The 55,323-nt window shown below is 48.6% G+C and overlaps 1 long non-coding RNA gene across 1 annotated transcript; it reads right to left on the bottom strand.

Moving 5' to 3' along the window:
- Positions 1–15,065: 15,065 nt before the first annotated feature.
- Positions 15,066–38,271, bottom strand: LOC122555538. Its single transcript, XR_006313289.1, has 3 exons — positions 38,119–38,271; positions 30,036–30,193; positions 15,066–15,213 (listed from the first exon to the last, which is right to left on the bottom strand). It is a non-coding gene; the product is annotated as an uncharacterized LOC122555538 (long non-coding RNA).
- Positions 38,272–55,323: the final 17,052 nt, after the last annotated feature.

The raw sequence follows: 55,323 nt of genomic DNA, 5'->3' as shown, positions 1-55,323 counted from the left end.
CTCTGCTGCCTGTCCCAAAGTCCACCTTGGAGGATGGTCACCTGAAGGTCCGAGGCTGAATGTCCTGGACCACTGAAGTGTTCCCCGACTGGGAGGGAACCCTCCTGTCTGTTGATTGTTGTGCGGTGCCCATTCATCCGTTTTCGTAGCCTTTGCTTGGTTTCCACAATGTACCATGCCTCCAGGAAATGGGAAGCCATGATGTGGGGGTGCTGGTGTTAGACTGGGGTGGACAAAGTCAGAAATCACATGAGACCAGGTTTATTTGGAAGTACAAGCTTTCGGAGCATAGTCCCTTTGTCAGGTGTAGATATGGGAAGGTATGCACCTGAAGAAGGAGCACTGCTCCAAAAGCTTGTGCTATCAAATAAACCTGTTGGGCTATCACCTGGTGTCATGTGATTTCTGACTTTGGGAAAAGGAGGAATAAGAGCTGCTGACTGTCAGGGGTGAGCTGGTAAATGCTGAGTCAAATCTTCTCATCAGAATGAGGAAGACTTCAGTACACAGAGATTAAACATTTACAGCTTAATCACTTTAAACATCATCAGTAATCACAGTGATTGGGCACTGCTGCCTCCAAATATCTGTGACTGGCTGTGTCAGGTTTGTATGTTCTCCCCATGTCTGTATGGGTTTCTAAAATTCTGTAATCAGGAGTTCATGCAGATTGTAGTTATTGAGATGAAACTTAGAGTCACAAAGTCATAGAGATGTACGGCACGGAAACAGACCCTTCGGTCCAACCTGTCCATGCCGATCAGATATCCCAACCCAATCTAATCTCACCTGCCAGCACTCAGCCCATAATCCTCCAAACCCTTCCTATTCATGTAACCATCCAGATGTCTTTTAAATGTTGCAATTGTACCAGCCTCCACCACTTCCTCTGGCAGCCCATTCCACACACGCACCACCCTCTGCGTGAAAAAGTTGCCTCTTAGGTCTCTTTTATATTTGTCCCCTCTCACCCTAAACCAATGCCCTCTAGTTCTGGACTCCACCACCCCAGGGAAACGACCTTGTCTATTCACCCTATCCATGCCCCTCATGATTTTATAAACCTCTATAAGGTCACCCCTCAGCCTCCGACGCTCCAGGGAAAACAGCCTAGTCTATTCAACCTCTCCCTATAGCTCAAATCCTCCAACCCTGGCAATATCCTTTGAAATCTTTTCTGAACCCTTTCAAGTTTCACAACATCTTTCCATTAGGAAGGAGACCAGAATTGCACGCAATATTCCAACAGTGGCCTAACTTGTTTAGCTGCAACATGACCTCCCAACTCCTGTACTCAATACTCTGACTAATAAAGGAAAGCATACCAAATGCCTTCTTCACTATCCCATCTACCTGCGACTCCACTTTCAAGGAACTATGAAGCTGCACTCCAGGGAATGTGCAGCAACATTCCCGAGGACCTTACCATTAAGTGTATAAGTTCTGCTAAGATTTGCTTTCCCAAAATGCAGCAACTCGCATTTATCTAAATTAAATTCCATCTGCCACGCCTCAGCCCATTGGCCCATCTGATCAAGATCCCGTTGTAATCCGAGGTAACCTTCTTTGCTGTCCACTACACCTCCTTGGAGAGATTTTTAAGTAAAACTTCACATGAGTACCATTTACTGAGTGCCCATCTCTGGGGAACAAGATTAGCGTAACACAGACAAATCAGAGAACACAGTGATTACATTGCGGATGTAACGTTCTTCGGCCTGCTAGAATCCCTACAGTGCATTAGAGGCTGTATAGGCTGCACCAACTCACCAAATATTATGGCACCTAAATCTAGCCCTATAGCCTTGCATTTGCCATTGCTAACCCACCTAGCCTGCACCCTCGGGGCAATTTAGCACAGACAATCTACCTGACCTGCACATCTTTGGACTGTGGGAAGACACCCACACAGGCACAGGGAGAACATGCAAATTCCACACAGACAGTCACCCGAGGCTGGAATCGAGCCTGGGTCGCTGTGGCTGTGAGCCACCATGACCACATATCCGTGAATCACAGGCAATAAAATTAGGTTAAATTGTACCTTGTTTTTGGAGCTACAGGCGCAGTTTTGAATCCAAAATGGCATTAGAGGCATATGTGCATGAGTTAGGTGCAGGCCGTGCGGGCGTTTTGTCAGCTGGAAGTAGGCAAATTGGACAATTTGACTCCAGCACTGTTATTTTGGAGGCCCATGCTTCAGTTAAAGGCCACTCAGCAGTGCAGTGGAAAGCATGCATTCAACAGAGGAGGGGTTCCTACATCCTACCATCACCCTATCCCTGCCAGTCCCTACTTGGGGTCTGGTAGCATTTGGAGAAATGCTGGCCAGTTTCCAGTGTTATTTCAGGCTGGCGAGATCTCCAGGGGACGGTATGGTGGGTGCTGAGTCCGTCCTGAATTCAAGGATGCGGGGGTTGTATCGTGTTTGGTCTGCAGCAGGTCAGGAAGAATGAGCAGAAACCATCCAGCAGGAAGACAGAGCAGGAGGGGCACAACACTCCCAGCAGGAGGGGGGCAGCAATCCCAGCAGGAGGGGCATAGCACTCCCAGCAGGAGGGGGCAGAACACTCCCAGCAGGAGGGGCACAGCACTCCCAGCAGGAGGGGGACAGCACTCCCAGCAGGAGGGGGACAGCACTCCCAAGCAGGAGGGGGAATAGCACTCCCAGCAGGAGAGGGACAGCACTCCCAGCAGGAAGGGCACAGCACTCCCAGCAGGAGAGGCACAGCAATCCCAGCAGGAGGGGGACAGCACTCCCAGCAGAAGGGGGAACAGCACTCACACCAGGAGGGGAACAGCACTCCCAGCAGGAGGGGGACAGTAATCCCAGCAGGAGGGGGACAGCACTCCCAGCAGGAAGGGGACAGCACTCCCAGCAGGAGGGGGACATCAATCCCAGCAGAAGGGGGACAGCACTCCCATCAGGAGGGGCACAGTACTCCCAGCAGGAGGGGTTCAGCACTCCCAGCAGGAGGGAGACAGCAATACCAGCAGGAGAGGGACAGCACTCCCAGCAAGACGCCCTCATTTCACAGCACAATGTTGTGAGGATTGCTGAGGATCTGCAGTCGTATTTAGGCCAATCCAATGCTACTTGGGGTCTGGTAGCATTTGGAGAAATGCTGGCCAGTTTCCAGTGTTATTTCAGGCTGGCGAGATCTCCAGCGGACGGTATGGTGGGTGCTGAGTCTGTCCTGAATTCAAGGATGCGGGGGTTGTATCGTGTTTGGTCTGCAGCAGGTCAGGAAGAATGAGCAGAAACCACCCAGCAGGAAGACAGAGCAGGAGGGGCACAACACTCCCAGCAGGAGGGGGGCAGCAATCCCAGCAGGAGGGGCATAGCACTCCCGGCAGGAGGGTGACAGCAATCCCAGCAGGAGGGGGACAGCAATCCCAGCAGGAGGGGCACAACACTCCCAGCAGGAGGGGCACAGCACTCCCAGCAGGAGGGGGACAGCACTCCCAAGCAGGAGGGGGAATAGCACTCCCAGCAGGAGAGGGGCAGCACTCCCAGCAGGAAGGGCACAGCACTCGCAGCAGGAGGGGCACAGCAATCCCAGCAGGAGGGGGACAGCACTCCCAGCAGGAGGGGGAACAGCACTCACACCAGGAGGGGCACAGTACTCCCAGCAGGAGGGGGACAGCAATCCCAGCAGGAGGGGGACAGCACTCCCAGCAGGAGGGGCACAGCAATCCCAGCAGGAGGGGGACAGCACTCCCAGCAGGAGGGGGACATCAATCCCAGCAGAAGGGGGACAGCACTCCCACCAGGAAGGGCACAGTACTCCCAGCAGGAGGGGGACAGCACTCCCAGCAGGAGGGGCACAGCAATCCCAGCAGGAGGGGGACAGCACTCCCAGCAGGAGGGGGACATCAATCCCAGCAGAAGGGGGAACAGCACTCCCACCAGGAGGGGCACAGTACTCCCAGCAGGAGGGGCACAGCACTCCCAGCAGGAGGGAGACAGCAATACCAGCAGGAGGGGGACAGCACTCCCAGCAAGACGCCCTCATTTCACAGCACAATGTTGTGAGGATTGCTGAGGATCTGCAGTCGTATTTAGGCCAATCCAGGTAAAAGTGCCAGACATCCTTTCCTTTAGGACTCAGATGGATCTTTGCAACGACTGATGGTAATATCATAGTCACCATTACTGAGTCTGACTTTCAATTCAAGATTCAGGTCACAACTTCATTCATGGCAATGTAGGATGGCCTGGCACTGCTCCCTCAAAGCACCAGGGACCTGGGTTTGATTCCACCCCAGGTGACTGCCTGTGTGGAGTTTGCACATTCTCCCTGTGTCTGCACGGGTTTCCCCCAACAATCCAAGATATGCAGATTAGGTGAATTGGCCATGCTCAATTGTCCATAGTGTCCAGGGATGTGTACATTAGGTGTGTTAGTCAGAGGTAAATATAAGGTAGGGGGAATGGGTCTGGGTGGGTTACTCTTCAAAAGGTTGGTGTGGACCTGTTGGGCTGATGGGCCTGCTTCCACACTGTAGGGATTGTATTGTATAACTCCCCGTCCATGGCCAGCATCCCCCTGCCATGAGAATAATGAGATCAATCTGCGCATACTCCCTGTTAATCAGATGAAGCTGCCCCCATCTCTAACCCAATTGGCATATCAAGAGGGAGGTGTGCCACTGAGGGTGGGGCAATGTGTTTGGGTGGCATGCTGGTCATGGTTAAATAGCTGACCGTGCGTGTGAGGTGTGGGCATGAGCCGTGCTGAGTCAGCAAGAGCGAGGTGAGGTAATACAAGTGAAGTCTGGGTTATGATTGATGGAGGTTGCTGACAGGTGGGTGAAGCAACTAGAGGTTGGTGTGGTGAGCCATACGTTGTAAGTATTAGGGTAATGGGAAAATGAGCTAAGTGACCTTGACCAAATTGAAACAGCCAGGAAACTTTTTGTGGCACTGTCCTCTGGGCTCTGCTTGCATCACAAAGGCTGCCAGCTGTCCTTGCTCTCTCAGAGTTTGGCTGCAGTGTCCATATCCAGTATGGATAGAGGACATTGCTACCTCTCTCCACCTCCTGCACCAAGTCATAATGGCAATAAAACGATTGATTGCACAGTACCTCTTTTGCTGCTTTGTCATAAACTGGCTGCTGCGTTTCCTCCAACATGACATCGATTGCATTCCAAATAGTACATCATTGATTGGAAGGGGCTATGACAGGCACGACATTTTTGTTCTTGGTTAGTTTGCTTGTGTGAACTATGGAAGCCATGAACATAATTAGCAAAAAGACTTTACAAATAGAATTACTATTTTCCAAATTCGATAGAAAATGCATAAGCTTGGTGTGGAAAATTCCTGTTTAGTATTTCTAAAGTTCTTTTCTGTTCCTGCAAAGGTTTGATGTTCCCTTGTTAGTGCTCATACTCATTTTTATACAGTGTGTAAAATGTGTCAGACACTGTACCTTAGATTGCAAGATAGTCTCAGGGCAGTTAATCTTTTGTCAAGTTCAATGAGAATCAGAATCTCACCCTAATCGTAGAAGTCCGGGTCAAATCATTCTCTCAGAGAAAACGCTTTAACATTTTCGAACAGCCTTGGGTGGCAACTCATTCTGTCTGAACAGATTTCATCACCTGTACGCAAAGGAACAAGTTCGTAATTTACTAACTTATCCAGAACAATTTGCCCTTTAAGTGCCATTTGTTTTGAGACTGAGCATGCGAGTCCTACAGGTTCTGTGCACTTTTACAACAGGGAATGAACAGCATGATGCACAAAGCTAATTGAAAAGTTCTTTCAAAGGATTGACCAAAGCACGGCCCTGATGGACTGAATGGCTGCTCTCTGCAGTGTCAGATTATAAAAGTTGGCGGAATTGAAAAGAGAGATGTCCCAGGAAGTGATAGTGTGCTGATGGATGGCCTTTGGTGATTGAAGCACATCACGACTCCTACGTTGGAAATTCTCACCAGACAGTTTAAAGGCTAGAGAGAAATTTAACCGCTATTTCCTCCTCTTCTGCTTCAATCACCCAACAAGTACTGACTTCACAAGGTGAAAATATTTTAAAATGCATCCTCTAATTTAAAGGAAATGGTGTTGCTGATTATCTGATCAACGCTACAGTTTGGAGAAGTGCTCATGGGATTTCAGGTTGGCCATGGGGAGAGAAACTCAATTCAATACTAGCTCATCAAGTGGCAAATTTAGCATCTATCACAGTAACCACAGAGCAGAAAAGAAGGAAAAGGAGAAAAAAGGACATTTTTTTTGGTGGTCACTGATTGTCATCACCGTCTGACTGGAGATGGGGAGTGATGCCCCACAATGTTTGGTATAACAACAATGTTTGGTAGGCCCGGGGCGGGGAGGGTAAAGTGAGGAAGAGTTAACTAAATGAGGTGAGAACATGGGGGGGGGGGGTAAAACATGATGGGGTCACTGAGAAGTCGAGACAGTGAGGAAGGTGAAAGTTTGGAGATTCAGAGGCTGATTGAGCCGACAACTCACTCCCTCAAGTGCTGACTGTGTCACTATCTACTCTCATCCAAATGACACACATACGAAATGGAAAAGTAAAATGCCTACCACCAGCACCATGCTCCGAGTGGGTGAAGGAAGTATATAATTGTTTTACCTCTAACTCTGCTTGTGAAGCCCTTCCAAGGGGCAACTGGGTAATCAGCCACTTACACAGTACAGCTTCGGGTTAGGGTATGTCACAGAAGTCTGGATGTGATCCTCATCCACTGACCAGTTATGTTAATTAAAAATCCTGGCCCCAGTCATTGAACATTACAACAGAATTTTCACCAATGTGCAGACCAATAATTGAATACTCAGCTTTCAACTGAGCCTCCCATAATCTTATAGACTTCTATCAGGTTCCCCTTCAACCCTCTCTACTCCAAGGAAAACAACCTGAGCTTATCCAGCCTCTTTTTAGAGCCAAACTGCTCCATCCCAGGCAACATCCTGGTGAAGCTCCTCTGCACTGTCTCTAGTGCAATCAACCCTTCCTGCAGTGTGGGGGCCAGAACTGTACACACTACTCCAGTGTGATCTAACTGAAGTTCTGGAGAGGTCCAACATAAGCTCCCTGCTCTTATAATCTTTGTCACGCCTGATAAAAGCAAACGTTTTGTGTGCCTTCTTAACTTCCCTATTAACCTGTCCTACCATGTTCAGGGCATCCCAAGATCCCTCTGTTCCTCTGAGCTTCCCAGCGTCCTGCCATTCAAGCAGTAATCCCTTGTCTTCTGACTTTTTCCAAAGTGCATCAATTCACACTGATCTGCCCATCTGACCAACCTGTCCAAGTAATTCCTGTCACCTAAAAATGTCTTCCTTGCTATTAAGCCCCCAGCCAATCTTTGTGCCATTCACAAACCTGATGATCATCCCACCCCTACATTCTCATTTATGTTGTTTACATGTGTCACAAAAAATAAGGGACCCAGCACTGAACCCTGTGGGAAACCACAGCACACTGGTCTCCAATCACTCAAGGACCACTCTCAAACACAAAGCCAACTTGGGATTCATACTTGCCTAGTCAGTCTGGATCCCATGTGCTTTCACCTTCTTTATCAGGCTGTGTTAAGTTGGGGTCTGGCTGTAACGTGGCAAAGGGTATTGAATTGGAGTGTGCCCTCTCTTCAGCCTTTCCTGCTTTGCCCTGCAGCCTACAGGGTCACTGTTGCCCACCCTCTGTTATCGCTGTCTTTATGAACACAAGTCGTCCCTCTCTGCTGCCCCTGTGAGAATTATAGAATCCCTACAGTGTGGAAACAGGCCCTTCGGCCCAACACATCCATACCAACCCTCTGAAGAGTAACCCACTCAGACCCGTTCCCCTACCCTACCATCATTCTACATTTCTCCTGACTAACCTAACCTACACATCCCTGAACACTATGGACAATTTAGCATGGAACATCCACCTCACCGGCATCTCTTTGGAAACCGGACTACCCAGAGGAAACCCACCCCACTCAGACACGGGGAGAATGTGCAAACTCCACACAGAGAGTCGCCCGAGGTGGGAATTGAACCCGGGTCCCAGTGAGGCAGCAGTGCAAACCACTGAGCCACCGTGCTGCCCACTTTTGGCAGTGGTGGGAACACCTGCTGAAAAATACTGGGTCTCACCAAAGCGTCTCAAAGAAAGCACTCCAGGATGCTATCAGAATGCAAGGGAAAAAGTCGCAATTAGGTAGTTTACCCCTCTCAGCAGCCTGAACGCAGGCGGTCATCTTAGCGTTTCACTCCTCTGTCCTCATTGCCAGAAGTTGTGCCTTCCAGATTGGCCATCCTGGTTAGGCCATTGTGCCAAGTCAAGCTGTTGGAGTACAGACCGAGGGCTCCCAGGGGTCGGTTGTCTCCTCGGAGTGCAAGCAGAACCTGCCCATTCACTGAAACAGCAGGATGTACATGTACTTCTGAGTGCCAAGGTCACAGATCCATCTGGGATACAGCTTTGACAGTAATGAATGTTCTGTGAATCTTCCCTATGCCTTAAGCCCTGATGGCCTTTCTGTGGTGTTTTTGGAATTAAATTTACATTAACTTTAAATAATGAGATAAAAGCTTGCGAACTGCAACAGCCCGTGCCCTGGAGATGTTATACAGTGTACGAGCTAAATATGCACTCAGTAACTGGGAGGGCTATTCCTGCATAACTTAGGAGCAAATGTGTTTTGAGTGAGTGTCAACAGTTTCCAAACTGAGATTGATGTAATATTTTCTAATTAGCTCAGAGGGTGCAAATGCTGATCTAACATTGGGCTTGGCAATTTATCAAGAAATAGCTGGAGGCAGCCAGTGGTGGAAGCTCATTGTGACAGCCTGGTTATACATCACTGTCTAGTCCACTCGAGTGATTAATTATCTTGAAGGGATGCACAAACCGACCTTGTTGCGCTGTTTGTGTCCAAGTCACAGACTTCAACAGATCTACTGGGACTGAGGGTATCTGCATAGCTTTTATAAAGGACAGTTGAGCCACAAACTCTAAATAGTACACTGCTTTGCCAACTATGAAAAATTATAAACTTATCTTAAACCTTGCGCTAATGAGATATGGACAAATCACCTTGATATCACCAATGCAGAGTAATGGTGCCATCATTAAAATAGCACACATGTGATAGCACAGGGGCTCAGTGGTTCGCACTGCTGCTCACAGCGCCAGGGACCCAGGTTCAATTTCTGCCTCGGGTAACTGTCTGTGTGGAGTTTGCACATTCTCTCTGTGTCTGCGTGGGTTTCTTCCCACAGTCCAAAGATGTGCACGCCAGGCGAATTGGCCATGCTAAATTGTCCATAGTGTTAGGTGCATTAGTCAGAGGGAAATGGGACTTGGGTGGGTTACTCTTCGGAGGGTCGTGGTGGACATGTTGGCCTGAAGGGTCTGTTTCCACACTGCAGAGAATCATAAAAAATGGGAAATACAATACATATGTCTGGCTATGTAGCAATCTCACCAGCTTCTAAATAAGAGGTTAGTGCCTTCACATTCTATTCCAGGGATTTGAGTACAGCAATCCAGACTAACACCTTGCTGCAGTACAGCAATGCAGGCTAAAACCCTGCTACAGTGCAGCAATGCAAGCTGATGCCCTACTACAGTACAGCAATGGAAGCTTAAATCCTGCTGCAGTACAGTAATCCAGGCTACAACCCTATTGCAGTACATCATTCCGGGCTAGCACCCTGGTGCAATACAGCAATCCAATGCTGTACCGCACTAATTTCCCAGTGCAATACTAAGGGAACTTAAATGCAATGATACTGTTGCAATGATCTCAATAAACTTAATTTACAACGACCTTATATATACACCTTCATTCCAGACCAAAAGAAAGTATGTTTTCAAAGGACCAAGCATACAATAATCAAATTTTCTTGAGGTAATAATGGAGTGAGTTTATTGGTTGTAAATATTTAGCAAGAATTAAAAGTGTGGTGCGCATAACTGGATATTAGAAATGAGAATTGCGTCGAAAGAATAGATAACTGCTAAAAGACATGTAGATCAGTCCCTTTGGATCATTTGTGAAGTGTAGACAATGGAAAGTTGATTGTTGAGCAGTCGGATTTGAGATTATTGTCTTTGCAGGTCGTTTGAAATTCTTCCGTTCAGCTTCCCATTGACTGGCTTTCTGGTTTCGAACACTGAGAGTGAGCAAATTCTTTACCTGCAAAACAGGGGTGCCTAAAGGATTGTTCTTAAACTCTGACCTTGACTAGCACTCAACCCCAAGATTGTACACCCTCATTGGCACCCTTCCTTCTATTGGCGCACACAGGCCAGCGTTGACCTGCCTTTTAACCCATGTTCTTATTGTTGAAAGCAGAAGAAACAAAACCTCACTTTATCTTGGAATGCTATCTTTCCCCACATCAAATTCATTATCTGAGATAACTCCCAGAAGAATACAGTTTAGTTTGTAAAGTATTTCTCAATGTTGTGTGCATCCCTTCAAAGCCTCCTTGACACCTAACCAGCTGTGAGATTCCAGGGTTTCTCTCTCCAAACAGCCACTGCATTTATATCCACAGCCATGTGTTTGACTGGCACAGTCCTGGAGGGATGTTGGTAGTACAAGAGCATTGTCATTAGGCTAGTAATCAAGAACCCAAGGTTAATCTTCAGGGACCATAGGTTCAAATCCCACTTCAGCAGATGGTGAAACATTAAATTAAATATACCTGGAATGAAGAGTTGGCTGAATGGTGACCACGTTTGAATATCATAAAAATCTCGTTGCTTTAGGGAAGAAAATCTGCTATCCTTACCTGGTCTGGCCTACATGTGACTCCAGACCTTCAGCAATGTGGTTGACTCTTAACTGCCCTCTGGACAATTAGGAATGAGGAATAAAGTGCTGAGCCAGCCATTGACATCTACACCCAATGAATAAATCAAACGACATTAAAAGTTTGATATGTCCACAGCTAATCCACATTCATGGCAATGTCACACCAGTAGCTCTATTGGGCAACAGGTTGATTAGCTTCAGTTGGCCGGGTGGCTTGTTTGTGATGTAGGGTGGTGCTAACAGCATGGGTTCAATTCCCACAGCAGCTGAGGTGACTATGAAGGACCCTCCTTCTCAACCCCTCCCCTTGCCTGAGGTGCAGCGACCCTTGGGTTAAGCCAACACCAGCATTCCCTCTCTCTCATGCGGGAGTAGCCCTTTGGTGCCTTCACCTTACACTTTTAAAATACCTATTAGCCATAAAGTGCTTTAAGATGTCCTGAAGTTTGAAAGGCAATTAATAAACATACATTTTTCTTCCAGTGACTGCAGAAAGCAGAACAGAACAAGTTGTCGAAGATGACCTAGACTAGAGCTGGGGCATTGCAGGATGAAGGGCAAGTTAAACCACAAGCGTTAGAAAGAAAAGATATCGGTGAGGAAGTTAGATCAAGTTGATGCAGCATAAATACTAACACAGATCTGCTGGGCCGAATGGCCTGTTCTGCTTCTAATTTCTATATAATTCTGTGCAGGTGTCCTCCAGCTTCTTCTGACTTCCCCTTAGCTCTCCACTTCTGTCCTATCTTCAAACCTTTCTGAGGACCAGTAAGGCCAGCATTAACTTTATGCTGAACTTTTAATAGCAGCAGGAACAACAATGGTCATGCTGACTGTTCCACCATTCCTGCAGGGTGACAAGGATCATTCACCCAAACTACAGTCTCTTCCAGTGAAGAAGGCATTTGGTATGCTTTCCTTTATTGGTCAGAGTATTGAGTACAGGAGTTGGGAGGTCATGTTACGGCTGTACAGGACATTGGTTAGGCCACTGTTGGAATTTTGTGTGCAATTCTGGTCTCCTTCCTATCGGAAAGATGTTGTGAAACGCGAAAGGGTTCAGAAAAGATTTCTAAGGATGTTGCCAGGGTTGGAGGATTTGAGCTTTTGGAGAGGCTGAACAGGCTGGGGCTGTTTTCCCTGGAGCGTCGGAGGCTGAGGGGTGACCTTAAAGAGGTTTACAAAATTATGAGGGGCATGGATAGGATAAATAGACAAAGTCTTTTCCCTGGGGTGGGGGAGTCCAGAACTAGAGGGCATAGGTTTAGGGTGAGAGGGGAAAGATATAAAAGAGACCCAAGGGGCAACGTTTTCACACAGAGGGTGGTGCGTGTATGGAATGAGCTGCCAGAGGAACTGGTGGAAGCTGGTATAATTGCAACATTTAAAAGGCATTTGGACGGGTATATGAATAGGAAGGGTTTGGAGGGATATGGGCTGGGTGCTGGCAGGTGGGACTAGATTGGGTTGGGATATCTGGTCGGCATGGACGGGTTGGACCAAAGGTTCTGTTTCCATATTGTACATCTCTATGACTCTATGACTCTGAATGGGTCTGCCACGCTCGAACAGGCGTGAATCTGTGCAATCCTTTACCATAGTGGGCTATCAAGACTGACACTTTAATAATGTTCCAGGCTGAGATAGGTAGATTGTTTATTTGGTATGGGAAGCGAGGATTATGGAGGAAAGTAGAGCTGAGGATTATCAGATCAGCCAATGTCGAAGCAGACCTGACGGGCTGAATGACCTCATTCTGCTCCTATATCGTATGGCCTTATGGTTCCTCACCTCAGCAAACCTGATGCTACTCTTTCATACTTTTTATTCACATTTAGACCTAATGGGGATGGGGCAAGGGTGACAATATCACATCAGGGTAGCAGAGAGAAGTCTTAATCTGACTTTGTAGAACTCAGCCAAGAGCCTGCTTGCTGAAGGAGACTTGGGGGTAGGTTACTGAAACTCAGCAGGCAGTGATGTACGCTGACTGTTGGTTGCAACATTACTCCCAGTTAATCTATTATTAATGCATACCATATGTTTGTTGGCATTTGCCTGAACTGAATTATACTCAGCAGCAATTACCCAAGGCTTGTTGGGTGAATAGGCCAAGCATTCCCTGTGGAATAATTACGTTTATACCCATCAGCTCTCAACACCATTATTATAACATTCAAAGCTGTAAATGAGTTATGAAATAATTAGTCTAAGGTTTTAAATGATGAAGTTGGAGAAATTTTGTGTTTTCCATTGCCTGAAGGAGAGACTCATATGTGATGATTTAATTCAAAAGAAAATATAACAAATAGAATTGAAAAAAAAATCACCCCTAATTTCCAACTTTAATGCAACGTCTGATCAGTCATCACATTGCTATATTAACAAACATCAATGCCATTGCCTACTTCTTTATGTTGAACTGAACTAACATTCTCGAAATGTTAGTTTACAATGGACTGATCTGCAACGCATATTCTTTACCTCTCACACTGTCAGCCTTAATTGGCTCAAATTGTCGCGTTCTCACTTCTGAGTCAGTCCAGGGACTTGAACCTCACGACACTTCAAAAGCAGTTCATTGGGGGCAAAGTGATTTTGAGATGTGCTAGCAAGTGGTGTAGAAATTTACAAGTATCAATAAATAGATCTGTTCTTGTTCTTTTCAATTCTATTAGGCAAACACATTGGGCACTCTGCATCAAAGCGACAGAGTTATATTTTCCTTTGAATGGGAAATCATCACATATGAGTCATTCTTCAGGCAATGGAAAATGCAAAATTTCTCCTTTTTTATCATTTAAAACCTTAGATTAATTATTTCATAACTCATTTATGGCTTACAATTTTATACTAATGGTATTTAATAAACAGAGGCTCCCACACAATGCAATTCTGCCATGATATGGCTTGTGGGAGCAACAAATTACTCAGAGTTCCACCAATCTGTCCAGTTCATTTAAATCTGCTCTTTATTTACTATCCTTTCACAGAAGTACTGTAGATTTGAAAAACATTTACTTAAACAAAGAACTACAAGAAGAATGTGCAATTATATCGAATAGTCAACCTTCCATAGGCATGAATGTGCTTGGGAACCACAATTAATGACTTATCTCCTCATTTCCACAATATGAAGGATAGGTTCCCAATTCAGTGTGAAATCCCATTCCAAGTCAGAGCTGGACTCTCCCATCTTTCTGTAGCATGGCCCCCTGCTAAGTCTATCAATGCACCATGTATTCCCTGCATTCCCATCCGTCTTTTCTTATGTGTTGTCCCATGGATATTTCGATCTAAGTCCCTGCAGCGTAGTTCATGTGAAGCCTCACACTCTGAAGAATTGGCATCTATATAAGACTTTCCCATGCTCATTCCTGAAAAAGAGCTTATGCTGGAAACGTTGATTTCCTGCTCCTCGGATGCTGCCTGACCGGCTGTGCTTTTCCAGCACCAGACTCTCGACCCCCACTTTCCCCCATGAAGGTCTGGCTGAAAACAAGTGGCTCACTGTGTGCAGATCCCACCTTGATGTTACTTTGTAAAGTACAAGCCACACCAATATCTGAGTTGTTAGCTACAAGGGTGAGACAAGCCAGTGCTGGTCAGGTGGAGGTTCTTGGGTGTCTGGAAAGAGCAAGACACAAGGAAGGGTAAGGTTGTGGTGAAGAGAGCAGGGAAAAGGAAAAGGCACATGGAGACACCATCTGCAATGTAGGCATCAGGAGAGATTGTGGAACGAGAGAAGATAGGTTGTGAGAAGTTGCATTATATCTGTCATCTTGTACCTTTATCGCCCTGCTCCTGACCGTGTTCTGACAATTCCACCAGTGACCAACAGTGTCCCTTCCATTGGGAGTAAAGATGTTAGTCCTGGCAATTAGAGGCATCTCCTTGCATTCAGGAGAGGGGGTGGTGATGCGTGCCAACCAGTGTGATACCAAAGTGATTGGGTGATTTGCCTGTCACAATTGAATAGTTGCCAGAGTGTGCAGGATATGAGATGTGGATGTGAGAGTTGCGACTAAGTCTGCAAAGTGAGTATGTTCAAGATTGAGATAGATTGAATTTGTGCACCAAAGCATAGAGTTAAAAGATAAGAGAATGAGGTATGGGAAACAAGAAAGTGGTGTTGATAATGATGTTCAGCCATGACCATATTCAATGTTGGTTGAACCAGGCCTCATGAGCCATACAAATTACCCTTGCTCGTACTTTTAGTATCAATAGAAAATCATGTATTTATACATCACCCTTACCACTTTGCAGTCAGAGCAGAAAATGATGGAAGCACTCTTGATTTGCCATATCAATGGTTGATAGAACCATGGTGACCATCAGATCCTGTAAGGCCTCAGGAAGAGACTGGAAGCCATGGGGTGTTCCGATCTCTGATGTCTGGCATCCAAAGATCTGAAACAATGAAGACTTTATATCAGGCAATTTTGCAAAGTCTTCTTGCAATCCGCCAGCTTCATTCCAAAGACATTCTGCCACTCACAATCATATCCTTCTACCCAATATCTTGAGGTCCCATTGGTTCTGATAATTGTAGAATCCCTACAGTGTGGAAACAGGCCCTTCAGCCCAACAAGTTTACACTGACCCTCCACCCAGACCCATTCCCCCTATCCTATATTTATCCCTGACTCATGCACCTTTACACTATGGGCAATTTAGCTTGGCCAATCCATCTAACCTGCACATCTTTGGCCTGTGGGAGGAAACTAGAGCACCCGGAGGAAACCCTCGCAGTCATGGAGAGAACATGCAAACTCCACACTGACAATCACCTGAGGCTGGAATTGAACCCAGGTCCCTGTTGCTGTAAGGCAGCAGTGCGAACCACTGAGCCACCGTGCTGCCCAAATTATGTTTAGCCCACACTGGCCAATTTTGGATATATGCTAAAGAGATGGACGGGACATTTGAGGGCAAATTTGCATGTCCAAAACGGGTATAGATCAAGCTTGTACCATGCTTGGACAAACTCCCCATACCCCAGCCCTCAGCCTCATCAAACTATGGCCCAAATGAGGTAGACTGACTCAGACACCATAGAACACATATTACTAGAACATTCTCGGAAACTATGATGTGAAACATTTGTACTTTACCAAGCTTACTTAAACCCATATATCAGGATATTTCACCAATTCTGCGCCACCAATGGAGCACGAGAATGGAGGGTTGTGCTGATGACCTTATGGCTGGGGTTGTGGTATCAGCTAACGTGTGCTATATTAGGTTGAAAAAAGTCTTCATAAAATCAGTCACGGAGATAGCCTTAGCACCTAACACGATGATGAAGATGGGAAAAATGTGTAATGCCCTCCCTGTGCTCCAGAATTATTCCTGGTTGTCTTTGAAACCCAACAGGCTCTGAAAATTCTTCACCTTGTTCTTGAGTTGTCACTGTTCAAGTGAGAACAAGCCTTTGGCTTAATGGCAGTAATCTCATCAGTAACTTCAGTGTTCAAACCCCACTCCATACATTTACCTTTACACCTGAAATACTGCACATAGTTTTAGGTGCTCACATCTAGGGAGGCCTACACTTGCCTTGAAGGCAGTCCAGTGAAGATTTGCTAATGAGATGAGACGGTGTGCCTGTGATCAGAGGTTGACTCAATATTCTTTGGAATTTTGAAGAGTGAGGGGGGTATTGAAGAATATAAGATTGTGAAAGTGTGAATACTGATACTGATTGGGAAATCTAGGACATGGAGCTGCTGTCCCAGGATAAGAGGCCAATCTTTTATAATGGAGGTGAGGAAAACGTACTTTAGTCAAAGCATTGTAAAGCTTTGGAATTCTACATTGCAGCAGGCTGTGAAAGCACCATAAGTGAATATTTTTAGTCTCTCAGGCAATCAAGGGAATGGGCAGGAAAATGAAGCTGAATCCCACAACTGTATTGAATGGAGGAGCTGGATCAAAAGGCCATGGGATCTATCTGTGTAGATTGTGGGAGCCGAGAAAGTCCTCCCATTGCTTATCAACAGGGACTGTGACAATACTATGGCTTTAAGAGAGATTTTGAGCTATGGGTGAAAAGCGATCTGTTCCAAGCCAACAATGGAAACAACATGTGAGGCCTTGAGTTTTTCTTTACTGTTGGAACAATAGAAGCAGCCTGAAAGGGTGAGGTCAGGCTCCCACAGAACTAGGGTTCTAAATTAGCTTTCAGTAATTGATGGGGCTTTGAACCAGCCTTACATCTCTCCCTGCTAGAGGAAAATGCTGAAGTCTCTCTCTCTTTCTTTCTCTCTCTCTCTCTCACTCACTCAGCCAGAATCTTTTCTTGGTGTTCTTTCCTCCTGGATTGGAGAAACATTGCACATGAGACAATCTGTTTCACTGAATTTGCTTTTGCCAGGGATGTGTTTATGAGATATTACTATACTAGGGCAGTTTTTATTAAGTCATTAAATAATCTATTATTCTAAGTTTTCCAATTGAGTTAAAACTAATTCATTTTTTCTTTCTTGTATTTTAACTGTTGAGCAAGAATAAAGTGTGTTTTTGCTTAGAGCCGAGTAGCATAACCAATCTAATTACATCTGAAACACAACAGCTTTGTCTTTAAATAAGAAAAAAGTTAGGGTGCAGGATATCTCCTTGATATATTTGAGGGGGGTTTGGTCTAGTCCATAACAGGACAAAGATGGTTACTGTCAGAATATCCTTCCAGTAGATACACCCTGGGCTGTGAACATGGGTGGGAACTCATAAATTAGGAACAGGATTAAGCCTTTTGACCCCTCCAATCTGCTCACCCCTCCCCCCAACTTGATAAGATCATGGCTGATTTGCTCATTGCATTACACTATTTACTTGTCTACTCACTTGGTCAGTCAACACTCTGTCTAACTCAGCCTGACAAACATTCAAAACTCCTACCTCCACTGTTCTCTGGGGAAGAGAATTTCACTGACTAAGGGTGGTCTGAGACAAGAAAGCCCTTCCTATCTCTGCCTTAAGAAGAGGGCCCCTTAGTTCCCATCTTTTTCACACCAGGAATCATCCTTCTAGCGTCGATCTCGTTAAGATCCCCCAGGATTTTATACATTTCCAGACTTGGAAGAACTAGAGAATGGAAATTTTGTCTTGATACCATGGCCGCTTGTAACTGAATTACCTCAGACCCGCATGCTCGTGACAGGGAACTAACTTCATTGGCCCTTGGAGGGTTTTTTTTCACTAAGATTAAAGAACATTCTCTAACACAATGTTTTTATTACACTCTACACTTGATGTTTGATGCGTTGCACGCTCAAGGTCAAAAATGTAGCTGTTTGAGTTTCACATGATCTGCACCATAAATGCTTACACTGGTCTTTTGCTTTGGGCTGAGTTGCCCAATTGAAATTCCAATCTTTAGTTTACAGTTTCACTTCCAGTGAAAATACATTCGCACAATCTGAAAGGAAAAGTCTAACAATGTAGTAGAAGGATTTTCATTCTTTTCTGTCAAAAGTATTCCCTAACGTATCTGCAAGAGGTAACCTGGTACAACTTTATTCATACTGTTGAAAATGACCTGTTTAACGAAAGGCAAACATTCTTACTAAGTGCCCAGTCCACCACATTGAGTAATCATATTTAAAATTGTGAAAAATACTGCTATCTCCTGCCTGTATATGTAGCAATTCACCTTAAAGAGTAACCTGTTTTCAAATGTCAGAGCTGCTGATGCACCAAGTAATCTGCATTCGTTCATGCCACCTCTAGGAGGCGCAATGCAAGGTTGGAGCCTGATGAACATAAATGCTGCAGTTCTGTTTGTGAACTGACTGATTCCTGAAGAAGGGCTTATGCCCGAAACGTCGACTCTCCTATTCCCTGGATGCTGCCTGACCTGCTGCGCTTTTCCAGCAACACATTTCCAGCTCTGATCTCCAGCATCTGCAGACCTCACTTTCTCCTCAAAGACTGGGGATTGATGCCTCTTAAACCTCACCTAAAATTTCCCTTCACATTTCCATTCAGAGTAGTAAACACATCGTCATCTCGACTGGTTCATAATTAAGTCCAGTTGCCCACCAAGTTTCAAAGATATTGTTGAGAACTGATTACTTGTCACACCAGATGACAAAGCAAATTCCAAAAGCTGACTGGTTAGCCTGGTGCTGTATCTCTGCATTGCATGCTCCATTCTGATATTGCAAAGATCGGTGACAGATTGATTAGTGCTTTATGGTTTTAAGATATTTGCAGTCAACTACAGAAATAAACCCATGTTATCCATCTGTGCAAGACTAGATTGGGGCTATGAGAATATTGTAAAACAGAAATGGGAATTTATATCATGGGAACTTTGATAAATAAGCTTTTTAAATAATTATTTCACAATTATTGTCTATCCCTAAATCACTTGCTAAGGTAGTGATGAGCCTCTTCTTGAGCTGCCATTTGGTACAGCTACTCTCAATACTCTCGAAGAAGGCAGTTCCAGGATTTTGACCTTGTCACACTGAGGGAATGATACAGGGCTCTTAGTTTGGAGGGGAATATGCAGGTCATGGATTGATAGAGATGTACAGCATAGAAACAGATGCTTCAGTCCAATTCGTCCATGCCGAACAGGAATCCTAAATTAATCTAGTCCCATTGGCCAGCTTTTGGCCCAAATCCCTCTAAACTATTCATATTCATATACCCATCCCGAAGCCTTTTAAATGTTATAATTGTACCAGCCTCTTCCACCTCTTCTGGCAGCTCAGTCCATACACGCACCACCCTCTGCGTGAAAAAGTTGCACCTCAGGTTCTTTTTAAATCTTTCCCCTTCACCTTAAACCCATGTCCTCTAGTTTTGGACTCACCTACAGTGGGAAAAAGATGCTGTCCATGCCCCTCATGATCTTATAAATCTCTATAAGGTCATCCCTCAGCCTCCAACGCTCCAGGGAAAACAACCCAGACTATTCAGCCTCTCCCTAGAACTCAAACTCTCCAACCCTGCCAACATCCTTATAAATCTTTTCTGAACCGTTTCAAGTTTCACAACATCTTTCCTACATCAGGGAGACCAGAATTGCACGCAATATTCCAACAGTGGCCTAACCAATGTCCTGTACACCTGCAACATGACTTCCCAACTCTGATACTCAGTGGTCTGACCAATAAAGGAAAGCATACCAAATGCCTTCTTCACTATCTTATCTATATGCGACTCCACTTTCAAGGAGCTATAAACCTGCACTCTAAGATCTGTTTGTTCAGCAACACTCCCCAGGAGTTTACCATTAACTGTATAAGTCCTGATCTGATTTGTCTTTCCAAAATGTCTCACATTTATCTAAATTAAACTCCATCTACCACTCCTCAGCACCTTGGTACATCTGATCAAGATCCCATTGAACTCTGAAGTAACCTTTTTCACTGTCCACTATACCTCCAATTTTGGTGTTATCTTCAAACTTACTAACTATACTTCCTTTGTTCACATCCAAATCATTTATATAAATGATGAAAAGCAGTGGACCTAGTAATGATCCTTGCAGCACACTACTGGTTACAGGCCTCTAGTTTGCTGGCATTTGTGGTATATCAGTCTGACAGGGTTAACATTGAGAATACAAAAGTGCTACTGGCTATAATATGCTATATGAACTTGTAGGGTAACTAGTTTAGCAAGGTGTGAGATCTAAAGTTTTGATCCTCTTCAAAGTCTTTGCAATAACCTAATTTTATCAATGTAACCTGTAACGAGTTGTTGACTTGCAATAAACTATATTTTGTTAACTACAGAGACTCTTCTTGTTAGACAATGAAGTCATTACCTTCTTCCACAGTGGACCAAGCAGATCATGGAGCCAAAGAGCTGTACAACATGGAATCAGACCCTTCGGTCCATGCCGACCAGATATCTTAAAATAATCTAGTCCTGTTTGCCAGCATTTGGCCCAGGTCCCTCTAAATACTTCCATCCTGTAGTTGCTCACAATTGAAGACAATGATGATGGCAACCTTCAATATGAGTCACGATGTGGAGGTGCCAGTGTTGGACTGGGGTGGAGAAAGTCAGAAGTCACACGACACCAGGTTATCATCTAATGGGTTTTTTTGAAGATGCAAGCTTTCGGAGCACTGCTCCTTCATCAGGTAGTTGCCTGTAACCTGGTGTCGTGTGACTTCTGACTTCAATATGAGTAGCAGTGCACATAATGCAGCAAGCTGGCACACCCAGACAACAGTGTCACCATGCATCTACAACCCTTGCCTTTCCAGGTGGGAGAGTTAGCTGGTTTGGAAGGTCCTTTCAAAGGAGTCTGGATGTGTTGGTGCAGTGCAATTTGTAGATGGTGCGCACTTGTGCCATTGTGCGTCAATGGTGGAGGAAGTGAATGTGGATTGTACTGGATGGGGTGCCAATCAAATGCGTTGCTTTGAACAGGTTGGTGGCCGCTGGGGCAGAGGTGAAGTTTGGGTTCCCCTCAGCTTCTGCATCATTGAGACTGTCCTAGCACCAACACATCGCTACTGCGGCGGGGGCTATTTTAGATTCCCAGCTGCCTGGCCCATGGCTCATGATGGAAAACTTAACAGCAAGTACTGGAAAACTGAACACCTTTTCTTTTTTATTTAGTTTTCTGCCTTCATAATCTATGTTTTGGTTTACTTTTCTGTATTTTTAAGATGGGCGCCGGAGAGTGGCGACATTATACATCGCTTTCCATTGTATTTTGCAACAAAAATAAATAAATAAAATCATTATTGGAGTTGCACTCATCAAGTCAAGTTGGAAACATTCCATCATATTCCTGTCTTGTAGATTGTTTATTATGTTATTTTTCTTTAAACATGACAATGCACAGATATAGAATTTTGCAAAATAAAACTCCTTCTGGATGCAGTAAATTTAAAGAAATCATTTTGCCCAGAAAGATTGCAAATTATGAGCTTTTTAAATGCATGCATGCTCAGTCAAGTCAGGGAGCAAGATCTGTAAAATTGCACTTAGCAGCAAATAAATGTATAGAAAACAATTTTTCCCTTCAGTGCAATGATAAGCCTCAATTTACATAATGACTTGATCAAATGTGTCTGTGCCTGTATATGGCATTTTCAAAGGCAGTGTTTTTTAGGTATAACAGGAGAACTGACAGGAGTTCAGCTAATAGCAATGTGTTTTCAATTAATGATGATAAAATGTTTAGCCTGTGTTGTCCCAAATCTCAGTAAGCAGCTGAAGATCTGTTTCCAAGTTCACTCGATTGAACTGATAGACAGAGAGTAACAATCCAGGGACCTGCTGTGACTACCCCTCCCCAAGCATTAATGCGCCCCACTCATCCCAGGGAGCTCCCATTCTACCAGTCACCCTTGGGAAGTGCTCCATCTGCAAGAGATATCCTGTATTTGTATGCCTCTGTTGCGAGGTTCGTCCCTGTTTCTCTCACTAGGGTTTATGAAGTACGTGCCAGGCTGTGTCTGTCCTGACTCCAAACCACAGCACTGTGGGCTAGGTAGGTGCAGGAGGTGACTTGGAATGTGGATAAGCAACCCATCCTGTGAAGGGCTGGGAAAGGAGCACAGGCAAAATTGGAGATGGTAGCAATTTTAAATGGCAAGGATGAAAAAGAAACAGCGCCAGGGCCCTGGGCTCAATTCCCACCTCGGGTGACTGTCTGTGTGGAGTTTGCACATTCTCCCCGTGCCTGCGTGGGTTTCCTCCAGGTGCTCCGGTTTCCTCCCACAGTCCAAAGACTTGCAGGTCAGGTGAATTGGCCGTGGTAAATTGCCCATAGTATTCAGGGATGTGTAGGTTAGGTGCATTAGTTGGCATAAATGTAGGGGAATGGGTCTGGGTGGGTTTCTCTTTGGGGGGTTGGTGTGGACTTGTTGGGCTGAAGGGCCTGTTTCCACACTGGAGGGATTCTATGAAACGTTTAGAGGTTAACAGAAAGAAGGAAGTATGGGCATAGCTTGGAAGATGAAATGGCAGGAAACACAACGTGTGTCAGGAAATACCCAGAGGAAGTGATGTGTATGCATAAGCAGAGCACTCTCCTTGGGTGACCATACATATATGACAGGTAACTAGTGTAAACAAACATTCTCAGGTCGATTGGAGCCTTGGAATGAGGAACATTGGAGAGAAATGGGTGTAATGACAGACAGCAGCCATATCCCTTACTTGGAAACAAGGATCTTAAATGTAATGGTTAGAAAAGTGCTGTTGTCATGGTAACCCAGAACCACAGGCCAATGCTGGAGGGACAAGGGTTTGAAGCCACCATAGCAGGGGGTGAACTTTGAATTCAATAAACACCTGACTTTTTTTTGAAAGCTGAAATAAATAGATATTTTAGTTTAACAGTGACCATTGAAGATTGGATGGTGTGGTAGCTCAGTGGTTCGCACTGCTGCCTCACAGCGCCAGGGACCTGGGTTTGATTCCACCCTCGGGCAGCTGTCTGTGTGGTGCTTGCATGTTCTCCCTGTGTCTGCGTGGGTTTCCTCCCACAGTCCAAACATGTGCCGGTCAGGTGAACTGGCCATGCTAAATTGCCCATAGTGTTAGGTGCATTAGTCAGAGGGAAATGGGTCTGGGTGGGTGACTCTTCGGAGGGTCGGTGTGGACTGGTTGGGCTGAAGGGCCTGTTCCTACATTGTAGGGAATCTAATCTCATTGTTGTTGAAAGAAAAACCCATCTTGTTCATGAATGTCCTTCAGGGAAGGAAGCTGCCATCCTTATCTGGTCTGGCCTACATGTGACTCCAGCCCCACAACAATGTGGTTGACTCTTAACCACCACTGATATGGCCTAGAGAACACAGAATCCCTACAATGAGAAAGCAGGCCATTCAGCCCACACCAACACTCTAAAGAGCACCACCCAGACACAATATTCTACCCTTGCATTTCCCATGGCCAATCCACCTAACCTGCACAGCTTTGGACTGTGGGAGGAAACCGGAGCATACCCACGCTGACATGGGGAGAATGTGAAAAGTCCACACAGAGAGTCGTATGAGGATGGAGTTGAATCTGGGTCCCTGGCACCGTGAGGCAGCAGTGCTGACCGCTGAACCACCACGCTGCCCAGAGGAGTGCATCAGTTCCAGAGAACAAATGCTAGCCTTTGTACCATCACTCATTCTGTTGGGGATGGCGGTTTGCCCAAACTGGGCTGAAAGCCACATTATTCTCCATCAGATTAAAGTGCAAAGCACATGATAATCCAATCGTTCACGTTTGGCAATCAGAAAAAAAGTCAAACACGCTGGAGAGGCAGATGGTCAGTGAGATTCAGTCTGGGAAACCTGTCATCCTTAAAGTAAAGCAGTAATGCAGATCATTCACTGGCTGATATTTTACAACACAATGTCGTACAACTCTAATTAGATGCCTGGTACTGATTTGACACAAGACCGTTATGCAAAAGCACGCCCTCCACGCCCTGACCTGTATTTTTATATAGGCCAGACTCAAGGAAGGAAAGAAGGTTTCCGATTTCTCGACAGACCCCCAAAGCGAAACAAAATCTGTGAAGTCTCTTGCAGGCCTGAGTTCAGGTTGCAACAAATTTGGCATTCATTTTATTCATTTCATTCAGTAAAAGGTGTGAAATAAACTCAAAATGATTAGATTGCAGGAGTTCTCGACCACCAGTCAACATGGTGTTCTGAAAAGTCCAACACATGTTAACCTATAAAGTTATAACAGATCAGAGTTCATATAGATCCCAGGTAGATATGTACAGTGATGTGCTGGTTTCTTTACTGACTCAGCAATCCTGGCAACTGACTCAGAAGAATATGAGAACATAGTGTATTGCCTTAGTCTGGGAATTTGAATGTAGGACGTCCTCATCTCAAGCTGTACCTCTGTGGCTGAAAATCGTAACTCTCAGTGAAACAGAATCATAGAATTTTCAGCAGTGATTCACCTGAGGCCCACTGAAGATGTTACCTCGGGTGAGGATACGTTTGGAAATGAACCTTCCAGCTCAGCGAGCAAACCTACATCCAGAATCATAGAGTCATAAAATCATACTGTACAGAAAAGACCCTTCAGCCCACCAAGTCTGCGTCACCAAAAATATACTACTACCTACACTGGCCCCACTCTCCCACAGTAGGTCCATAGCCTTAAATGTTATGACACATCAAATGCTCATCCAAGTACTTGTTCAAGGTTGTGAGGTTTCCCCACATCCCTCCCCCCCTCCCCCTCACCCCCAACTTGGGCAGTACATTCAAGATTCATACCACCCTCTGGGTGAAATTTCTTCTCCTGAAATACCCTCTAAACCTCCTGCCGTTCACTTTATAATCATGGCCCCTTGTTGCTGACCCTTCAACTAAGAGGAACAGCTGCTTTCTATTCACCCGCTCCTTGTAATCTTATACACATCTATCAGGTTCGCCTCCAACCTTCCCTGCTCCAAGGAAAACAACCTGAGCTTATCCAGCCTCTCTTCATCGCTGAAAGGCTCCACTCTGGCAACATCCTGGTGAAGCTCCTCAGCACCCACTGCATACAATCAAATCCTTCCTAAAGTGCAGGGGCCAAAAACACACAGTTCTCCAACTGTGGCCTAACCAGAGTTCTGTACAGCTCTCTCATGACCTTCCTGCTCTTATAATCTATATCAGATTAGCTTTAAACAAAGAATTCCTGTATTTAAATATATTAAAAATGGAAACAACTGGTATTGGTGAAAATGGCAACTCATGACCCTTTAGCAAAGGAAACGGTAGATTTCCTGTAGTCCAATGAGCTACGTAATCATATTTCAGGACTGTTGTGATAGTACAAGGATACGTCCTGTCTCCAACACATTCCTGATGTTTCTCATATCTTCTCTTGTCCTTGAGATCATTGAGAAGAAAGTTAGTGTCTAAAATGGAGCTCCAATTCACTGTCGTTGGTTTTGTACTGATTTGACCGCAGTATCTCTGTGGATATCTGCATGGTGTGAGGAGAGACACATCCACCAACACACTCTGACATCTGCTTAAACGGCTGACACTTCAGTTTGCAGGATCATGAATTCAGATTGGTGCAGCTAATTTAAAAGACAGCCTGTCACCTTAATGAATATAACTGAAGTAACAAGCACATCACAAGTAACAAGGATCTCCACAAGCATTAGCTATGAGTGCACTGTGGTTTGATCTTGTGGTTTGGGCCAAACTTCAAATGGTGGCCACCTCAGAGATTTCAATCAGTGCAAAAAATATCCAAAGAAGATTCAGAGAACCTCAGATTCAGAGAAAACTGGAAAGGGGAAAGTAAGCCGGGGGACAGGCTAATGGAGGTCTTTGAGGCTGTGATGAATGGCCACAGTTAATCCTGTTTTCGAAGCTACATCAGCATTTATTGTTTTCTTATTTTAAAGATCTGAAGGGGTTTGTGTCAGTGTCAAGGACTGGATTTAGTGCTAGCGGCCTGATTCCTGCTGCTAGGACTGAAAGCAGAAGGGAACAGTCATGTTTGGAAGTCAGTGGGGCCTGGCCAGATGGGAGCCCTCTCAGGACGGTCAGTCAGAGAGCCAACTGGGAACGGTGGCCATTTCTTGAATTGCACTTGGAGCAAAAGCAGACATGGATGCGCCTCCATGGCAAGATCAGTGGACCCTGGGCCTGCTTCTTCCACCAGCTCCCAGCAAGGTGTAGGTAGGAGGGAGTAGCTCCACTACCATATACTAGTGGAGAGGGGGATAGTGATGGTGGAGGTGGTGCCTTATGCATCAAAGAGAGCCCAAAACACAGGCTGCCACCCTCCCATCACCAGGAGCACCTCCCCCCAGGCTGTAGCCAGATCAATCTCTGTCGAGGCCCACAATTGGTCATCTGTCACCTCCCCCTGCTGTTGGCAAGATGGCATGGCAGTGGGCAGAGACAGGCAATTCACCCACCCCTTTTTCAAAGGCCATCTCAACAGCCTTCCTGCCACTCAGCTCAATCCTAGCGATCAGCCCAATGTTGGGGGAAATCTGCAAATAGAAGGCAGTCAATGATAAACTCAATAAGGATGTCAGGAGAAACAGAAGGAACTAAAAAAAATGGAACCTGTTACCTAAAGGAGTGGCTGAGGGGAACAACAACAGGAAACAGGAAGTGAAGGTGATGCTGATAGGGTTAGGTGAAGAAGGGTGGGAGGAGACCCAGAGACTGTCAGGCAAACCGATCTGTTTCTGAGCCTTCACTATAATTTCCGGGACGCCAAGTCAGGCAGACCTGAGAAACAGACTTGCATCTTCACAACGTTGCTCAGCAGAAAGGAATGGAATGAAGATGCATTTATAAGGAATCTTCATGAGCTCAAGATGTTGAAAAGTGCTTAGCTGCCTATTAAACATTTCTAAAAGCTGTTTTCCAGTATTTTCCAACCTATCTGTCCTCTGCTGTCCATTTTCACAAAATCCTTTCTTTAGAATAAAAAGGGGTGAGCACCTTGGGCTATAGGGAGAATCAAAGCACAATCAGACAAGAAGCCCATTGAGACTGAATTTAATATTGGGTGCATCTCTGCACCTTTTAAGCTTTTGCTAAGTGGTCTGGTGAGTGATATTCGTGCCACACAAATGCCAGATATTGACCATCTCCAACAATAGAGAAGCTAATCATCACTGCTTGACGTAAAATGGTGTTACCATCACTGAACCCTACACTATCAACATGCTGGGGGGTTACCATAGATCAGAAACACAACTGGACTCACCACATAAACACAGTAGCTACCAGAATAGGTCAGAGGCTAGAAATACTGCAGTGAATAACTCACCTCCTGACTCTCCAAAGCCTCCCACCATCTACAAACCACAGGTCAGGAGTGTAGTGGAATACTCCCCACTTGCCTGGATGGGTGCAGCTCCAATAATACTCAAGAAGTTTGACACCATCCAGGACAAAGCACCCCATTTGATTGGTATCATGTCCACAAATATTCACTCTCTTCTCCAGTTACACTCAGTAACAGCAGTGTGTACCTTCTATAAAGATACACTGCAAAAGTTCACCAAGGCTCCTTAGACAGCATCTACGAAACAGGTATATGAGGAACACATTCCTTCAAGTTCCCCTTCAAGTCACTCAACATCCTGACTTGGACATATATGGCTCAACACTCAGTCGGAATCCTGGAATCCCCTCTCTAATGTTATTATGGGTCTAACTACAGCGACTGCCAGTGGTTCAAGAAAGCAGCTGACCACCACCTTCTCAAGGACAAATATGGGATGGGTCATAAATGCTGGTTCAGACAGCAACACCCCCATCCCACTAATTATTAAACAAACATTTCTCATTAGGCAGTGCCGATTAAAGGAAATTATTGCTTGTTAAACACCTTATTAGTGATACAACTCGTCACATTAATATTCAGCTTTCCATCTTACTAAATGTGCCAAACAAGTCATCGAGAACTATCAACATGGAAGTCAGAGCAGGTACCTGGCAACTTTAGCTCACCACTAGCTCCAAAGGATCTTCATGTTGGACACTGGGCACAATTTCTCATTGGGGCACACTCCATTGGGTGCCAGCCTCATGCATCCCATATATCCAACATGTGCCAGCCTCTGTGAGCTCTCCCCAACCCACTTACAGGATGCTTCTGCACCTCAATATGGTACCTCGAGCTGTCCCAGTAACTCTCACTGTATCCCTGCAGCAAGGACACTGGGCACTCAGGGACACACACAGCCAGCTCATGGACTGGACCAGGCTGTATCTCCGGGCCCCTCGCTTTCCGTCACAATGCCCACTCACTCTGATGCTCACATGAATATTTTAAAGAATTTTTTTAAAAAATGTTTAAATTAAGCTGCTGAATGGTTGTGAAAGTCCAAGGGGCTCCCTTATCTGGGCTGGCCTTTTCCCACACTTGACTGCCTTTTAAATTGGTCCAGCAAGGTGCTTAGTTGTATCCCAGATAGGTAATAGGGATGGCCAATAAAGGTCAGCCTTGCCAGTGAACCCAGATCCCAAGCTCACTTTTAAAGTACCTCTTAGTATGCAATCCTTGAGGGGAAACTCCACTGGGAGCTTCTTTGTTCTTGAGAGACCTGTTCCTTCATCGCATTTAGCTTCAACAATGGTGCAATTAATAATGAGACCAACAGTGGCTCCGCAGACAGTTATAATTAAGCAACAGCAGCAATGGAGTGTAACTCAGATCGCAAGGATGTAATTACTGCCTGAACTGGATGTACATGACAGTAATGCTCTATCCTCACTGCTGCTCTGTGCATTGACTGTGTGATACTTCACTCAATTATATGAAGATGTAAATTATTATTACAGCTGAACACCCCCCAGTGCTTACCTACAGGTGACTGAGTGAGCAGAGGAAACAACCACTTCAAAATGACAAATGCACAACTTTATTTAAGGGGGAATAATAAATTATTTTATTGCCTGCAAGCAGCATCATGCACTTCCTGTAGCACAACATGCTATAGCGTGTTCCTAAACTAAGGAAGCTTCCCTTGAATGGCGCTTCCAGAAATGTCAGAACATAGGAACAGGAGAAGGCAATGCAGCCCCTTGAGCCTGCTCAGCCATTCGATTAAATAATGGCTGATCTGTGTTTGTCTGTAGTTCCAGTTACCCATCTTTGCCCCCAGTGTCCCTCAGTGTCCTTCCCCAATCGCTCAACTGCAGTCTGTGAAACTCCAACTGATCCCCCAGCATTTTGAGAAGGAGATCGCCAGATTTCTGCTACCCTCGAGTGAGACGGGACCTCCTGGCTTCCCTCTGGAGAAAGGACTGGTTCTAATTTACAGATTATGTGCCATTGCTGGAGTTTGTTTAGTATCTGCCCTGTGGAATCCTTTTAGGATTTTAAATACCTGATTTGAGCTATTTCTCAATCTTGTAATCCCAAAGGAATACAAGAGCTGTGTAACTTGTTATTGCAATTTAACCCCCTGATTCCCAGCATCACTCAGAGAACCATATCACTCCCATCTGAAATCCTGTCCTTTCTGTATTCAGATAACATGATAGAAGAGGCCAGGACTCTGAAATACCACCATCCTTAAGCTTCCGAACTATAAAAGGTATTCTAGTTTATGATCTGTGTAAACAATTACAGATGCACTGCATATCTTGCACTCAATATACTTTTCCTCGCCAAACTGCCGAGCTGTAACCATGCTCATGAATAGTAAAATATTTATAGGAGATAATCCATAAAGCATCTACTTAACACTTTTGCTGACCTATTAACTTATATTCATAGGAAACAGAGTAAACAAAATAAAAGATCATTACCCTTCTTTTGTACAGTGTCTTTCACGTCCTCTTGAAAAACCTATATGTCAAGGAGAAAAGGCATCGCTTCCTCTGATTAAACTGTTGGATATGAGGTAAAAGGTGATAATGACATGACGTGAACTCTCCCCACCTCCAGCTCTTCATCACTCATCGTGCTATAAAAAGGGCAGAAGAGGTCTTGGTTTAATATGGAGTCATAGAGTCAAACAGCATAGAAACAGACCCTTTGGTCCAACCAGTCCATGCCAACCACGTTCCCAACTAATCTAGCGCCACCTGCCTGTGGTTAGCCCATAGCCCTCCAAAACTTTCCAAATATCTTTCAAATGTTGTACATGCACCCGCACCCATCGTTTCCTCTGGCTGTTCATTCGACACACATGCCACTGTCTGTGTAAAAGGTTGTCCCTCGTGTCCTCTTTACATTTTTCTCCTTTCACCTTAAAAATCTGCCTCCTAGGTTTGAACTTGCCACTTTGGGAAAAGACCTTTGCTATTTACCTTATCTATGCCCCTCATGATTTTAGAAACTTGGATAATTCTGATCTAAAAGACAGTCGTTCAGATGGTGCAGCAGCTGCCTCAGTCTTGAACCAAAGATCCAAGTCTCAAGGTGGTGCTCAAACCCACAATCTTCTGACCCAAAGCTGAAAGCTACCTCAAAGCCAGGGCTGATGCCCCTACAGTGTGCTCTGCCACTCATTTAGATCATAACTGATTTATAGGACCCCTTAAGTGCAGAAAGAAGCTATTCAGTTCATCAAGTCTCAGCAACCCTCTGTGATGTAGCCCACCCAGACATAGACCCCCACCCTATCCATGTAACCCTGCATTCCCCATGACTAACCCATCTAATCTACATGCCCCTGGACACAATGGACAATTTAGCATGGCCAATCCACCTAACCTGCATATCTTTGGACAGTGGCAGGAAACCGGAGCACCTGGAGGAAACCCATGCAAACACAGGGAGAATGTAGTGTGAGAGATCTAAAGCATTGGGTTTAGGCTCCAGACTCTAAGAGGGGTGGGTTCAAGTAACAGTCTGACAGCACATTACACCGACTGTGGTTTGGGTGACTTCAGTTTAAAGGGGTGGCACAGTGCCTCAGTGGTTAGCACTGCAACCTCACAGCACCAGGGACCTGGGTTCAATTCCAATCCTGTCCACAGTCTGTGTGGAGTTTGCACATTCGCCCCATGAGTTCCCTCCTGCAGTCCAAAGATGTGCAGGTAAGGTGGATTGGCCATTGGGGATGCAGGCTTACAGGGAAAGGGTGGGGGTGCTGTTCAGAGGGTCAGTGTGGACTCTGCACTGTAGGAATTGTACAAAATGTACCACATAGACAATGGCCTGACAGTAGAATTGAACCTTGGGTTCCTGGTGCTATGAGGCTGCAGTGCTAACCACTGAGCCACCGTGCCACCCCCCCTCCCCCCACACACACACACACACACACAATATATGGCTCTACAAGTTAGGAGCTGAAACATTTAACATGGTCATGGTTGAATCGATTGTGCCCTTAACTCCACTTCCCCACCAACGCTCTCAGACCCTCTGAGAGAGAAAAGAAAAATTCTCCTCCTCTCTGTAAACATTTAATCTGTGTCTTCTAATTCCAGTTTCTCCGACAAGGGGAAGCATCTTTTAGCACCTATCCTGTCAGTAATCCCAAGATCTGATTTTTTAAATGCTAGGTCTGCATTTATTTCCCATCCCTAACTGTGCAGTTATGAATGAACCACTTGGCTGCAGGTCTGGAGTCCCAAGTAGACCAGACATGGTGGTGATGGCAGATTTCCTTCCTGAAACAGCGTTAGTGAAACAGATGACAATCAAGAGTGGTTACATGGTGGCCATTAGGGCTAGCTTCCATTTCATGATGAAACCACCTCTCATTTCAATGGATACTGGCCCAACCTTTCCTCATAATGTAAACTGCTCAACCCAGGAATCAGTCAAATGAATTTTCTCTGGACTCTTCCTTGTGTCCATACTAAATTAAGGAGACCAAAAATGTACATTAATCCAAAGGTGGTCTTCACTAACTGAAGCAAACTATTCTTACTTATGTATTACCATTCCCTTTGCTGTAAAAACACCTTACATTTGACTTACTTGTCACTTGCTGTCGCTGCATGCTAATGTACTGAAATTCATCTACCAGGACACTCAGATCCCTCTGCATTCTCCCTCCAGTTAAAGAGTATATGCTGCATTTTAATCTTCCTGCCAAAGTGGAAGTTCACATTTACCTGCAATCTGCTTCATGAGCCAATGTTTTGCCCTCCCAATTAAAGCCTATGTTTATCCTTTTCCCTTATCTTGTTGGATGTCCCCTTCATAACCTTCCTGTGAGCACTTTGCTGATCTGCTGCCAGAGTTTCTCCAGTAGATCAGGAGAATCCCTAAAAAAATTCCTGGCTAGTGCCTCAAATTCCTCACCTTCCCAGAGTTCCTTTGCTGTTCAGCAGCCTTAAGCTCTGTATCTGGCAGTGACCAACAACTGGAGCAAAATGATTAGATTAGATTAGATTACTTACAGTGTGGAAACAGGCCCTTCGGCCCAACAAGTCCACACCGACCCGCCGAAGCGCACCCACCCAGACCCATTCCCCTACATTTACCCCTGCACCTAACACTACAGGCAATTTAGCATGGCCAATTCACCTGACCTGCACATTTTTGGAGTGTGGGAGGAAACCGGAGCACCCGGAGGAAACCCACGCAGACACGGGGAGAATGTGCAAACTCCACACAGTCGGTCGCCTGAGGCGGGAATTGAACCCGGATCTCTGGCGCTGTGAGGCAGCAGTGCTAACCACTGTGCCACCGTGCCGCCCACAATGGTAGCCCTGGCAGCTGCTCGGAGCCCAGGTATCCCTTCCTTCCACTTGGCTCCTGATCAGCATCAACTGGCTTCAGTCGTAAACCTGGAGAACTGTTCCTGAGCAACCTTTGAAAATTTAGCAACTTCAGACCATAGCTGCTTCCTTCATTTTGCTACAGGTTTTACTCCAATCACTCTTCACTGCATTCCCATCCATGTTGCAAGAGGTTTTATTTCCTTGTTGTTTTTTGCAATTCTTTATTATGACTATCTTTCCATATCATGAAGCACTTGTGTCTACCTGGTTCAATTTGCTTTTTAGTAACCCTGTTCTCAAACATAATCTTCCTGCCAAAGTGGAGCTTTGACAAAGGGTCAGTTAGACTCAAAACGTCAACTCTTTTCTCTCCTTACGGATGCTGCCAGACCTGCTGAGATTTTCCAGCATTTTCTCTTTTGGTCTGAAACGTTTAAGCTCGTTGACAATTAATGTATAATTGGAGTGAGAATTATCAAATCTGACCCTCTACATTTCCTTTTGTATACAGTCATAGAGATGTACAACATGGAAACAGACCCTTCAGTCCATCTCATCCATGCTAACCAAATATCCCAAATTAACAAGTCCCATTTGCCAGCACTTGGCCCATATCCATCTAAACCTTCTCTTTGCTACCTTCTCCCCAGCCCCACCCACCTCCCATTTATCTCTCCACCCCAGAGGCTCCCTGCCTTCATTCCTGATGAAAGGCTTTTGCCCGAAACATCGATTTTCCTGCTCCTCAGATGCTGCCTGACCTGCCCGAGTTGTTCTAATCTCGACTCTGATTTCCAGCATCTGCAGTCCTCACTTTTGCCTCCCTCTAATCCCTTCCTATTCATATACCCATCCAGATGCCTTTTAAATGCTGTAATTGTACCAGCCTCCACTACTTCCTCTGGCAGCTCGTTCCATACACATAGCACCCTCTGCGTGAAAAAGGTGCCCTTTAAGTCCTTCTTAAATCATCCCCTCTCACCCTAAACCAATGCCCTCTAGTTTTGGACTCCTCCACCCCAGGGAAAAAACTTTGTCTGTTCACGTTATCCATCGTGATTTTTAACAACCTCGATAAGGTCCCCCCTTTTAGATGCTGATGGGTTTATTGTATATTTCTAGCAGCTCCTGGTAACATCAGTCAATAGATGCATCCTCGTGCTGTGCTCAGCAATTATTATAAACATTAGATCTGTTGCATGCATCTCAGAAGTCATTAACAGTCTTTTGTTTCTTGGTATTGATGAGATGGCAGGCTAGATATCAAGCCCTTGTTATTGGAAGTGAATGGTAGCTCCCTTTATATTCAAAGGCATGACAGCAACGAGAAGCTGGACCTTCAAGGACAAATTCTGGCTTAAATTTGGGAATAGGCACATGGCTTTATGTTTCTCACTTCGGTAGGCAAGGCTGCCGGAACGCTTCCGCCGGAATTTTATACTCAGGAGGGAAACCTTCGGACAACCCCTTGATTTGCAACAGCCCCATCGTAGCTCAGGGACAGGCAGGAGTGGGGTGGGCAGGGAAGATGGTGCGGAGTGGATGGGTAGAAGAGTTGCATGAGGGAGCAGACAGTACAGGAATGGGTAAAGGGGGAGCTTCTAGGACTGGATGGTGTGGCGAGGGTATGAGGGGAGGATGAAAAGAGGAAAGGGGGAAGGGGAGAAGGTTATAGGGAGAGGGAAGGGGATGATAAAGACAAGAGGGGAGGATTGAAGGGAAAAGGTGGATGAAGATGGACGGTAAGATGGAGATGAAGGTGATAGGCAGGAGGAGGGTGAAGGTGTGGAGACGAGAATTGGAAGAGAAGAATGGAAGAAATTATATGAAGATGATGGAGCAAGGATGGAGGTGGAAATGGAGATTACTGGAATGATGGAGTGGCGGGAAAGATGAAAGGGGGTCAGTGTGCTTGAATCCATGTCCTTCCCATGCCCACAGCTGATCCAATCCCACAAACAGGCACCAGCCTCATTTCTGTAACTAAATGTTTTAGACATTTTACACAGCCTTAGATTCATTCAGCACAGAAACAGACCCTTCAGTCCAACTCATCCATGCCAACCAAACTTCCTGAAATAAGGAGAGAGGGAGAATCACGGAATCTCATTTCAGAAGATGAATCCTCATCCCCTTTGAATTCAGTTAGACTGCAGCTGTTAAAAGGTTAATACTACAGCGTTTGTACCAGATAATTGAAATGTCATTGACTTTAACAAACTTTTCCTATGAAGATTTTTCTTGGAACACAGTCTGTGTATTTTTTTAGTTTCAGAACTTGGGTGATTGTAATTATTTTGGCACATCCCATTTTTAATTTCACCGATCCTGTGGTTAATCCATAGCCAAAATACTGACAGCTCCAGTCTGGAAACTCTTTCACAGCTGACTCGATCCCACATCAAACCCGTCGAGTTTTCTCAGCCAGCTAACTGTCAGGAAGATCATCTTGGATGCCAGCAAAGAATTGTTAATGACCTAATGCAGAAATAATTGCCAGTCCCATCTCAGACACATATATGGAGGATGCTGTGCAGAATAAGACCAAAGATATTCACAGTTGCAGCTGACTGGATCAAAACAGCATTTATCTCAACCCAGCGACCTGGCAAAGATATAAAAAGTCAGCTAAATGTGAGGTGTTGCATTTTGGCAAAACAATCCAGGGCAGGACTTATGCAGTTAATGGTAAGGCCTTGGAGAGTGTTGTCAAACAGAGAGACCTAGGGGTTCAGGTGCATAGTTCCTTGAAAGTGGGGTTGCAGGTAGACAGGGTGGTAAAGAAAGCATTTGGCACACTTGTCTTTTAAATTACTTACTTACAGTGTGGAAACAGGCCCTTCGGCCCAACAAGTCGACACCGGCCCTCCAAAGAGCAACCCACCCTGATCCATTCCCCTACATTTTCCCCTTCACCTCACACTACGGGCAATTTAGCATGGCCAATTCACCGAACCTGCACATCTTTGGATTGTGGGAGGAAACTGGAGCACCCGGAGGAAACCCAGGCAGTCACGGGGAGAATGTGCAAACTCCACACAGACAGTCACCTGAGATGGTCTTCATTGAGTATAGGAGTTGGGACGTAATGTTATGGCTGTACAAGACATTGGTAAGGCCATTTTTGGAGTACTGTGTACAATTCTGGTCGCTCTTTTATAGGAAGGATGATGTTAAACTGGAAAGGGTGTAAAAAGAATTTACAGGTATGTCACCAAGACCAGAGGGTTGGAGTTATAAGGTGAGGCTGGATAGGTTGGTACTTTTTTTTCCTGGAATGTAAGAGGCTGACAGGTGACCTTATCGAGATTTATACAATCCTGATGGTCATGAGGTGGATAGCCAAATCTCTGGGATAGAGGAATCCAACACTAGAGGGCATGGTTTAAGGTGAGAGGGGAAACATATAAAAGGGAGGGGCAGCCTTTCTACCAGAGGGTGGAATGAGCTATCTGAGGAAGTGGTGGATGCTGGTACAATTACAGAATTTAAAAGATATTTGGATGGGTATATGAATAGGAAAGGTTTAGAGGGATATGGACAAAATGCAGACCAATGGGCCTGGATTAGTTTAGGATACATGGATGAGCAGGACCAAAGGGCCTGTTTCTGTGGTGTATGACTCCATGGCTCTATTGTAGCCTCGGGTTTCCAGCCTTGGGAGGAAGAACTCCCATTTTTAAAGTGGCTTTTAAGAAATCCTGAAGAATTTTGAAGTGAATAATACTTTAGTCACTATTGTAGGAAACACAGCAGTTATTTGCTCCTGGTAACTTCCCATAACCTTGCTATACTGACCAGACAAGGCGTGACATTGGGTGACAGATAAAAATGACCAGGACACTGGAGGGAGAGCTTTGTCTTCTTCGAGACAGCGCTGATGGACCTTTTTAAATTAGGTTCCCTACAGTGTGGAAACAGGCTCTTCAGCCCAACAAGTCCACACCAACCCTCCGATGAGTAACCCACCCAGATCCATTTCCCTCTGACTAATGCACCTAACACTATGGGCAATTTAGCATGGCCAATTCACCTGACCTGCACATCTTTGGATTGTGGGAGGAAACCGGAGCACCCGGAGGAAACCCACACAGACACGGGGAAAATGTGCAAACTCCACACAGACAGTCGCCCGAGGCTGGAATCGAACCTGGGTCCCTGTGACGCCGTAAATTGTTTTAACTTTAAACTGAGAGAGTGGGTGATGGGGCCTGTGTTTCCATCTCCTTAGCTTCTCTGACAGTGCAGCTCTCCCTCAGAGCTGGAGTGGAGGGCCTAACGTACTCACGTTTCTGAAGAGAGAAGCGTGGGAGCTAAAGCCATCAAAGGGTGTCTGTGGCAACACCGTGGGGCGCAGGAGGCAGGAGCAGTGGTTTTGTGCGCACCCCAGGGGTTGGCGCTAGGGGCAGCGTGCCATGCCTGAGAAAGGGTCACTTTGTTTATATCCACTGAGCTGCATTGGCTGCAACAGGTTGTGGTAGGTCCAGCACCGAGGGTCAGACTCAGCACATGTCAGGCAAGCTGGGAATGCATAACACCAGCCTGGGCTTTAGACCCAACCCCTAGGGCAGAGACACAACTGCAGGTTCCAAAGAAGCAGGCAGGGACTGAGAGGCGAAGGGTATGACTGGCGATTTAATGAAAGGAGTTACCATCAACCTTGCGCCGTTGCTGTGTGGACAAATACTCCAATACTGAGCTCAAACCCCCGCTGTGGCACTTTGTAAACGATAATTCGGCTTGCTTTTTAAAGAAAACCTGCACTATGTCAGTTTCCTCCTCCGTTCTTAATGGCCGTTCGCTGCTTTTAAACAGGGCCTCCGGAGATTGGGTGAATTCAGTGAAAAATATGGATTCCGTCAGACAGCGTGCACCCACTGAAAGGGGAGTCAAAAGTCAATGATCCTCTTTCTTCTCACGCCATTGGATAAATGACCAGAAAATAATCCATTGCATAACAGCGTCTTCAAAAAATGCTTTTCAGAAGGTCCAGCCTCGAAGGCAGAATAATTATTAAGTGAGGTATTGCAGGAGGTAAAAGGATTCAGTACAGCCTCAAGGTTAAGGTATCCAGTATCACAGAAATACATTTAACACTTCACACAGCATTTAAACCCAAACCTCACTTACAGGCCACTTAAAGTAACTGCCTATTCATACAGAGTAAGTGAAAAATATAATCTGTACTGAGAATGAAAACACAACATACAGGCCTGCGGCACCTCACAGGTAGAGTTCCAGTCATAAAGACCTTAATGGTTCAGACACGAAATAGAAAACGATTCATTTCACGGCAATGTCTCAGGGATAATCGCTCACACAATAGCCAAGCTGAACAATCAACAACATCGTCACAGAATTCCTCTCCTATACAGTCTCACTCAACCGTGCCGCAGCGCTGGGACAGAGGCTCCAATCCCACTCCACATATTCGGGCAGCATTACAGTGCAGTACTGAGGGAGCACCTCACTGTCCCAGTGCAGCATTACAGTGCTGTACTGAGGGAGCACGACACTGTCCCAGTGCAGCGTTACAGTGCAGTACTGAGGGAGCACCTCACTGTCCCAGTGCAGTGTTACAGTGCAGTACTGAGGGAGCACCACACTGTCCCAGTGCAGCGTTACAGTGCTGTACTGAGGGAGCAACTCACTGTCCCAGTGCAGCGTTACAGTGCAGTACTGAGGGAACACCACACTGTCCCAGTGCAGTGTTACAGTGCAGTACTGAGGGAGCACCACACTGTCCCAGTGCAGCGTTACAGTGCAGTACTGAGGGAGCACCTCACTGTCCCAGTGCAGCATTACAGTGCAGTACTGAGGGAGCACCTCACTGACCCAGTGCAGCGTTACAGTGCAGTACTGAGGGAGCACCTCACTGTCCCAGTGCAGCATTACAGTGCAGTACTGAGGGAGCACCACACTGACCCAGTGCAGCGTTACAGTGCAGTACTGAGGGAGCACCTCACTGTCCCAGTGCAGCATTACAGTGCAGTACTGAGGGAGCACTTCACTGTCCCAATGAAGCGTTACAGTGCAGTACTGAGGGAGCACCTCACTTCCCAGTGCAGCGTTACAATGCAGTACTGAGGGAGCACCTCACTGTCCCAGTGCAGCATTATAGTGCAGTACTGAGGGAGTGCCTCACAGTCCCAGTGCAGCGTTACAATGCAGTACTGAGGGAGCACCTCACTGTCCCAGTGCAGCGTTACAGTGCAGTACTGAGGGAGCACCACACTGACCCAGTGCAGCATTACAGTGCAGTACTGAGGGAGCACCTCACTGACCCAGTGCAGCGTTACAGTGCAGTACTGAGGGAGCACCACACTGTCCCAGTGCAGGGTTACAGTGCAGTACTGAGGGAACACTATCCTGCCCCAGTGCAGCATTACGTTGCAGTACTGAGGGAGACCGCACTGTCCCAGTGCAGCATTGCAATGCAGTACCGAGGGAGCACCTCATTGTCCCAGTGCAGCATTACAATGCAGTACTGAGGGAGCACCACACTGTCCCAGTGCAGCGTTACAGTGCAGTACCGAGGGAGCACCACACTGTCCCAGTGCAGCGTTACAATGCAGTACTGAGAAAGCACCACACTGTCCCAGTGCAGGGTTACAGTGCAGTACTGAGGGAGCGCCACACTGTCCCAGTGTGTATAACAGTACAGTACTGAGGAAGCACCACACTGTCCCAGTGCAGCATTACAGTGCAGTACTGAGGGAGCGCCACACTGTCCCAGTGTAGTATAACAGTGCAGTACTGAGGGAGCACCTCACTGTCCCAGTGCAGCATTACAGTGCAGTACTTAGGGAGAACCACACTGTCCCAGTGCAGGGTTACAGTGCAGTACTGAGGGAGCACCACACTGTCACAGTGCAGCATTACAGTGCATTCCTGAGAGTGCACCTCACTGTCCCAGTGCAGCGTTACAGTGCAGTACTGAGGGAGCACTACACTGTCCCAGTGCAGCATTACAGTGCAGTACTGTAGGAGCACTACACTGTCCCAGTGCAGCATTACAGTGCAGTAATGAGGGAGCACCACACTGTCCCAGTGCAATAGTACAGTGCAATACTGTAGGAGCACCGAACTGTCCCAGTGCAACATTACAGTGTAGCACTATGGGAGCACTACACTGTCCCAGTGCAGCATTAAGTTGCAGTGCTGAGGGAGACCACACTGTCCCAGTGCAGTATATCAGTGCAGTACAGAGGGAGCAGCACACACTGTCCCAGTGCAACATTACAATGCAGTACTGAGGGAGCACCACATTGTTAAAGTGCAGGGTTAGAGTGCAGTACTGAGGGAACACTAAACTGTCCCAGTGCAGCGTTACAATGCAGTACTGAGGGAGCACCACACTGTCCCAGTGCAACATTACAGTGCAGTACTGAGGGAGCACCGCACTGTCCCAGTGCAGTGTTACAGTGCAGTACTGAGGGAGCTCCACACTGTCCCAGTGCAGCATTATAGTGCAGTACTGAGGGAGCACCGCACTGTCCTAAGCAGCATAACAGTGCAGTACTGAGGGAGCGCCACACTGTCCCAGTGCAGGGTTACAGTGCAGTACTGAGGGAGCACCAGACTGTCCCAGTGCAGTATAGCAGTGCAGTACTGAGGGAGCACCACACTGTCCCATTGCAGCATTACAGTGCAGTACTGTGGAAGCTCCGCATTGACCCAGTGCAGGGTTACAGTGCAGTACTGAGGGAGCACCAGACTGTCCCAGTGCAGTATAACAGTGCAGTACTGAGGGAGCACCTCACTGTCCCAGTGCAGTATAAGAGTGCAGTACTGAGGGAGCACCACACTGTCCCAGTGTGACATTACAGTGCAGTACTGAGGGAGCACCACACTGTCCCAGTGCGACATTACAGTGCAGTACTGAGGGAGCACCACACTGTCCCAGTGCAACATCCCAGTGCAGTACTGAGGTAGCACCGCACTGTCCCAGTGCAGTGTTACACTGCAGTACTGAGGGAGCTCCACACTGTCCCAGTGCAGCATTATAGTGCAGTACTGAGGGAGCACCGCACTGTCCTATGCAGCATAACAGTGCAGTACTGAGGGAGCACCGCACTGCCCCATGCAGCATAACAGTGCAGTACTGAGGGAGCACTGCACTGTCCCAGTGCAGTATAACAGTGAAGTACTGAGGGAGCACCGCACTGTCCCAGTGCAGGGTTACAGTGCAGTACTGAGGGAGCACCAGACTGTCCCACTGCAGTATAGCAGTGCAGTACTGAGGGAGCACCATACTGTCCCAGTGCAGTATTACAGTGCAGTACTGTGGAAGCTCTGCATTGACCCAGTGCAGTGTTACAATGCAGTACTAAGGGAGCACCACATTGTCCCAGTACAGGGTTACAGTGCAGTACTGAGGGAGCACCCAGACTGTCCCAGTGCAGTATAACAGTGCAGTACTGAGGGAGCACCTCACTGTCCCAGTGCAGTATAACAGTGCAGTACTGAGGGAGCACCACACTGTCCCAGTGCGACATTACAGTGCACTACTGAGGGAGCACCACACTGTCCCAGTGCAGCATTATAGTGCAGTTCTGAGGGAGCACCTCACTGTCCCAGTGCAGCATTATAGTGCAGTACCGAGGGAGCACGTCACTGTCCCAGTGCAGTGTTACAGTGCAGTACTGAGGGAGCACCGCACTGTCCCAGTGCAGCACTATAGTGCAGTACTGAGGGAGCACCTCTCTGTCCCAGTGCAGCGTTACAGTGCAGTACTGAGGGAGAGTCACAGCCCATTGTCCCAGTGCAAAGTTACAGTGCAGGATGAGAGAGTGCCACATCCCACTGTCCCAGTGCAACATTATAGGGCAGGACTGAGGGAGTGCCACTGCCCACTGTCCCAGTGCAACATTACAGTGCAGGGGAGTGTCACAGCCCATCATCCTAGTGCAACATTACAGTGCAGAACTGAGGTAGTGCCACACCCCACTGTCCCAGTACAACATTACAGTGCAGGGCTGAAGTAGTGCCGCAGCCCATTATCCCAGTACAACATTACAGTGCAGGACTGAGGGAGTGCCACAGCCCATCATCCCAGTGCAACAATGCAGTGCAGGACTGAGGGAGTGTCACACCACTCTGTCCAAGTGCCGGTCAGGTGAATTGGCCATGCTAAATTGCCCGTAGTGTTAGGTAAGGGGTAAATGTAGGAGCATGGGTGGGTTGCGCTTCGGCGGGTCAGTGTTGGGCCGAAGGGCCTGTTTCCACGCTGTAATGTAATCTAATCTAAATCTAATCTAATCTAACATTACAGTGCAGGACTGAGGGAGTGCTGCAGCCCACTGTCCCAGTACAATATTACAGTGCAGGACTGTGGGAGTGTCACACCCCACTGTCCAAGTGCAACATTATAGTGCAGGACTGAGGTAGTGCCACAGCCCATCATCCCAGAGCAACATTACAGTGCAGGACTGAGGATGTGCCACAGCCCATCATCCTAGAGCAACATTACAGTGCAGGACTGAGGGTGTGCCAGTGCCCACCATCCCAGTGCAACATTACAGTGCAGGGCTGAGGGAGGGTCACACCCCACTGTTCCAGTGCAACATTACAGCGCAGGACTGAGGGAGTACCACAGCCCATCATCTCAGTGCAATATTGCAGTGCAGAACTGAGGGTGTGCCACTGCCCACTGTCCAAGAGCAACATTACAGTGCAGGATTGAGATAGTGCCACAGCCCACCATCCCAGTGCAACATTACAGTGCAGAACTGAGGGAGAACCACATACCACTGTCCCAGTGCAACATTACATTGCAGGACTGAGGGAGTGCCACTTGCCACTGACCCAGTGCAACAATGCAGTGCAGAACTGAGGTAGTGCCAAAGCCCACTGTCCCAGTGCAACATTGTATGCAGGACTGAGGGAGTGCTACATTGCATAGTCACACCGCAGCACTTCAGGGCTGTACTGAGGGAACACTGCACTGTCCCAGTGCACATTACAGTGCAGGACTGTGGGAGTGTCACACCCAAATGTCCAAGTGCACCATTACAGTGCAGAACTGAGGGAGTGCCACTATCCACTGACCCAGTGCAATAATGCAGTGCAGAACTGAGGTAGTGGCACAGCCCACTGTCCCAGTGCAACATTACAATGCAGGACTGAGGGAGTGCCACAGCCCACTGTCCCAGTGCAACATTACAATGCAGGATTGAGGGAGTGCTGCAGCCCACTGTCCCAATGCAACAAGACAGTGCAGGACTGAGGGAGTGCCACTTGCCACTGTCCCAGTGCAACATTACAATGCAGGACTGAGGGAGTGCCACAGCCCACTGTCACAATGCAACAATACAGTGCAGGACTGAGGTAGTGCCACAGCCCACTGTCCCAGTACAACATTACAGTGCAGGCTGAGGGAGTGCCGCCGCACACGTACCAGCGCAACATGACAGTTCTGGACTGAGGTAGTGCCACAGCCCACTGTCCAAGTACAACATTACAGTGCATGACTGAGGCAGTGCCACAGCCCAATGTCCCAGTGCAACATTACAGTGCAGGACTGACGGAGTGCTACAGCCCACTGCCCCAGTGCAACAATGCAGTGCAGGACTGAGGGAGTGCTGCAGCCCACTGTCCCAGTGTAATATTACAGTGCAGGACTGAGGGAGTGCTACAGCCCACTGACCCAGTGCAACAATGTAGTGCAGGACTGAGGGAGTGCTGCAGCCCACTGTCCCAGTGCAACATTACAGTGCAGGACTGAGGGAGTGCTGCAGCCCACTGTCCCAATGCAACGTTACAGAGCAGGACTGAGGGAGTGCTGCAGACAACTGTCCCAATGCAACATTACAGTGCAGGACCGAGAGAGTGCTGCAGCCCACTGTCCCAGTGCAACATTGCAGTGCAGGACTGAGGGAGTGCTGCAGCCCACTGTCCCAGTGCAACATTACAGTGCAGGACTGAGGGAGTGGCACACCCCACTGTCCCAATGCAACAATACAGTGCAGGACTGAGGTAGTGCCACAGCCCACTGTCCCAGTGCAACATTACAGTGCATGACTGAGCGAGTGCCACAGCCCACTGTCCCAGTGCAACATTACAGTGCAGGACTGACGGAGTGCTACAGCCTACTGCCCAAGTGCAACAATGCAGTGCAGGACTGAGGGAGTGCTGCAGCCCACTGTCCCAGTGCAATATTACAGTGCAGGACTGAGGGAGTGCTACAGCCCACTGACCCAGTGCAACGATGCAGTGCAGGACTGAGGGAGTGGCACAGCCCACTGTCCCAGTGCAACATTACAGTGCAGGACTGAGGGAGTGCTGCAGCCCACTGTCCCAGTGCAACATTACAGTGCAGGACGGAGGGAGTGGCACAGCCCACTGTCCCAGTGCAACATTACAGTGCAGGATTGAGGGAGTGCCACAGCCCACTGTTCCAATGCAACAATACAGTGCAGGACTGAGGGAGTGCCACACCCCACTGTCTCAATGCAACAATACAGTGCAGGACTGGGGTAGTGCCACACTTCACTGTCCCAGCGCAACATTACAGTGCAGGACTGAGGGAGTGCAACACTTCACTGTCCCAGCGCAAAATTACAATGCAGGACTGAGGGAGTGCCACACTTCACTGTCCCAGTGGAAAATTACAGTGCAGGACTGAGGGAGTGCAACACTTCACTGTCCCAGCGCAAAATTACAGTGCAGGACTGAGGGAGTGCAACACTTCATTGTCCCAATGCAACATTACAGTGCAGGACTGAAGGCGTGCCACAGCCCACTGTCCAAGTGCAACATTACAGTGCAGGACTGAGGGAGTGCCACAGCCCACTGACCCAGTGCAACATTGCAGTGCAGGACTGGGGTAGTGCCACAGCCCACAGTCTCAGTGCAATATTACAGTGAAGGACTGAGGGAGTGCTGCAGCCCACTGTCTCAGTGCAATATTACAGTGCAGGACTGAGGGAGTGCTGCAGCCCACTGTCCCAATGCAACATTACAGTGCAGGACTGAGAGAGTGCTGCAGCCCACTGTCCCAGTGCAATATTACAGTGCAGGACTGAGAGAGTGCCACAACCCACTGTCCCAATGCAACAATACAGTGCAGGACTGAGGGAGTGCCACAGCCCACTGTCCCAATGCAACAATACAGTGCAGGACCGAGGGAGTGCTGCAGCACACTGTCCTAGTGCAACATTACAGTGCAGGACTGAGGGAGTGCCACAGCCCACTGTCCCAGTGCAACATTACAATGCAGGACTGTGGGAGTGCTGCAGCCCACTGTCCCAATGCAACATTACAGAGCAGGACTGAGGGAGTGCCACAGCCCACTGTCCAAGTGCAACATTACAGTGCATGACTGAGGCAGTGCCACAGCCCAATGTCCCAGTGCAACATTACAGTGCAGGACTGACAGAGTGCTACAGCCCACTGCCCCAGTGCAACAATGCAGTGCAGGACTGAGGGAGTGCTGCAGCCCACTGACCCAGTGCAACATTACAGTGCAGGACTGAGGGAGTGCTACAGCCCACTGTCCCAATGCAACGTTACAGAGCAGGACTGAGGGAGTGCTGCAGCCCACTGTCCCAGTGCAACATTACAGTGCAGGACCGAGAGAGTGCTGCAGCTCACTGTCCCAGTGCAACATTGCAGTGCAGGACTGAGGGAGTGCTGCAGCCCACTGTCCCAGTGCAACATTACAGTGCAGGACTGAGGGAGTGGCACACCCCACTGTCCCAATGCAACAATACAGTGCAGGACTGAGGTAGTGCCACAGCCCAATGTACCAGTGCAACATTGCAGTGCAGGACTGAGGTAGTGCCACAGCCCACTGTCCCAGTGCAACAATACAGTGCAGGACTGACAGAGTGCTACAGCCCACTGCCCCAGTGCAACAATGCAGTGCAGGGCTGAGGGAGTGCTGCAGCCCACTGTCCCAGTGCAATATTACAGTGCAGGACTGAGGTAATGCCACAGCCCATGTCCCAGTGCAACATTACAATGCAGGACTGAGGGAGTGCTGCAGCCAACTGTCCCAATGCAACATTGCAGTCCACGACTGAGGGAGTGCTGCAGCCCACTGTCCCAGTGCAACATTACAATGTAGGACTGAGGGAGTGCTGCAGCCCACTGTCCAAATGCAACATTACAGTGCAGGCTGAGGGAGTGCTGCAGCACACGTACCAGCGCAACATTACAGTGCATGACTGAGCGAGTGCCACAGCCCACTGTCCCAGTGCAACATTACAGTGCAGAACTGACGGAGTGCTACATCCCACTGCCCCAGTGCAACAATGCAGTGCAGGACTGAGGGAGTGCTGCAGCCCACTGTCCCAGTGCAATATTACAGTGCAGGACTGAGGGAGTGCTACAGCCCACTGACCCAGTGCAACGATGCAGTGCAGGACTGAGAGAGTGGCACAGCCCACTGTCCCAGTGCAACATTACAGTGCAGGACTGAGGGAGTACTGCAGCACACTGTCCCAATGCAACATTTCAGTGCAGGACCGAGGGAGTGCTGCAGCACATTGTCCCAGTGCAACATTACAGTGCAGGACTGAGGTAGTGCCACAGCCCACTGTCCCAGTGCAACATTACAATGCAGGACTGAGGGAGTGCTGCAGCCCACTGTCCCAATGCAACATTACAGAGCAGGACTGAGAGAGTGTCACAGCCCACTGTCCCAATGCAACATTACAGTGCAGGATTCAGGTAGTGCCACAGCCCACTGTCCCAGTGCAACATTACAGTGCAGGCTGAGGGAGTGCCGCAGCACACGTACCAGCGCAACATGACAGTTCTGGACTGAGAGAGTGCCACAGCCCACTGTCCAAGTGCAACATTACAGTGCAGGACTGACGGAGTGCTACAGCCCACTGCCCCAGTGCAACAATGCAGTGCAGGACTGAGGGAGTGCTGCAGCCCACTGTCCCAGTGCAATATTACAGTGCAGGACTGAGGGAGTGCTGCAGCCCACTGACCCAGTGCAACGATGCAGTGCAGGACTGAGGGAGTGCTGCAGCCCACTGTCCCAGTGCAACATTACAGTGCACGACTGAGGGAGTGCTGCAGCCCACTGTCCCAATGCAACATTACAGTGCAGGACTGAGGGAGTGCCACAGCCCACTGTCCCAGTGCAACATTACAGTGCAGGACTGAGGTAGTGCCACAGCCCACTGTTTCAGTGCAACAATGCAGTTCAGGACTGAGGAAGTGCTGCGGCCCACTATCCCAGTGCAACATTACAATGCAGGACTGAGGGAGTCCTGCAGCTGACTGTCCAAATGCAACATTACAGTGCAGAGCTGAGGGAGTGCTGCAGCAAACGTACCAGCTCAACATGACAGTTCTGGACTGAGAGAGTGCCACAGCCCACTGTCCAAGTGCAACATTACAGTGCAGGACTGACGGAGTGCTACAGCCCCTCCCCCAGTGCAACAATGCAGTGCAGGACTGAGGGAGTGCCATTGCCCACTGTCCAAGAAAACATTACAGTGCAGGACTGAGGTAGTGCCACAGCCCATCATCCCAATGCAACATTACAGTGCAGGACTGAGGGAGTGCTGCAACACACGTACCAGTGCAACATTATAGTGCATGACTGAGGGTGTGCCACAGACCACTGACCCAGTGCAACAATGCAGTGCAGGACTGAGGGAGTGCTGCAACCCACTGTCCTAGTGCAACATTACAGTGCAGGACTGAGGGAGTGCTACAGCCCAATGACCCAGTGCAACAATGCAGTGCAGGACTGAGGGAGTGCTGCAGCACACTGCCCCAGTGCAACATTACAGTGCAGGACTGAGGAAGTGCCACAGCCCACTGTCCCTGTGTAACATCACAGTGCAGGACTGAGGGAGTGCTGCAGCCAACTGTCCCAGTGCAACATTACAGTGCAGAACTGAGGGAGTGGCACAGCCCACTGTCCTAGTGCAACATTACAGTGCAGGACTGAGGCAGTGCCACAGCCCACTGTCCCAGTGCAACATTACAGTGCAGGGCTGAGGGAGTGCCGCAGCACACGTACCAGCGCAACATGACAGTTCCGGACAGTGAGAGTGTCACAACCCACTATCCATGTGCAACATTACAGTGCATGACTGAGGCAATGCCACAGCCCACTGTCTCAATGCAATGTTACAGTGCAGGACTGAGGGAGTGCCACAGCCCACTGTCTCATTGCAACGTTACAGTGCAGGACTGAGGGAGTGTCACAGCCCACTGTCCCAGTGCAACACTACAGTGCAGGACTGAGGGAGTGCCACAGGCCACTGTCCCAATGCAACATTATAGTGCAGGACTGAGGGAGTGCTTCAGTCCACTGTCTAAATGCAACATTACAGTGCAGGGCTGAGGGAGTGCCGCAGCACATGCACCAGCGCAACATAACAGTTCTGGACTGAGGGAGTGCCACAGCCCACTGTCCAAGTGCAACATTACAGTGCATGACTGTGGCAGTGCCACAGCCCACTGTCCCAGTGCAACATTACAGTGCAGGACTGATGGAGTGCTACAGCCCACTGTCCCAGTGCAACAATGCAGTGCAAGACTGAGAGAGTGCTACAGCCCACCAACCCAGTGCAACAATGCAGTGCAGGACTGAGGGAGTGGCACAACCCACTGTCCCAGTGCAACATTACAGTGCAGGACTGAGGGAGTGCTGCAGCCCACTGTCCTAGTGCAACATTACAGTGCAGGACTGAGGGAGAGCCACAGCCCACTGTTCCAATGCAACAATACAGTGCAAGACTGAGGGAGTGCCACACCCCACTGTCCCAATGCAACAATACAGTGCAGGACTGGGGTAGTGCCACACTTCACTGTCCCAGCGCAAAATTACAGTGCAGGACTGAGGGAGTGCCATACTTCGCTGTCCCAGCGCAAAATAACAGTGCAGGACTGAGGGACTGTCGTAGCCCACTGTCCCAGTGCAACAATGCAGTGCAGGACTGAGAGAGTGCTACAGCCCACTGACCCAGTGCAACAATGCAGTGCAGGACTGAGGGAGTGGCACAGCCCACTGTCCCAGTGCAACATTACAGTGCAGGACTGAGGGAGTGGCACAGCCCACTGTCCTAGTGCAAGATTACAGTGCAGGACTGACGGAGTGGCACAGCCCACTGTCCCAATGTAACATTGCAGTGCAGGACTGAGGGGGTACCACAGCCCACTGTCCCAGTGCAACATTACAGTGCAGGACTGAGGGAGTACTGCAGCCCGCTATCCCAGCGTAACATTACAGTGCAGGACTGACGGAGTGCTGCAGTCACTGTCCCAATGCAACATTACAGTGCAGGACTGAGGGAGTGCCACAGCCCACTGTCCCAGTGCAACATTGCAGTGCAGGACTGAGGAATTGCCACTGCCCACTATCCCAATGACACATTACAGTGCAGGACTGAGGAAGTGCCACAGCCCACTGTCCCAGTGCAACATTACAGTGCAGGACTGAGGAATTGCCACTGCCCACTATCCCAATGACACATTACAGTGCAGGACTGAGGAAGTGCCACAGCCCACTGTCCCAGTGCAACATTACAGTGCAGGACTGAGGAATTGCCACTGCCCATTCTCCCAATGACACATTACAGTGCAGGACTGAGGGCGTGCTGCAGCTCACTGTCCAAGTGTAACATTATAGTGCAGGACTGAGGAAGTTCCACAGCCCACTGTCCCAGTGCAACATTACTGTGCAGGACTGTGGGAGTGCTGCAGAGTGCCACAGCCCACTGCCCCAGTGCAACATTACAGTCCAGGACTGAGGGAGTGCCACAGCCCACTGCCCCAGTGCAACATTACAGTCCAGGACTGAGGGAGTGCCACAGCCCACTGCCCCAGTGCAACATTACAGTCCAGGACTGAGGGAGTGCCACAGCCCACTGCCCCAGTGCAACATTACAGTCCAGGACTGAGGGAGTGCCACAGCCCACTGCCCCAGTGCAACATTACAGTCCAGGACTGAGGGAGTGCCACAGCCCACTGCCCCAGTGCAACATTACAGTCCAGGACTGAGGGAGTGCCACAGCCCACTGCCCCAGTGCAACATTACAGTCCAGGACTGAGGGAGTGCCACAGCCCACTGCCCCAGTGCAACATTACAGTCCAGGACTGAGGGAGTGCCACAGCCCACTGCCCCAGTGCAACATTACAGTCCAGGACTGAGGGAGTGCCACAGCCCACTGCCCCAGTGCAACATTACAGTCCAGGACTGAGGGAGTGCCACAGCCCACTGCCCCAGTGCAACATTACAGTCCAGGACTGAGGGAGTGCCACAGCCCACTGCCCCAGTGCAACATTACAGTCCAGGACTGAGGGAGTGCCACAGCCCACTGCCCCAGTGCAACATTACAGTCCAGGACTGAGGGAGTGCCACAGCCCACTGCCCCAGTGCAACATTACAGTCCAGGACTGAGGGAGTGCCACAGCCCACTGCCCCAGTGCAACATTACAGTCCAGGACTGAGGGAGTGCCACAGCCCACTGCCCCAGTGCAACATTACAGTCCAGGACTGAGGGAGTGCCACAGCCCACTGCCCCAGTGCAACATTACAGTCCAGGACTGAGGGAGTGCCACAGCCCACTGCCCCAGTGCAACATTACAGTCCAGGACTGAGGGAGTGCCACAGCCCACTGCCCCAGTGCAACATTACAGTCCAGGACTGAGGGAGTGCCACAGCCCACTGCCCCAGTGCAACATTACAGTCCAGGACTGAGGGAGTGCCACAGCCCACTGCCCCAGTGCAACATTACAGTCCAGGACTGAGGGAGTGCCACAGCCCACTGCCCCAGTGCAACATTACAGTCCAGGACTGAGGGAGTGCCACAGCCCACTGCCCCAGTGCAACATTACAGTCCAGGACTGAGGGAGTGCCACAGCCCACTGCCCCAGTGCAACATTACAGTCCAGGACTGAGGGAGTGCCACAGCCCACTGCCCCAGTGCAACATTACAGTCCAGGACTGAGGGAGTGCCACAGCCCACTGCCCCAGTGCAACATTACAGTCCAGGACTGAGGGAGTGCCACAGCCCACTGCCCCAGTGCAACATTACAGTCCAGGACTGAGGGAGTGCCACAGCCCACTGCCCCAGTGCAACATTACAGTCCAGGACTGAGGGAGTGCCACAGCCCACTGCCCCAGTGCAACATTACAGTCCAGGACTGAGGGAGTGCCACAGCCCACTGCCCCAGTGCAACATTACAGTCCAGGACTGAGGGAGTGCCACAGCCCACTGCCCCAGTGCAACATTACAGTCCAGGACTGAGGGAGTGCCACAGCCCACTGCCCCAGTGCAACATTACAGTCCAGGACTGAGGGAGTGCCACAGCCCACTGCCCCAGTGCAACATTACAGTCCAGGACTGAGGGAGTGCCACAGCCCACTGCCCCAGTGCAACATTACAGTCCAGGACTGAGGGAGTGCCACAGCCCACTGCCCCAGTGCAACATTACAGTCCAGGACTGAGGGAGTGCCACAGCCCACTGCCCCAGTGCAACATTACAGTCCAGGACTGAGGGAGTGCCACAGCCCACTGCCCCAGTGCAACATTACAGTCCAGGACTGAGGGAGTGCCACAGCCCACTGCCCCAGTGCAACATTACAGTCCAGGACTGAGGGAGTGCCACAGCCCACTGCCCCAGTGCAACATTACAGTCCAGGACTGAGGGAGTGCCACAGCCCACTGCCCCAGTGCAACATTACAGTCCAGGACTGAGGGAGTGCCACAGCCCACTGCCCCAGTGCAACATTACAGTCCAGGACTGAGGGAGTGCCACAGCCCACTGCCCCAGTGCAACATTACAGTCCAGGACTGAGGGAGTGCCACAGCCCACTGCCCCAGTGCAACATTACAGTCCAGGACTGAGGGAGTGCCACAGCCCACTGCCCCAGTGCAACATTACAGTCCAGGACTGAGGGAGTGCCACAGCCCACTGCCCCAGTGCAACATTACAGTCCAGGACTGAGGGAGTGCCACAGCCCACTGCCCCAGTGCAACATTACAGTCCAGGACTGAGGGAGTGCCACAGCCCACTGCCCCAGTGCAACATTACAGTCCAGGACTGAGGGAGTGCCACAGCCCACTGCCCCAGTGCAACATTACAGTCCAGGACTGAGGGAGTGCCACAGCCCACTGCCCCAGTGCAACATTACAGTCCAGGACTGAGGGAGTGCCACAGCCCACTGCCCCAGTGCAACATTACAGTCCAGGACTGAGGGAGTGCCACAGCCCACTGCCCCAGTGCAACATTACAGTCCAGGACTGAGGGAGTGCCACAGCCCACTGCCCCAGTGCAACATTACAGTCCAGGACTGAGGGAGTGCCACAGCCCACTGCCCCAGTGCAACATTACAGTCCAGGACTGAGGGAGTGCCACAGCCCACTGCCCCAGTGCAACATTACAGTCCAGGACTGAGGGAGTGCCACAGCCCACTGCCCCAGTGCAACATTACAGTCCAGGACTGAGGGAGTGCCACAGCCCACTGCCCCAGTGCAACATTACAGTCCAGGACTGAGGGAGTGCCACAGCCCACTGCCCCAGTGCAACATTACAGTCCAGGACTGAGGGAGTGCCACAGCCCACTGCCCCAGTGCAACATTACAGTCCAGGACTGAGGGAGTGCCACAGCCCACTGCCCCAGTGCAACATTACAGTCCAGGACTGAGGGAGTGCCACAGCCCACTGCCCCAGTGCAACATTACAGTCCAGGACTGAGGGAGTGCCACAGCCCACTGCCCCAGTGCAACATTACAGTCCAGGACTGAGGGAGTGCCACAGCCCACTGCCCCAGTGCAACATTACAGTCCAGGACTGAGGGAGTGCCACAGCCCACTGCCCCAGTGCAACATTACAGTCCAGGACTGAGGGAGTGCCACAGCCCACTGCCCCAGTGCAACATTACAGTCCAGGACTGAGGGAGTGCCACAGCCCACTGCCCCAGTGCAACATTACAGTCCAGGACTGAGGGAGTGCCACAGCCCACTGCCCCAGTGCAACATTACAGTCCAGGACTGAGGGAGTGCCACAGCCCACTGCCCCAGTGCAACATTACAGTCCAGGACTGAGGGAGTGCCACAGCCCACTGCCCCAGTGCAACATTACAGTCCAGGACTGAGGGAGTGCCACAGCCCACTGCCCCAGTGCAACATTACAGTCCAGGACTGAGGGAGTGCCACAGCCCACTGCCCCAGTGCAACATTACAGTCCAGGACTGAGGGAGTGCCACAGCCCACTGCCCCAGTGCAACATTACAGTCCAGGACTGAGGGAGTGCCACAGCCCACTGCCCCAGTGCAACATTACAGTCCAGGACTGAGGGAGTGCCACAGCCCACTGCCCCAGTGCAACATTACAGTCCAGGACTGAGGGAGTGCCACAGCCCACTGCCCCAGTGCAACATTACAGTCCAGGACTGAGGGAGTGCCACAGCCCACTGCCCCAGTGCAACATTACAGTCCAGGACTGAGGGAGTGCCACAGCCCACTGCCCCAGTGCAACATTACAGTCCAGGACTGAGGGAGTGCCACAGCCCACTGCCCCAGTGCAACATTACAGTCCAGGACTGAGGGAGTGCCACAGCCCACTGCCCCAGTGCAACATTACAGTCCAGGACTGAGGGAGTGCCACAGCCCACTGCCCCAGTGCAACATTACAGTCCAGGACTGAGGGAGTGCCACAGCCCACTGCCCCAGTGCAACATTACAGTCCAGGACTGAGGGAGTGCCACAGCCCACTGCCCCAGTGCAACATTACAGTCCAGGACTGAGGGAGTGCCACAGCCCACTGCCCCAGTGCAACATTACAGTCCAGGACTGAGGGAGTGCCACAGCCCACTGCCCCAGTGCAACATTACAGTCCAGGACTGAGGGAGTGCCACAGCCCACTGCCCCAGTGCAACATTACAGTCCAGGACTGAGGGAGTGCCACAGCCCACTGCCCCAGTGCAACATTACAGTCCAGGACTGAGGGAGTGCCACAGCCCACTGCCCCAGTGCAACATTACAGTCCAGGACTGAGGGAGTGCCACAGCCCACTGCCCCAGTGCAACATTACAGTCCAGGACTGAGGGAGTGCCACAGCCCACTGCCCCAGTGCAACATTACAGTCCAGGACTGAGGGAGTGCCACAGCCCACTGCCCCAGTGCAACATTACAGTCCAGGACTGAGGGAGTGCCACAGCCCACTGCCCCAGTGCAACATTACAGTCCAGGACTGAGGGAGTGCCACAGCCCACTGCCCCAGTGCAACATTACAGTCCAGGACTGAGGGAGTGCCACAGCCCACTGCCCCAGTGCAACATTACAGTCCAGGACTGAGGGAGTGCCACAGCCCACTGTCCCAGTGCAACATTACAGTGCAGGACTGAGGAAGTGCCACAGCCCACTGTCCCTGTGTAACATCACAGTGCAGGACTGAGGGAGTGCTGCAGCCCACTGCCCCAGTGCAACATTACAGTCCAGGACTGAGGGAGTGCCACAGCCCACTGCCCCACTGCAAAATTACAGTGCAGGACTGACGGAGTGCTACAGCCCACTGCCCTAGTGCAACATTACAGTTCAGGACTGAGGGAGTGCCACAACCCACTGCCCCAGTGCAACATTACAGTGCAGGACTGAGGGAGTGCCACAGCCCACTGTCCCAGTGCAACATTACAGTCTAGGACTGAGGGAGTGCCACAGCCCACTGTCCCAGTGCAACATTTTAATGGAGGACTGAGTAAGCGTTGCTGTGTCACATTGTAGCATTTCAGGGCAGTACTGGGGGAGCACTGGGCTACAGTCTCAGAGGTGAATTCTTTCAGATGAGATGTGAAATTCATACCCTCTCTGATAGCTGTCAAAAATCCTAAAGGACTGTTTTGGAGAATTACCAAGGAGCTATTCCCTTGTGCTGGTCAATATTTATCCCACAATCAACATCACAAAACCAGATCATTGAGTTGTGACCACCGTACTGCCTGTGGAGCTTACTATGCACAAATAGACTTCTATTTTCCTTCCATTATAGCAACTACACCAAAATTGCTTCATTGACTAGGCCACGTTAATAGGGCTTTTAAGAAGGCATATGGGATACTTGCTTTTATCAATTGTAGCCTAGATTATAAGAGTAGGGAGTTACGTTGGAACTGCATGAACCTTTGGTTAGGTCACAGCTGGAGTAGTGTGTACAGTGGTGGTCACCTCACTACAGGAAGGATGTGGTTGCACTATATGAAAGGTCATTAAAGAAGGGCATCATTTTAAGGTGAAGGTTGAAAGGGGATTTGAAGAAAGTCCAGAAGGTGGTGGGAATCTGGAAGGTACTGCTTGAGAGGGGGAGTAGAGGTGATAAACCTCACAACCTTTAAGAGCACATGGATGAGCACTTGAAATGTTCTCACATTCAAGGTTTAGATTACATTAGATTAGATTACTTACAGTGTGGAAACAGGCCCTTCGGCCCAACAAGTCCAC

Source organism: Chiloscyllium plagiosum, chromosome 12 (assembly GCF_004010195.1).
Source record: "Chiloscyllium plagiosum isolate BGI_BamShark_2017 chromosome 12, ASM401019v2, whole genome shotgun sequence".
Taxonomy (NCBI): Eukaryota; Metazoa; Chordata; class Chondrichthyes; order Orectolobiformes; family Hemiscylliidae; genus Chiloscyllium; species Chiloscyllium plagiosum.
The sequence above is the reverse complement of the archived record's forward strand: the minus strand, read 5'-3'. Positions and strand labels throughout refer to the sequence as shown.